The 60,948-nt window shown below is 40.8% G+C and overlaps 7 protein-coding genes and 1 pseudogene across 8 annotated transcripts; 3 read left to right on the forward strand and 5 right to left on the reverse strand.

Moving 5' to 3' along the window:
* Nucleotides 1–1,762: 1,762 nt before the first annotated feature.
* LOC149407022 (uncharacterized) lies at nt 1,763–3,006 on the reverse strand. The gene is made up of 3 exons (XM_089618298.1): nt 2,372–3,006; nt 1,906–2,146; nt 1,763–1,795 (listed from the first exon to the last, which is right to left on the reverse strand). The coding sequence occupies exons 1-3, from the start codon at nt 3,004–3,006 to the stop codon at nt 1,763–1,765; spliced, it is 909 nt and encodes a 302-aa protein (XP_089474424.1).
* Nucleotides 3,007–10,812: 7,806 nt separating this feature from the next.
* Nucleotides 10,813–13,834, forward strand: LOC149407023 (peroxidase P7-like). Its single transcript, XM_089625881.1, has 3 exons — nt 10,813–11,113; nt 11,445–11,636; nt 12,997–13,834. Exons 1-3 carry the CDS (start codon nt 10,889–10,891, stop codon nt 13,552–13,554), a joined length of 975 nt encoding a protein of 324 aa, XP_089482007.1. The 5' UTR covers nt 10,813–10,888; the 3' UTR covers nt 13,555–13,834.
* A 3,172-nt stretch (nt 13,835–17,006) lies between these two features.
* LOC149407024 (shaggy-related protein kinase zeta-like) lies at nt 17,007–21,650 on the forward strand. 2 transcript variants are annotated; one of them, XM_089610507.1, is made up of 12 exons: nt 17,007–17,271; nt 18,518–18,610; nt 18,927–18,986; nt 19,064–19,336; nt 19,478–19,552; nt 19,635–19,691; nt 19,965–20,105; nt 20,190–20,240; nt 20,322–20,417; nt 20,571–20,654; nt 20,777–20,878; nt 20,993–21,650. In XM_089610507.1, exons 1-12 carry the CDS (start codon nt 17,164–17,166, stop codon nt 21,086–21,088), a joined length of 1,236 nt encoding a protein of 411 aa, XP_089466633.1. In that variant the 5' UTR covers nt 17,007–17,163; the 3' UTR covers nt 21,089–21,650. The 2 variants fall into 2 exon arrangements, with proteins under 2 accessions (XP_089466633.1, XP_089466635.1); XM_089610509.1 differs by lacking the exon at nt 17,007–17,271 and adding an exon at nt 18,243–18,265.
* A 23-nt stretch (nt 21,651–21,673) lies between these two features.
* Nucleotides 21,674–25,266, reverse strand: ASP1 (aspartate aminotransferase 1). Its single transcript, XM_089610501.1, has 10 exons — nt 25,056–25,266; nt 24,220–24,305; nt 23,331–23,537; nt 23,124–23,229; nt 22,929–23,033; nt 22,685–22,857; nt 22,439–22,598; nt 22,264–22,359; nt 22,067–22,161; nt 21,674–21,982 (listed from the first exon to the last, which is right to left on the reverse strand). Exons 1-10 carry the CDS (start codon nt 25,233–25,235, stop codon nt 21,916–21,918), a joined length of 1,275 nt encoding a protein of 424 aa, XP_089466627.1. The 5' UTR covers nt 25,236–25,266; the 3' UTR covers nt 21,674–21,915.
* A 16,713-nt stretch (nt 25,267–41,979) lies between these two features.
* RPL16A (ribosomal protein large subunit 16A) lies at nt 41,980–43,925 on the forward strand. The gene is made up of 5 exons (XM_089610513.1): nt 41,980–42,100; nt 42,241–42,348; nt 42,440–42,482; nt 43,195–43,390; nt 43,480–43,925. The coding sequence occupies exons 1-5, from the start codon at nt 42,098–42,100 to the stop codon at nt 43,673–43,675; spliced, it is 546 nt and encodes a 181-aa protein (XP_089466639.1). The 5' UTR covers nt 41,980–42,097; the 3' UTR covers nt 43,676–43,925.
* A 1,969-nt stretch (nt 43,926–45,894) lies between these two features.
* On the reverse strand, nt 45,895–49,348 carry LOC149407027 (glutamate receptor 2.9-like). The gene is made up of 4 exons (XM_089610519.1): nt 48,140–49,348; nt 47,738–48,050; nt 47,217–47,623; nt 45,895–46,903 (listed from the first exon to the last, which is right to left on the reverse strand). Exons 1-4 carry the CDS (start codon nt 48,563–48,565, stop codon nt 46,145–46,147), a joined length of 1,905 nt encoding a protein of 634 aa, XP_089466645.1. The 5' UTR covers nt 48,566–49,348; the 3' UTR covers nt 45,895–46,144.
* On the reverse strand, nt 48,773–50,988 carry LOC149407028 (glutamate receptor 2.6 pseudogene; annotated as a pseudogene).
* A 3,134-nt stretch (nt 50,989–54,122) lies between these two features.
* Nucleotides 54,123–55,626, reverse strand: LOC149407029 (uncharacterized). Its single transcript, XM_089610526.1, has 3 exons — nt 55,249–55,626; nt 54,827–54,961; nt 54,123–54,414 (listed from the first exon to the last, which is right to left on the reverse strand). The coding sequence occupies exons 1-3, from the start codon at nt 55,471–55,473 to the stop codon at nt 54,334–54,336; spliced, it is 441 nt and encodes a 146-aa protein (XP_089466652.1). The 5' UTR covers nt 55,474–55,626; the 3' UTR covers nt 54,123–54,333.
* Nucleotides 55,627–60,948: the final 5,322 nt, after the last annotated feature.

Consider the following 60,948-nt stretch of genomic DNA (forward strand, 5'->3'; position numbering starts at 1 on the left):
TCTTATGAAAGGTGCCCCATAAGGGCTTCGTTCTCGGAACTGGGTGTGACTCTGGTTCAGAATTCTTATTTGATAAACTGGGCCAGGTTTTTGTTTTGGTTTTCTCATATGTTTTATGTTTGGTTTCAGGTTTTCTTCCACAGTACTCTGAGGACGCGGGGCCACTTCACTCAGAGATATTTGATATTTCGGAGGCTGATCGGTCAACGTTTGTTTTGTCGGACCCAGACCTGCTCGACCAATTTATTATTATCCCTATTCGAGTGAGCATTCTATTTGTCTCTAACCAAATTGCATATGTTCCAGTCTTTTCTCGTTTTCACTTTTTGTTTCTTAACAGAGATTGCCCAGATGGCGAAAAAGAAAACCGCTCCCGAACTGATCCCTCCTAATCCGAAACGTGTTAAGGCTTCCAAGGCTTCGGCTGGCAGTAAGCGGGCGGCCCTAGCTGCTTCGAAGGTTTCAGAGCCTCCGAGCTCTTCTCCGGGGAAAAGCCTGGCCGAACCTTCTTCTGCTTCCGACCCTCTGGCCCCGGTCGTCACCTTCCTTCATGAGCGTTTTCCTGCCGAGAAGGCCCAGGTGGTTCTCGGGTCTGAGCCTTTAGAGAGGCTCAACCAGGCCACCGACTCGGTGGTTTCGGTACGTTTTTACTTGCTTAGTCGGTATCTATTTCCCTTTCTTGACAACTTGTTGTGGCTGACCTTTTGATAATCACTGAGCTTCGTTAGCATGGCCGGCCTCGTCGGGCTGTTAGGCTCTGAGCTCACCTCGTTGAGACAACGGAATGATCGATTTCTCAAGGAGAGAGACGCGGCCAGGGACGAGACAGCAAAGGTTCGGTCAGAGCTTGCTCGGAAGTTCCGAGCAGATCTTGAGGCTGCTTGTTCAGCGGCGGTGGAAGAATACAAAGCTTCCGAGGAGTATCGCGATATGCGCGATGACCTCTATACCGCCGGAATGACCGAGGCCGTTCGACTCCTTGGTCCGAAGAATCCTACTCTGGATGCGACGGACCTCGATCTCGATTCGGAGTCAAGAGATAGCGATGAAGGAGGCGACCAGGAGTAGAACTTATTATTTATTTTTTGCTTTTCAATTTCTGTTAACCCGCTCGGGTTTTGAACAATTGATCCGTGGTCGGATCTTATATTATGTAATTTTTTGTTAACCCGCTCGGGCTTTGAATAGTTGATCCGTGGTCGGATTTATAATCCGTGTGTTGATTTATCTAAGTTTCTGACTTTGGCGAAAAAAGAGTAAAAAGTATTTCTGAATTTTGGCAAAATAAAGTATAAATAAGTATATTTCCTTTAAGTTTTCTAAACAACTGTTTGCTTTGCTAGTTATCCTGCCGCCTAGTTTATTTAGCCGGAATTTATAAAAATTATGCGTTTAAACACCGAGTACAGAAACGAAAGATGAATAACTTCTGGAAATCATAAGTTCGTGCGACCAAGCCGCTTTTTGAAATTGCAAACACGATACATGCGACCAAGCCGCATTTTGAAATTGCAAATACAATACATGCGACCAAGCCGCTTTTTGAACGTTTAAAAATTAAAATAAAAAAAAAACTTAAACGTAAAATCGGCGAAGGTGCTCGGTATTCCAAGGGTTTTTCTCCATATCACCGTTCAACTGTTGTAGTCGGTATGCCCCGTTTCCGAAGTCTTCTCGGATGATATAGGGTCCCTCCCAGTTTGCGTTGAAGGCTCCTTCCTGTTGGATTTTGGTGTGGAGAAAAACTCTTCTGAGGACTTTGTCACCGACTTTGAAAAATCTTGGTCGGACTTTCCTGTTGAAGTACCGAGTAACTTTTTGTTGGTTAGCGAGATTTCTTAATCTGGCTTTTTCTCTTTTTTCTTCTAGCAAGTCAAGGTTAATTTTTAAAATGTCGTTGTTTACCTTTGTCGAGTAGTTTTTTCTTCTCACTGTTGGTATCATAACGTCGGTCGAGATAGCCGCGTCGGAACCGTATGCGAGGGAGAAAGGCGTTTCACCAGTTGCGGAGTGCTCGGTTGTTCTGTATGACCAGAGGACTTCTTGGAGCATGTCCACCCATTCTGACTTCTGTTCGTCTAACTTCGTCTTTAGGCCGTGCTTTATTGTTTTGTTGACGGCCCCCACTAACCCGCTGGATTGTGGTCTGACTGGAGTAGAGAAAACTTTGTTAATGCCATATTTTTTACAAAAACTTTTGAAGGAATCGCAGTCGAATTGTGTTCCGTGGTCGGATACAATTTTGACCGGTATTCCAAACCGAGTAATAATGTTTTTCCATACAAATTTCTCAATTGTATGGGCCGTTATTTTATTTAAAGGTTCGGCTTCAACCCATTTCGAAAAGTAGTCGATGGCTACAATTGCGTACCTGCATCCACCTCGGCCTGTTGGCAGAGCTCCGATTAGGTCTATTCTCGGGCATGAGAGGGAGATGAGTGGATTAGGTGGAAGCCTCGGGATGTTAGAAAACTTTTGACACTTGACGCATTTTTGCGTCATGCGCCGAGCATCGGCTTTTAATGTTGGCCAGTAGAGTCCTTGTCGGATGATATTTTGTGCCAATGCTTCGCATCCGATGTGACTTCCGCATATCCCTTCATGGATCTCTTTGAGAGTGTACTCAGCCTCGTCTTCGTCTAGACATTTGAGCAGAGCCTGAGAAAATCCTCTTTTGTAGAGATTCTGACCTTCTAGGAAGTATCGAGCAACTCTGAACTTTAGGCTTCTAGCCTCGTTTTTCTCTTTGGGTAGAGCTCCGTGCTGCAAGTATTCCCTGATCGGAGTTTGCCATGACTTTCGTTGATCGATCTGAAGCACATGGGGAGCTTGCTCAATGCTAGGTTGCCCAATTTTGATCACTGGGATTGATTCCGAGTCGGATCCTTGAGTAGCGTGCTTCGCTAATGCATCGGCCTCTTCGTTCATGGCTCTGGGGACTTGGGTGATTTCGCAAAGTTCAAATTTGCTTGCCAGGTTTCTAGCTTTCTCGGCATATAGCGACATCTTTTCGTTTTTTGCCTGAAATTCACATTTCATTTGATTAACAATTAACTGAGAATCCGAATATACTTTGAGCTTTTTGATTTCTAAATCTTTTGCTATTTGTAGCCCATGTATCATAGCTTCGTACTCAGCGTCATTGTTTGAAGCATTAAAATCGAATTTTAAAGCGAATTTTACCTTGTCTCCTTCTGGACTGGACAGCGCAATTCCGACCCCGGACCCCTTTTCGTTGACTGCTCTGTCTACATACATGTCCCAAATTGGGAATTCAACTGGTCTGTACGTGAATTCTGCAATGAAGTCAGCAACTGCCTGCCCTTTGATTGCTGGTCGGGGGCTGAAGTGTATATCATATTGTGTCAGCTCAATCGACCATTTCATTAGCCTTCCGGACACGTCAGGTTTTTGTAGCACCTGGCGCAGTGGGAAATTGATGAGGACTGTAATCGGATGCGCGAGGAAGTAGTGTTTTAGCTTCCGAGAAGCGGTGATGAGGGCGAAAGCTAGCTTTTCGAGTTCCGGGTATCTTCCTTCCGCATCATTAAGGCGCCGCGAAGTATAATAAATCGGGACCTGGTGTTTTCCCTCATTCTTGATCAGCGCTGAACTCACTGCATGCTCCGATACGGCCAGGTAAATTTCCAGGGGCTCTCCTTCCTGTACTTTTCTTAAAGTCGGAGGCCATGCCAAGTGCTCTTTTAGGGACTCGAAACTCTCGTCGCATTGCTTGGTCCATTCAAATTCGTTGGAGCCTCTGAGTACATTGAAGAAGTGAATGCTTCGATCGGTAGACCTTGAGATAAAACGACTCAATGCAGCTATGCATCCTGTCAATTTTTGCACTTCTTTGATGTTTCGTGGTGGTCTCATATTCCATAGGGCTGTGATTTTCTCTGGATTCACTTCAATGCCCCGTTCATGAACGATGAAACCTAAGAATTTACCTGCAGAGACACCAAACGTACATTTTAGAGGGTTTAGTTTCATGCGATATTGCCTTAGAAGTTCGAATGATCTTCTAAGATCATTCGTATGTTCATCTATTTTTCGGCTTTTAACTAGCAAATCATCGATGTATGCTTTCATCGTAATCCCGAGTAATTCAGCGAACATTCGATTTACTAATCTTTGATATGTCGCTCCAGCATTTTTTAACCCAAAGGGCATTACTGTGTAGCAGTATAGCCCTCGATCAGTTATGAATGCCGTGTGATCCTGGTCGGGACCATACATAGGGATTTGATTGTAGCCAGAGTAGGCATCCATAAAGCTTAGAATTTCATGGCCTGCTGTGGCGTCTACTAACTTATCTATTCTCGTCATAGGGAAACTATCTTTAGGGCAAGCCTTGTTCAGATCTGTAAAATCCACACAAGTTCTCCATTTCCCGTTAGGTTTCTTGACCATGACAGGATTGGCTACCCATTTAGGATATTTAGTTTCTTTTATTGATCCGTTAGAAATCAGTTTGTCTACTTCTTCTTTTAGGGTTGTATACATTTCGGAGTTTAAAGCCCTTCCCTTTTGTCTGATAGGTTTTTCTTTAGGATCTATATTTAACCTATGACATGCTATTTGAGGATCTATCCCCGTCATGTCGGACTGTGATCAGGCAAATATATCTAAGCTATTAGATAGGAGAGTAATTAAGTTACTTTTAGTACCTGATTCAAGATATTTTCCAATCTTGAGCTTCTTCTCAGGTTGTTTAGGATCCGGAGCGACTTCCTCGACTTCATCTCCTGGGCCAATTTCTTCTCGGCTCGGAAGGCGTGGGTCGAAGTCCGAGTCGATCATCATAACTTTGTGGACATCTTTGTCATGACTCTCTTTGAGATAATTCGCATAGCAGCTCCTTGCGATAGCCTGGGTTCCGACTACTTCGCCTACCCCGTGCTCGGTAGGAAACTTCATCTTCAAATATTCTACGGAAGCGATAGCCCCGAGAGACTGTAAGGTTGGCCTGCCAATGATCGCGTTGAATGAAGATTTTCCGAGGACCACCACCCACGTCGTGTTAGTGGTTTTGCTCCTCGGGCTCTCTCCTACAGTTATAGGGAGCGAGGCCATTCCCCTGGGCTGGATTGAGTCTCCTGTGAAACCATAGAGATTTTGAGGGGAAGGAGCTAATGCATCTTGCTTGAGACCCATCTTGTTGAACGTGTCTTCATAGAGCACGTCGACAGCACTCCCAGTGTCCACCAATATTCGGTGTACATTCCTGTTACCGATGAGAGCTGAAATAACCAACGGATCGTTGTGAGGAAACATCACCCACCGAGCATCTTCTGCTGTAAAGGTGATAGGCTCCGAGCTAGGTTTGGCTATCTTGTTAGGCCTTTGCTCGGCTGTAAACAAGATTTGTCGGGGTCCCGCGTAGGCCTCTCTTACATAGCTCTTTTGAGCGCTCCTTGAAGTTCCTCCCACATGTGGTCCTCCGACTATGAGCGAGATTTCAGCATACGCCTCACCTTTCTGTTCCTCTTGATCCCCTTGTTCGGCCTTGAACTTCTTCAACGCTCCTCTTCGGATTAGAGCTTCTATAGCTTCTTTGAGGTTGAAGCAGTCAGCAGTGCGATGACCGATGTTCGCGTGGAAAGCACAATATTTTGTTTTATCTCTCCTTGAGATATCTTTCTTGATCGGTCTTGGCTTAGGGAAATCCTATTTGTCCTGTGTAAGACTAAATATCTCCTCTATCGGGGTATTGAGCTTATGATATTTATCGAACTTACTGGAAAAAGGCTTCAGAGGCCCTGCTCCTGACCGGCTCTTCTTCGGTGGGCGATTGTCCTCGGAATGTCGTTTCCTGTGCTCTTCTCGGTAGCTCTTTGGTGGCTTTGCTTTTCTTGCCGCCAGCATTGCTTCCTCCGCGTTGATATACTTCTGAGCTCTCTTCAGAAAATCGTTGTAATCCCTTGGACTAGTTTTCTGAAGTGACCACCAGAATTCCGATTCTGTTCGGACGCCGGAGGAGATCCCGAAGAGCTTAAAGTCTTCGTTCAGATCGTCGACTTGAAGAGCTTGCTCCGAGTAGCGATTAATAAAATCTTTTAGAGATTCATCATGGGCTTGTCTCACCGCTAACAGCCTTTCTTTGGGAGTTTTCCCCGAACTGGAGCCGACAAACTGTTCCATGAATTTTCTGGATAATTGCTTCCAGGACCCTATGGAGTTTGGCTTTAGCTTTCTATACCACCTTTTGGCTGATCCAGTTAAAGTGATAGAGAATGTTCTGCACATAACTTCTGGTCCTGCACCTTGTAACAGCATCCAAGAAGAAAATGTGTCTAGATGGTCTCCTGGGTCGGTTTTCCCATCGTATACTGGGATGCTCGGCATCCTGAAACGATCTGGCAGCGGGTGTTCTAACACGCGTGCTGTGAAATGGGAGATAGCCTCTCCAACTTTCGGGATAGACTCCTTTTGACCTAGGGCCACTTCTTCAATCCGACGCTCCAATCTCCTAAAATTTGTTTTGTTGGTGCTCGCGCTGTCTTCAGTTTCCGAGCTTACCATGTTGTTTCTGAAAGTGTTTGAATGACCTCTGTCCATAGTGGGTTGGTACCGATCAGGAATCTTTTCCTGACTGGACTGCTCTTTCTCGGATTCAGAGTCATATTCCATTCTCTCATACCGATCTTTAGCATGTTTCCGAGATTTCTTAACCTGCGGATCCTGCCCGACGGGTTCTTTCCCTGATCGGTGTGAGGGTTCTTCATCTGGGATCACTACTGCGCTTCGCAGTGTGACTTTCTTCGCCTGCAGCCTTCTCTTCAGCTCCCTGTTATTCGCCTCTAAGACCGAAAGACGCTCTTGCATCTGTCTGAATTGTTCTTCGAGACTGGGCTCCGGGAGAAGTTCAGCTATTTCCTCCTGGGTGAGAGGCAAGGTGCGATTGTGATGTTCTATCTCCGTCTCCTGGTTAGAGACAGTGATCGGGGTGGATGAGCCAGCCATATTCTTCAGTCCCCCTCCTTCTAGCGCCAACTGTTGACCTGTAAAATTAGTACAACAATATCTCACGAAAATACACAGGCTCCGAGTACGAAGGCTCCGAGTACAGAGATGATTTAGGCAAGACTTTCTCTTTATACAGACGAATCTAATACAAGAGAGCAGTGTTTTCTAGAGGTTCTAAGTTAAAGAAAGTGAGTAAAAAGTTCCTGTTTGGTTCTGTGCCGCAGCCTCTATTTATACTCGTCTGGTGTGGCCTCGTGGTCGTGTCTCTGACGGTTATTTTGGGGAACGTGGGGTGATCAATCCCACGTTCTGGACGGTTTTGGGTAACTGCCTCTTACCTCTCGCTGATGTGGACGGTTAATACTCCTCGTTTGGTTCCTGAACCGTCAAGGTGTGCGTTTTAGGGTTTGAAACATGTTTTCTTTTGGTTTTGACTAGTCTTTGACCCACGTTCTTCTCTTCTCTCCGAAGTTCTGATCGGTGGGTTTCGTTCTTGACTTATGAACGGTTCGTTCCTTTTCAATGGATGGCCCTTGAGTTTACTTAACCTGAGCTCGGTGCTGGATTCTTCTCGCTGCTCGGGAGTCCGACTACCCTGCTCGGTGTCTGACTGATTTATCCCGTAACAATACCGGTGATAGATTGTTTATTAATGAGAATATATATTTACCCACAGATATTTTGGAAAAGAAATACTACGGAAAAAAATTAGAGTTCTCATCTATGTTATAATTTATCATAAACATACACAGACAAAGATAAGAAAAATTAAACTAATAATGTGAAATTTATCACATTAGCACAAATAAATAATCCAAATGCCAATAAAAAAAACAGAGCTGTCATATTCATATATGAAATTTAGAAGTCATCACTCTTTTTAACGTTTCATAATGTCTATTTGCACTACATATTGCAAAAGCATGATTTAGCTTCTGGTATCAGCAATAAGCTTATAAATTATAATCAAAATTGAAATTAATATTCGAAAGGCGGTATAATATAATTTGGGTATCGATTGTGCTCAACAGGTGGAAGAACATTCTCTCGTTGCTTTCACCGTCACGTAGAAAAAGACGACGCACTACAGCTCAATAAAATCGATATTGTTCAAATGTTTTTGTAACTTAATTTGACTAAATCAATGTATGATACGTACCTAAACAGGATTTTTGTTTCGTAGGGACTGCTATTTTGTTGTGTATGATGACCAAAAAAAAAAGCACAAATATTACTTCATTTCAAAGGGTCAACTTCTAAACATAATATTAGTCCAAAAACAACTTCTAATAATAATAATAATAATAATAATAACTAACTAGTTTGATCTAGTGGTAATCTAACATATACCTCGACGGATAAGTTTTGAGTTCGAACTCCTTATACTGTAAAAATGCATGTTCTCTTAAGATTTATCCTAAATTATGTAATTTTTTTGCAGATAGTACACATGTGTTTTGCACTGTTAATATACCATGTAATCTTGATAATAATGTCACTTACACATGAGCTCCAATCAATCAATATTTCAGGAAAATGGAAGTCCAAAATAATAAAAAATTACGTGTCTACTAGTGTTTTTTTCCTTGCAAATGGGGGCCATGGGACAAAATTATCAAGCTCAATAATAAAAAGTTAAGACCTACAGAATATAATTGGCAATTGGCATGGAAAAAAAGTTCATGACGATTTGATGCCACTAGGTTCTTTGAGATGACTTGCTGGTTAGAAAAATCAAATGTGCTATATAAACAAAACAAAACAAAAAGGCTGCTAATTAATGTAATGTTAACAGTAAAAGTATAAATGAATCCACGTTGGAGGATTTAGATTGAGTAAAAAAAAAAAAAAATTGGTGATTTTTTAATTTATTCTTCGTATGTTGAAAGGTTGAATGTAGTATATTCTTAAAATAATTGAATAAAAAAGTATGACTCCCAACAAATACGATTATTTGTCATCTCTCACAAGTGACAAGAGGACGGAGCCAGATATATAAATTAAAAAGAATCCTACGGAGCCAGATATATAAATTAAAAAGAATCGTTTTTTAAAGAAAATTTTAGGAGAGCTAATTTCTAAAAAAATTAAGGTAAAACAAAAGGCTATGACGGAGCCAGAAAAGCCCATCAGGGGGGGCTTGATTGTAAAAAATTTATAAAAATTGGGCCAAAAGTATAAATTTTCAAGGGAAAAAAATGTAATTTTTTTTTAAAATGGGCAAAAAGTGCAAAAAAATAATTTTGAGGGGGGGCTTAAGCCCGTGCTGGGCCTATACTGGCTCCGTCACTGCTCCTTAGTGCCACATAGCATCAACCAAGGTTTTACGAACTACAGATTTTTAGAGCAACTCCAATGCAAACATATCAAGTTTCTTTATTGTCGAAGTGGTAATAACATGGCATTTTTTTTTTGCAACTCAATATTTTGGGTAGCAATCATTGTGACATTGGTTCTACTGTCTAACGCTGATGCCCACATGAGTTTTTACCTAATAAAATAATAAAACACACCACAACTTTGAGTGAAGTGAGACCCACTTTAATTAATTTTTGGTACTACCACTATTGGAGTACTTTTTCTGTACGGTGCTACAATTGATGATATGGATGAAAAAAACATTAAAAAAAAATATTATTTTTTATTATGTGTAAAAATTTGGCATCTTTTGCATTGGAGTTCCTCGTGCTTTCGAGGTTGGCATAGGAATCGAGCTCATGCATGTTACCGGTAGTGTTTATTGCTCATGCATATTACCACTATTGGGTTGAAGGTATTTCTTGAGTGGTGTTGGCAATCTAGCAGAACACTGTCTTGCCTCTTTTGTTTGCTCTGTCCGTTTTTTGCCTCTCATTTTTTTTTCAGGACATTTATATTGTTTGAATGAGGTACCGGCCTTTGTCCCGAATTTTTATATGGCCGTCGCCAATTCTGTTTTGTTAATAAAAAATTTCCTTTAAAAAAAACCAACATGTCGTAATAAATAATAGATAAACGGTCACATCCACGTATTTACACGTTGACGTAAAAATTTCACCACTTTATTTCAATGAAAAAGTAAATCAGGAATGTCAGATCATGTTTATGATCATTTACTTAGTATTTATGCGAAGGGTGATTATATAGCAATTCAGAACATTTAAGTTGACTAATTAACTAATTTTTTTAAATAAAAAACCTATAACTAAATTAATTATAGTTAATCGTAGTAGATGATAGCATCACTATTTCAGAACCGTAAGTATATATTAGAACAATACCATGACCTGTAATTTTTATAGAATGCCGAATAACAATGTATTTTCTAACTAAAATAGAGAAAAACTTGATTACCACTGAAAAATATCGAATACCGATCGAAATTTCAAAGGAAATAAAAATTTCACCTTCCTAGTAGTAGATAACTAAGTGCTGAAATTTCGGAATTATGATCATTTGAAATCACGTAAAAAAAACAGTGATTTTTGTACATGCGTGAATAGAGAGTAGCAAGAATAGTCTAACTATCAAGAAAAACACGTTTGGCCAGAGTCCGCGGAAGATTCTCTTTTTATAGTTTATTTTATAATAAATTAACGATTATATTGCTTCCCCTTTCCATATACATCCAAAGACACCACAAGCGAAATCCATTTTTTATCATAAACGTCAACCATGTTTTTTAATTCATTCATTTATATCCAGTTAATTTGTATTTTCAACATATATTAGAATATTGGCGCAGCAAAGTTTGAATCTTGAAACTCCCACCACCAAACTCTAGTGTATTTTTTTTTTCACTTAAGAGAGATTTAAAATTCCCTATAAATACATCCATATTTTCCTCCTCCAAAACTCACCCTAAAAAAAACCCAACTAGTAAAACAAAAATAGCCAGCTCTCTCGAGTATATTTATTAGAGCATTGTTTATATATCATCATGGGGTCAAAAAACAGCTTAGTCGTTGCGAGCTTGTTGTTAGTAGTGGCAATGACGATGAATAATAATGGAGTGAGTAATGCTCAGCTCTCGTCACTCTTCTACGTAACAACTTGCCCAACTCTTGAAAACACCGTCCGTACAGGAATCAGACAAGCTCTTCAGGCAGAGACTCGCATGGGAGCTTCCATTCTCCGCTTGTTCTTCCATGACTGCTTTGTCAATGTAACTAATTCTATCAAATATTGTGATAATTGATAATATCAACAAAAATTTAGCGATATAAGCCACATAAACATAAGTGTTTGCGTTTTATCCAACGTTTCGTAAATTTTTCATAAATAGTCAAAAACTGTTGAAAATATTTCGTAAATAACCATATTTATTATAAATTTACTCTGTGTTTTTTGTTATTTTTATAACGTAAATATAATTATGTGGCTATTTACAAAAAATTAACGAAACGTTGACTATTTCAAAATTCTAACTTTTCATATGGCTAATATTAATGATCGATGGGTGTGTAATTAGATTATTGGATGATATTGTATTGTAGGGTTGTGACGGGTCGATATTATTGGCTGATACGGCGACGTTCACCGGAGAACAAAATGCGATTCCGAACGCGGGGTCCGCGAGAGGCTACGAAGTGATTGACAGTATCAAAGCCGCTGTGGAAGCCTCTTGCCCTGGCGTTGTGTCTTGTGCTGACATTTTAGCCGTTGCTGCTAAAGAGTCCGTTGTTCAGGTAATTATATATTAATTACTTTTTTTTTTTTAATCTCCCTGAACCTGAATTGATAATATAGTACGTACATCTCACTCTCAAGTTCATAATATTCCGATCCTTATATAAGAATGAAGAATGAACGATAACACACACATATATATAAGTTTGCTTTATATGTTTAGTCTTAATTTTGTTGAAAAATGGAGATAGTAAATAATTATGAATGATGATACGTTGGTAATTTATAATATAAAAAAAAAATGCACTCTCTTTGTGACTTGAAGTTTCCGAATTATTTATGTCATTTCTCTAATATACTACATTTTTAGGTTTTTTTTACATTGCTGGTCCTGAAATTGTCACATTGCATTTTGGCTCCTAAATTTGCTTATGGCATATTTAACCCTTTGAACTTTTGATTTCAGTTCTATTAGCCTCTTTATACAAATTAGTATAGATTAACAACAACAAAATTCTACGTTTCAAAACTTTTATAACTGATTTTTTTTATATCATACTACGTAACAAATAAGTAAAGACCAAAAATGTAACTAAACTAATTTATTTTAATTTAATTATTTGGAGAGGTGTACTCTAGGGGTCTTTAGCCTCCCGATGTATTTTCAAATTCAAATAATTATTTCCATAACTCATTGTAAAAAATAATTATATATTATATAACTTTAAATTCTCTGACTTATTTTAAAAATTATTATCTTTCATCATTTATTTCAAAAAATCATTACAGTTTATAACCTCAATAGTAATTTTGTAATCTATTTATTTTGTTGGATAATTAAAATTGTTAGTGTAGAAGGTTTCAGCTTCAAAGTGTGTATGTCGTTTATATTCTTTATTTGTTTATGTCGTTTTCATAGTTTGTTTTAGTCTGGCTGACGTGTCAAGATCCTACGGAGTAGGTGTAGGAATTGACGCTCGTGATAAACTCAGATAATTGTTATGAGTCCGAGCTAATCACGGAGTGTGTGTGATCAGTTGTGTCCAAGTGTTCTTGTGAAATTGTGAAATCAGGGGGATTAAAATCCCTACAGTAATCAATTTATGAGATGACAATTTATATCAAAAAAATTAGAAAAATAGTTAATTTAAACGTTTGATATAGCTAAATAATCGTAAATAATGACGTGACCTAATATATGAAGATGACTATTTATTTAAGATTTACGTTTGTAAATACATGAAAATGACTATTTACCTAAGATTTATCAAACGTTGGCTATTTAGTAATGACAAACGTTTAAATTGACTATTTTCCTAATGAACCCAATTTATATTTAGCCGCTCCTAAAAAAATTTATTGACTTCGTCGTCCCTAAATTATGAGGCTAATTGATCATCTTTTTTGGCGCGGACACAGCTAGGAGGGCCCACGTGGGTGGTCCCGCTAGGCCGTCGGGATGCCCGGACCGCCAGCAAGGCGGACGCGGAGAGAGACCTCCCGTCCCCGTTCGCGAACCTGGACGTGATCACGGCCCAATTCGCGGCAAAGAACCTGAACCCGACCGACATGACCGCCCTGTCCGGCGGCCACACGCTGGGCTCGGCCCAGTGCTTCGTCTTCCGGGCCCGCATCCACGATCCGACGGCCAACATCGACCCGGCCTTCGCCGCCACGCGGCGCGCCACCTGTCCCGCGGCCCAGGGCAGCGGGGACGCCAACCTGGCGCCTTTCGACACCTCAGCGGGGCGGTTCGACAACGCCTATTTCCGCGACCTCGTGGCCAGCCGCGGATTACTCGCCTCCGACCAAGCCCTCTTCAACAACGACTCTCAGGACGCTTTGGTTCGGTCTTACTCCGCGTCTTCGCTTCTCTTTTTTCGGGACTTCGCCGCCGCGATGGTCAAGATGGGAAACATCTCTCCTTTGACCGGATCCAACGGCGAGATCAGGAGGACTTGCCAGAGGGTCAACTGACTGTGTTACAGTCCGAATTGGGATGGAATATTTATTATATAATATACTTGTTATGTGTTTTGATTTGTGGTGGTGTGATAACTAAGTTTGGATAATAATGTGTCCAAACAAAGAGATCTGAAGAGAGATCTTGATCGAGACCGTCACTATCTATGTCTAGGTTTGTTTTGTTAGTTGAATATCAAAATCTATCAAATTTGTGTACCTGAATTTATCCAATCAGAAAGAGAAAATTAGGTTATATCGAACATTTTATCTGACTGGCCGAACTCTTCGCAAAGGACTGCGTGTGTTTGCGTGACCAAATTTATATATAGCACGCATACTATAAAATATAATTATTTTAGTGATCAGAATTTGAGTAGCTAGATGACTAAATTCGTTGCACGAAACTTCAAGCAAAATAGAGTTTAGTTGTAAAATAACTCTGCCGTTAACTAAAGACATTGCTTAAATTATAAGTATCTGGAAATTTCCCATTATAGGCTTACAGCTTTAGAATATGTGGCAGAAATTCAAAGAGAAATTTCACAAAATAGATTTTTGTATTATGAACAATTTTTTTAGCATCTATTTTCGATTATAAATTAAATCATTAAATAAACTATCTCCAACCTACTCAATAATATCATTCAATAATATATTTTTTCTCTTTGATTATTCTTGTATACAAATACGAACAAATAATGTATTGAGAGAATTTAATCTCAAGATCTTACCAAAAAAAAATGAAAAAGGTTTTATATAGATATATGGCAGAAATATCCTCATTTCATTTTATTATATTGGCTAGTTATCTACATTCTTCATTTTTCATATATATTTACTATCCTTATGTCGGTATCCAAGTGCATTAGAACAAATAATGCTTTTACGGACTAAAGTTTGTAGTGGCAACATTGTCACTATTATTTTTTTCGCCCATGTTTGCCATTATGCGGCGATCTTGTCTCCGAAATAGGGATGGCAACGGGTACGGGTAAGGTCGGGTACACCTATTCCGTTACCCGTACCCGTTATAATTTTTTACCCGTTACCCGGACCCGTTTACCCGAATTTTGAGACGGGCCGGGTAACGGGGATACCCGCCGGGTAAGCGGGTTAAAAATATTAGACCCGTTACCCGTTTACCCGGTTTAAAAAAAGGGTAGCGGGTCGGGTAGACCCGCTTACCCGTTTATAAAATAAAAATCTCTCAACAATATAAAGTTTAAAAATAATAAAATTTAGGTGAAAAATATTAAAGTGCTATATGAAAGATTGGTTGTAGTCTATATGAAAGAACCAACTTTTTTTTTTATTCTTATGTATAAAAACAATGTTTAAAATATATCATCTAATTAGGTAAACATATGATTTATTATATTTTTAAATATTTAAAAGTTAACGGGTCGGGTCCCGGGTAACCGGGTACGGGATGGCTATTCTGTTACCCGTACCCGGACCCGTTAAAACTTTAACGGGTATTACCCGTTTACCCGTTTACCAAAAAAGAACGGGTATTACCCGACCCGAATAAATCGGGTAACGGGCCGGAACGCGGGTAACGGGTCAAATTGCCATCCCTGCTCCGAAACAAGATAAATAAATAAAAAATTTGTTTATACACTGATTTGTAGCGATAAACTCGTCGTAGAATCATTGAGAAAAATAATTTGCGGTAACCATGTCGTTAGTAATAAACACAACACATTCCACAATTTTTACTCTTTTCTAACACTGATATGTGACAACTTGATCGTCGCAAAACACTATAACATATTTTGTGAAAATATAGGAAAGAACGTCGCCACAGATTTCCATGTTAAAAACAAAACCACTTATTATTCTTTTAAACTCATAAGCACAAACAAAGTTGCGAGTGTCTGGCTTATATAAAGCACATAAGTACATCACAACGGTCTTGTGTAAGTAATTGGAACAAATATATCTGCCTGTGTTTTATAGCTAATTGGTTCACCTGGTAATGAATACTTGAAGAATGTTTTAATATAGATCCATTGTATAAGAAGTGGATGTAGTCCCCTTGAGAGATAGATTGGAACATTAAAGTATTTCATGAAAATTAAGCTAAACTAGATTATTCTACCTCTGATTAAACTTGCGTTCTCGAAGAAGCTTTAACATTTTTCTCTAAATATCTAAAAGATGTGTCGATAATTGTTTCAACATGCAAGATCAAGCGTATTCTGCTTAGAGAATAACACGCGAGATCTTTGTAGCGTAATTGTTAGTCTTTTGGAAGGATCGTATCGAACGTGAATATGAGAGACCTAGCAGATTGGTTTATTTTGATAATTAGTTGTCTCGAAGTTCTCCGCTACACAACGTAAGTGATCATTCTAAATAAAGTTCAAATTTAGCTTAGACTTTACATGGATATTATTTTTTTTAAAAGGTTAAATGCTATCGAATACACGAAATTTCTAAGAATTTTGAATATTACAAAGTGGAGAAAAAAAAAAGAAGAAGACTAGCATTTAAGACTTTAGATTTCAATTTGCCAAAAAAAAAAGTCAACTAATTATATCTTATCTTATCTACCTACGACTTAAAACTTTTACAAATCAATAATTATTTACGAATTGATAATTTCGAAATGAATTGGATACATAACCATCATTTGTGATATTTAGTATCAACACGAAACTCTTTACAAGACTATTATTTTGTCACTAGTAGTAAGGACATACTTCTCTTCTCATTTCTTTAATTAAATGTATTAATTGAAAATACATTATATTAGTTAAAAAAAAATCAATGAAACAAAAAAAAAAACTCTATATCATTTTGAAAACTAGTGGTGTTTGTTTCGTCATATTCTTTAACTAGAATTCTCAAATAGACTTTAATCGGCTTAGCAATTTTTCCATCACATAAATATATTGCTTTTCTTTAACAAAAATATGTAGATCTTGCTCGATCAAGTTGTCGAATAAAGATTGCACTTGTATGTAACGTAATTTATTATCAGTTCTAACGGATAATTAGAAACTCATGTCGACATTATGAAAAAAAAAAAAAAAAAAATTGAGGCTCTTTTTACAAATAACAATATTCATATTGCTGATATAATTTGTGCATAATTTTATTATGAAGAGGTGTGATGTAAAAAAAAAAAAAAAAAAAAAAAAAAAGCAATACTCGAGTCAAATATTTTGACTAATTATATAAAATTAAAACATAAATTAAAGAGGACCAACACCATTTATGGTTTTCTTTTCTTTCCCTTTCAATGAATTGTAAGCTTTAATTAGTAGTTAACAAATCTAATGGAGGAATAACTCAGGGCTCCATGACATGTGGTACTTGTCGCTCTTCTCTTTTTTTTTTCTTTTTTTTTTTCTAAACGACGATGGTCAACGATTCAGCGCTGTCACTGTGAACTTAGCTGCACAGAATCGTCTGTGAAGAGTGGGTTTAACTCTCCATTAGATCGCGCGTGGGTCTAAGAATCCTCTCTCTCTTTCTCTCTTGTGCGTTTTATTTTATCTCTCTATTTTCCGAGTAAGACAGAGGAGAGAGAGAGAGGGAAGAAAAAGGGGAATAGAAAACTGAAAAAGGAAAAATTATAGAGAGAGGAAAAGGGTGAGAGAGAGAGCTTCTCACATGGCTTCCATGCCCTTGGAGCATCAATCACAGCCACAACAACCAGACACAAACAATGGCGTTGTGAAGCCAGTCACTCATCGCTCCTCGGACATGGAAACCGATAAGGTTCTCTTGTCTCTCTCTGGGAAACTCGCATTTCTCTTCTACAGTCCATTTGAGCCGCGTTTATCTCTCTCTCTAGATGTCTGTTCGTTTGATCATGTCTGTTTCGGTGCTTAGATCGTCTTTGATCGCCTTAATTCGGTGGCGATCTGGTAGTTTTTCGGTGCTCTGAGCTTGCCGGGAGTTTTTCCCCGCGAGATTTTTTCGTTGCTTCTTTGACCCTGTAGCTAATCCTTTTACTTTGCTTATTGCTTTCGTATATGTTGTATTTGAATGAGACCTTGGTGGTCTAAATTTACTGTTATGTCTAAGCTCTCTTGTTCAGTTCTTTTTTCTCGGAGATAATTTAGGTCTGGAACCTATTCAAAATGAAAATGTGGTTTTTCTTTATTGTTGCTTCAAGTAAAACAACCTGTAAAGAGAAACAAACCCTAGTGAACTCAAGATAGTAATTGAATTGCCGTATGAAATCTTAAATTCTAATATTCTTAAGTTTTCTAGCTAGTTAAGGCGTTAGGGTTTGATGTTTTTCCATTTCCATTTATTATTATTAGTAGTATTATACAGTAGCCTCAATTTCCTTCCAGTGCTGATCTGTGTATTAGAATTTTGGAATTCTATTGCTTCCTTGACTTGTTTTATGGATTTCTACTTTGATGTCTCTTATATTTCCTTCGATTCCTTCCTGAGGTTTGTAAACTCCATATGGATTTTGTGCTTCTAAACTCTGTGTCTCTGTCTGTGAATATTCTTCGCTTCGGGAGGTTAAGTTCCTTGATTCCTTGTCCATTCTCTAGATTGTTAGTGAAGGTTTGTAAGAACATTAAATTGGGTTCCAATTAAGAGACCGTTGATAACTGTTGTTTTCAAGCAACTACAGAATATTCTGTGATGCTTTCTTGTGAACTGGGGTCATCGTATTTTTGTTATTTATTGACCTTTTGAGATGTATCCATGTTGGCCTTCTCAAGACTTGCATTTTCCATATCATTAAGCAGTATGGTCAAATCTTTCTATGTTTAGTTGGCATAATAATTACTTTCTTTTACTTCTCATCATGTAAACGTCGTATTTGTTGTATCTTGATTTTCTAAGCTAGACAATAGTATCAACCTCTAGCCCATTCTTACGGGCCATCGGTTACATCTCTGCATAGGTGTTACCTCATAAAATGTCTTAAATGCACTTATTCTGGAAATCTGTAACACGTACTTGTTTTAATCCATTTTCTTCTTTATGTAAAATGCAGGATATGTCCGCTACCGTTATGGAAGGGAATGGACAGATGACCGGTCATATTATTTCAACGACCATTGGTGGCAAGAATGGTGAACCAAAACAGGTAAGGACTGAACATTTCTTCAAGTAATAGCCATGTAGTGCTTCCAGATAGAAAATTGGTGTCCACATGCTTTTTCTACGTCGTAAGTTACAATAAGGAAATAGAAAGGTTCGTTTATGCGACTGTCAATTAATTTGAATTGGTCTGGTCGAGATGCAATAAAATACCGATTGTTTCATGTGTTGCCTATAGCTTATAACAGTTTGTAGCGTTTGTGTTTGTTAAGCTTTGAATTCCTAAATGTTCACATATTTTCTGTTATAAGTCATAACTCATCTGGTTGTACTCTAATTTGTCTTTATCTAATTTTAATCAGACAATTAGTTACATGGCAGAGCGTGTTGTTGGGACTGGGTCATTTGGAATCGTTTTTCAGGTATAAATCCTTTTCTTTTATGTCGCTTTAGTTCTCTTGCTATTTCAATGTTTAAATTTCCAATATATTCCTTTTAGGCAAAGTGCCTGGAGACTGGAGAATTGGTGGCAATAAAAAAGGTTCTGCAGGATAGACGTTATAAAAATCGTGAGCTGCAGATAATGCGATTGATGAACCATCCGAACGTGGTTTTACTGAAGCATTGTTTCTTCTCCACAACGAGTAAAGACGAGCTTTTTTTAAATCTTGTGATGGAATATATACCCGAGACGATTTACAGGGTTCTCAAGCATTACACCAATATAAACCAGAGGATGCCAATCTTTTATACGAAACTATATACTTATCAAGTAAGAATGACTTTCTTGTATTAAGTGCATAATTTTCTTATTCCACGTGTCTTGAATTTTATGATTTTATTTGTTAAAGCCTTACAATCAATGTTTTGATAAAATTTTGATTACATGCTCATAAATAAATATTCCTTTTAGATATTTAGGGGACTGGCGTATATCCATGCTGTTCCAGGAGTTTGCCATAGAGATGTAAAGCCGCAAAACCTTTTGGTATGTTTTTCTTGGTTGACTTTGTTCTTAAAATGGAATGCAAGGAACTGTAGTCTAATCTATGTTTGTTGGTACAATGCAGATTGATCCTCTTACTCACGAAGTTAAATTGTGTGATTTTGGAAGTGCGAAAGTACTGGTATGCTAACCTTGATTCTTATTCATAAGAAAGTATTTTAAAACAATTAAGTTATCATGATGAATCTACTAAACCCTCTTAAATTCAATTTCTTCTGGTTACAGACAATTGTGCAATTAACATACATCAGGGACAATAACTAGATTCTTGTAATAGCATGATAATTTTGTGCAAAGTGAATGTTTCTTCCTTCAAAAGCATGCTAGGTGCACGCAGATATATAGTAAAAAAGTAATTATACAAGCGACTGATTTCTTATTTGGTGGTTATTAGGTGCCGGGTGAAGAAAATATATCATACATATGTTCCCGGTACTATCGAGCTCCAGAGCTCATTTTTGGTGCAACAGAATACACGACCTCGATTGATATTTGGTCAGCCGGTTGTGTTCTCGCTGAGCTCCTCATAGGCCAGGTTTGTGAATTTTATAACAGCACTTTCAACTCGACGTCACTTCATTTTTTTCTAGACACCTCATATTTCAGTACTCTTCTACAGCCTTTATTTCCAGGAGATAGTGCAGTAGACCAGCTTGTTTCGATCATTAAGGTGAGAGCCTTCATGCCCGTGATGAAATTGCTCGAATATGTTACATATCAATGTGTGCTTATATTAGGCATTTTCATGCAGGTCCTTGGTACTCCAACTCGAGAAGAAATTCGGTGCATGAATCCAAATTATACGGACTTTAGGTTCCCTCAAATTAAAGCTCATCCTTGGCATAAGGTATTACCAAAGTAGGCAGTTTTGGGAATACAACATTAAACGATGTTATATGAGACCACTCTTTGTCTTTGTTTCTCTCTGGCTGATTACTTTTTTTCATTCTTATCATTGAGGTAAAATCATAATCTATTATTCTGATGTGTTTGCATTTAGGTTTTCCTAAAAAACACGCCTCCCGAAGCAATTGATCTTGCGTCTCGACTTCTTCAATACTCACCAAGTCTTCGTTGCACTGCAGTAAGTGTGATGCCTCTATAAACTTCATGCGACTCTGAGATATATAATTGTATTTGATTTGTAATCCGTGCAAGTAATATATCTTCCTTGCTTGTAATCTGTCTCTGGTTTTGCAATTTCAGCTAGAAGCATGTACGCACCCTTTCTTTGATGAACTCCGCGATCCAAATGCCCGTCTCCCAAATGGCCGCCATTTGCCTCCTCTCTTCAACTTCAAGCAAGAAGTACGATTCCACTTACAACCGACACTTTATTCACGTCGAGACTTGAACTTTTTTGTCTCCCGAAACCGTCTTTTCATTTTTTTTTCCCTCAGACTTAAAATCTTTTTATCGCAGTTGTCCGGGGCATCGCCTGAGCTGATCCACAGGCTAATACCCGAGCACGTACGGCGACAAGGCGGCCTCGGTTTTCCGCATTCAGTTGGTACTTGAAAACCCCCACAAGAAGGCCTTTTGAAAAAGGAGATGGTCGATCTCTGCTCCGCTGATAGTTTAGCAATGATGGGAAGTTAAAAGTCAGGCCTTTTTGCATGGTCGATTAACCGAGCGACCATTTTTGGCCCTATCAGCTCTTCGTCTCCAGACCTGCCAAAATATTGTACACAGATACTCTGCTCGTCCAAGAAAATTGGTGCCTCTCATTAAGATGTTATTTTAGAGTATAAAACAATAATATTTTCCTTTAATCTGTACATCGTTTTGATCTTAGGAATTCCCACAAAGACCAGAAAAGAAGGTTCTTAGAGTACAGAAGTTGATATTCTGTTCATTAATATATTGGCTTCCAAAGCCCAGCATAAGCTCAAAGACCCAAATAGTTGTGCTTTTTCTTTCTCTCTTCCAAAATTAATTGCGAGTATTGTTTTTTTATTTCCGTTTGTTGCAGCTGGGAATGAAATGAAAAAGCTGTTTTTTTTTTTTCCATTTGTCTACCGTACACTTTCCTGGGTTGAATTATCGACAAGGCTTATGAAATGTGTCATTTTCATCAAAATTTTCTAACACAAACCTGCAAACTTCTCCAACACATTACCAATATTTTTATTCATACTTATTTTTCAATAACTGCATCGTTTTCACATACACTTACAACTGTTGCTCTCGGTGCCTCTATTACAAAAGGCGCTCTTTTTAAAAAAATGGTAATATTTGATCTATAAATGTTCAACTTATTATTGCCTCTTGCTGGGCAGGGAAAAATGACCAAAATGTTATGCTTTTATTTTTATCTTTCCATTGTACACTTCTGTTAAGAGCGTCTATTTCGTCACCTCATGGATAGCATTAGCCAAATAGCCTACGTTACCGGACGTGACACCTGCCATGCTGATAAATAGTGAAGCCACAAAAATGTTAGGCCACACACATATATACACGCACAGGAAAATAGACGTAAAAAAGCGAGTTTACCTTATACGTCCATTGCGGGTCATGTAAATATGGAATTCACTCGTCAAACGATCAACCTGTTCGGGTGTCATCCCACTGTAGCAAAACATGCCAATCTGTTTCAAAGGATCACCGTTGAGAAAATTTAGTTGAGAAAAGTGTAGAAGAGAACAAGATGAACAACATTATAAGCTAGCAACGGGTCTGTAACATGACACCTGATTGGTTACGTGTTCCCACGATAATGGCGAACCCAACTTTTCGAGGTTCTCTCTTAGAGAAGTTCGCATGCCAATGATCCGATCAGCCATATCCTAGAGATATAAGGAGCAAGATAACCATTAGATTACCTATAATAACAACGACAAACAATTAAAAACAGAAATACATTACCTTAACTTCCTTGAGCCACAGTTGCTTCAAATCAGGATCACTGAGAATAGTTGAGACTACGAGGGCTCCGTGGAGCGGTGGATTACTGTACATTGGCCTGGCAAGCTGCTGCAATTGACTCTTTACAGCCACAGCTTGTTTTTCATCCTCACAAAGCACACTGCAAAACATCTAGTCGTTAATCAGAGAATTTAAGCTTATAGATCACGTGAGTGATGAGATTGAGTCGGAGAGAAGTTTGATTACCTAAGGCATCCTACTCTTTGACCATAGAGTCCCATATTTTTGGCATATGACTGGGATACTCCGATGAGATGGCCATCCTCTAAGAAAATCCTGATGGACTTGGCATCTCTCTCTGGATCGCCACTAGCGAAACCTTGGTACGCCATGTCAAAGAAGGGAAAATGACCCTTTGCCTGGAACATTCCAACACCGGAAAGTGAGTGGTTAGGTCGATCAAAAGAAAATAAATTTCGCTAATGTTTACCTTGAATTGGTATGAGATCTCTCTCCACTGCTCCTCTGAAGGATCCACTCCTGTCGGGTTGTGAGCACAAGCGTGAAGAAGAAAGAACGAACCACTCGGAGCGTTCTACATGAACATCATGTTCTCAAGTGATAAGCCAGTAGAAGAATAAATAAATAAATAAAGATAGAATTAAAATCGTAGTTAAAGCCTTACCTTGACATCGTCCATGAGTCCAGCAAAGTCTAAGCCTTTAGTCTCGGGGTGGTAATAATGGAAAGTCCTTTCGGGAACCCGGGCATCCTTCCAGATGTTATGGTGGCTGATGAAATGTGAAAATCAGTACGATCAGAAATGAATCATACACCGACAAACAAACTTCAGAAAATGACAATTCATGCCAAACGCATAAACAAAACTCACTTGGACCATGTGGGTACTGGTATATAGATTTGAGAATCCGGACGAAAGCGCTTTTGGAAGTCGGCGAAAATCCGACAAGCGCCAGTTCCAGAGAGGGATTGAATAGCAGCTATTCTCTTGTCTTTGATAAACTCGGAATTCTCTCCATACGCAAGTTTCAGAGTTTCTTCCACCATTTTCGCACTGCCACCCATGGGAAGATATTCCCTGCATGAAAGAAAGAATTAACAGAACCCAATGTCAATAATCAAGCTACGAAGAGCATTAGCAGCAATCCCCGGTGAGCCTTGAGATGGAATATGCTGAACTCAAAAAGGTCTCGTCATACAAATGAACTTAGTAAAATACAAGAAAGATCAAAAGTAGAGCCCCAACTGTAAGCAAAACATTAAGTTCGTCGGCAGGAAAAAATCTACTACACCATAATTAAGTTTGAAATCGTTTAAATTAGTCCAAGATCAGATTCCCTAATCAGACTCAACCCAATTTTGATAGTGCGTGTCATTAGTTTACGAGGGAATATAGTTGGTAAAAGCATGGACATCACGCAGCAGTAGTAACCTCAATTAGGATATCAATATTAAACATAAAAATCACACGCGACTTAGTACAGTGTAAAGATAAACCATTGCCCATAAAATGCCCGGTTTCAAGGCAAGAATAAAGTGACAAGTAGATCCCTAGCAAACATATTCGTGAAGGAAAATGGAAAAATCATAGCAGTAGCCAGAGCATATGGATCATGGAACGTGGAACAAGCATCTTAATGGAGAAAGGACAAACTGTAAAAAGGTCACAACTTGCATACAACAGTGCATTCGAAAGAGAAAAAGAACAGCCCATGTGATTTAACAGTAACTTATCGAGTTAATGATAAAATTAGACTTACATGTTTGATTTTCCTGCAATCTTACTCTCGGCTTGTCTGACGCACTCGAGGACCACAGGCTTTCCATTATCATCACGATAAGCACCCTTGGTAATTATTTAAAGAATTATCGTTAATCAATTGGACAGTATATAGATATCAGATCCACATCATGTGTGTATTACAGATGAAAATAGTACAAGACCAAGAATGCTACAATTTCTAAATTCTAATAGTATCTTCAATTAAACATTAGCAAAGAACCTAAAAAAACTTAACCAATATATGCTTGCATTATATTAAGAGTTAAGATCTCTTAGTGATATATTAGTTTTTTCTCACGAGGCTGGCCGCCAAAAAAAAAAAACAAAAAACAAAAAAAACAAAAACAAAAACAAACAGAGCAAGATATTCCTAATCTCCATTTTTTTGTCTGTGCACATTTTTATGAGAAACATCACCCCCAAAAAAAAGAGACAACAAAACACCAGCGAACTATGCGGTGCAGCCAGCAGCGTAATATGCTATACAACCAATTACAGGATTATAATTAATCATCCAATGATATGGTTTGACCTAACCTTTTAAGTTTTAATTCTCAAGAAGGAAATAAGTCTTTGAAAGAAAGAATGAATGAAAAAATAAAGGACATCCAAGGTGAAAACTTGTTTGCTTGGACAGAAAATTCGAAGACTAGAAAAATCAGGCCGCAAAGAAATTCCGATTAATGACTATCGACGATTACTCAGAGCTACATTTATTTCACGCAGCATAAACTCCAAGTTATTTCCAATGAAAGTAGGCATAGAGATAAAACGGAGAGAGAGAGAGAGAGAGAGGCAAAATAAGAAACTTACGACTCCAACGTTGACTTTATCAGGACTCGGATCGGCGAGAAAAGCTTCGGTAACACCGAGAATCGGATCCTTAGGCGCTGGTTCAACTCTTCCCCACCAGGACGACATCGATCTCCCTCCAGCGACGGAGCTCCGGCGAAGAAGAAGAGTCTTGTTCATTATCGCGTTACGCATCGCCATTAAAGAAAAAGCTCTCGTTGTAGATAGTAAAAAAAAAGTGAAATGAATGGAGAAGAGATATGAGAGCCAACTAAGGAAGTTAGGACTTGGGACAACTCCAATGAATTGTCTAATTTTATATTTATACAGTGTAGAATCGCTGCGTTTTATTATTTATTTACAAAATTTGCTATTGGTCCTGATGTCTTGAAGAGCGTGACGCTGTTTTCTTCTAGACTTTCGCTCATATCTATGCTGTATGATGGTTTACAATTTTACCCTTCAGGTAATTTCTAAATGGGTTTGTATGTTGTTTTATAGGGGTGGTAAGTTGGTCATTTCCGCTACGGGCCACGACTTGAATGACAAATTCAACCATCGAGAGATCAAATCGTAGTTCATAAAATTGGCAATACTAATAAGTTAAAAAAAAAAAAATAATTGGCAATACTAATCACCATATCATCATTAACTTGTGATTCTTGTCTTTTAAAATGTTAACTTTATCTGTGTTTTTTTTTTGGTGACACCATCATCTTCGGTAAGAACTCAATTCGAAAAACCAATCATTCATTTTCCAGAAAATAAAATTATGCAAAATAATCATTTAAAATCTTTTAATTGGTAACACAGCTAAAATTTTAAATTTTCTATATAACAATTAAAGGTACATTGTAAAAAAAAAAACATTGTAATTAAAAAATTTGACGTCATGTATAACTAATTTATCGTTTAAAAAAAAATTAAAATAAAAGAAAAATTATTGAAATCTCGTAATTTGACTATTTTACTAAATTTATAGTTTAGACAAACGTCCACTAGTTTCAATTGACTATCTTAAGAAAAAACTTATTTATTCTTCTCTAAAAATCCTAACTCCAACGCTTATCATTTTCCTCTTCCCGTCATCCTTCCCCCTGGGTTCCGGTCAACGCTCTGATGGTGTAACCAACGGCATACCTCCGACCTAAGGGGAGGCTCAGCCCGTCGTTGGTTTTGTTAGCCTCGAACCCAAATTACCCTCTTACCTTATCTCCACTCTTTGTCTCAAAGCCTTTCCGCCCTCTCATGCCGATTTTTCTTCTCCGACGAAGCCCACGACTTCTTTGAGGTCGCTCCCTTTTGTTTGGGTTTATTTTGCATGTAGGTTTTTGTTGATGGCATTCGGAAATCTTGAGAGGAATCGGGTGGTGATGCCCGCCATTTTCGGAGTTTATCTCACATTGCGCATCATCAACAATCTTGAGAGGAATCCGATGGTGAATCATGTTTATTTGCGTTCCCCAAACACGGATGAGGTCCTATGGCGTTTCTATTGAAGCATGGCTAAGACATGCGTCTTTCACATCTTATATGGAACCTTTATCCAAGTTTTCATCATTTTTTACGTCTCGCGGTACCGTCGCTGTCCCCGATTGTGTGGACTGATGACGTTCGATCTATCACCATTGAGTTTGTGATAATTGGCGATGAATCAATCCAACTTAAAGTGATCCTGTGAGACCCGCACAACCTAACTTTCTAAACGCCGTCTCCATATGATTCTCTCTCTCGCAAATAAATAAATGAAATTATATTTCTCTCTCTCGTTTGAATTTATATAGAATTTCATTCCTCTCTCGTCTCAGATAAACGAGAAGATTTTCTCTATACTCCATCGGTTCACATTTCAAGTGAGATTTCAAGATTCAAAGGAAATAATATCAAGGAATTTCTCGAAGGAACGAGGAAATAATCGAGAATGAGAAATTAAGAATTTTAAGGTCGATAAGGTTTTAGAATATTTTCACGAATGTAAGAAGGATTGTGAAAGTGAAAATATATTTTAACGACCTAGCTGATTTCAACGTGAAAGGAATCCGGAAGGAAATTAGTGAAGTAGATTCCTCGTTATATTTTTTCGTCTCTCGAACGAATTATGGTCCAATGAGTTTATCAAGTGATTTAAATATATTAAGGTAATGAGAAATCTCGGAATGAGTAAAGGAATTATCGAGTTTATCTCGAATAATAAATTAATTCCGAGAAAATATTCCGGAAATTAATTTAAGAAAGACATTCTCAAGAATGAGAATTAATTCCGAGAAACCTTAAATATATTTTAATTAATCGAGAACGAACGAGAAAATTCCCGGTTCGAATCCTATAATTATAATCCGTACGGTTATGGATTTAATTAAATAACTATGTCAAAGGACGTGGTTGTAACAATTTTTAAGGGACCCATTTGAAAGAAAACAAGGAAAAGAGTTTGGATTGTGAATAAGATGTTTTCTTCCTAGCTTGCCACGTCATCTATGACTCATCTTCTTCAAAGTGATAAGTATCACTTGGCCGAGTGAAGAAGAAAAGAATCGGCAACCAGGAAAAAAGAAAAGAAAGAAGAAGAAGAAGAGAACCGAGCGGGAGTGAGAGAGAGAGAGAGGGAGAGAGAGAGAGAGAGAGAGAGAGAGAGAGAGAGCCGAAAGAGAGACTGAGAAAGAGTGCGAGACGGAGTTGAGCTTGCGAAGAGAAAGCTCGGCCGACAGCCACCGAGACCGAGACCCGGAGTCACTGGACGCGCGCGCGGGCTGAGAAGGAACCGAGCTCGTGAGCAATCTCCGAGCCACAGATCTTCAGCGCGAGGCCCAGACGAGCTAACCCAGCCGTCTCTCACGTGAACTGCCGCCGTGGAACGAATCCTGGCGCGCGACCACCGAGCCTCGACCGAGCGCGCGACCGCCGCGAGCCGCCGAGAGCTCCGCCGGCGAGGAGACACCGGTGAAGAGAAGATTGAACCTCGGAGAGTTCGATTCCTCCAGAAACGAGGTGAAATTCCTTTTACCCAAATTGAATTCAAGTTAGGGTTTATAAGGATTGATTTGGGGATTTCGAGTTTAATGTTGATTTTTGAGGAATTGAGGGTGATAAGTTGTTGTTTGAACTTGATTCTTGATGTTGAAACTTTGAATTGGAGGTTTGAGTTTGAAATCGTTTGGTTTGGTTGATTCTTGGCCGTGTTTATGTCTTGGCCGTGTGAATCTTTTTGGCTGGGAATTTTGAGATGATGAGTTGAGGTTATTGTTTTGATTCTGGCGTCGAAAGTGTTGTTCTGATTAAATGCTCGTTATGGCCAAGTGTGTTTTTCCTTGGCCGTGTATTTGGTTTGGTCAGAGATTTGTTGACCACGAGCATTTTTATCATTTTGACTGATTTGATCTGATTTTGGAATGATATTTCTGAGCCTCGGGTTAAATGTTTGCTTGGTTTGGTTCGGGTTTGAGTCAATGTGGATTTTGTGACAAGTTATTGGGTTTGTTGACAAGTGTTGTCGGTCGTTTTCGGAAAACCCGAGACGCAAAGAAGGCACGTCGCTCAAAGGGCCGATGGTCAGGCCGAAGGTCCTGAAGAGCGACGAGTCTTCAAGCCTTCGCCCAAACTCTTGACTCTTTGAGTCGAGCCTAGCCCTTCGAGTTGAGACTTGAGTCGGCTCCCCGAGTTGAGCTTCGCTCCTTGGGTTGAGCCTTGAGTCAGTCTCCTCGAGTCGAGCTTCGCTCCTCGAGTTGAGCCTTGAGTCAGTCTCCTCGAGTCGAGCTTTGCTCCTCGAATCGAGTCACTCTCGTCAAATGGAAACCTTCATATTTCATGTGGCAAGAATGGTATTCAAAGGCTCGCAAGAGCCCGACGAAACGGGCCGTGCGCCGCGCGCGCAGCCGCGCCGGCCAACCAAGCACAGCAGCTTGCGCGCCGCGCCAGACAGGCCGCGCGCCGCGTCAGGCAGACCGCGCGCCGCGCCAAGACGCGCCCGCGCCGCGCGCTCCATGCGCCGCGCATCCTGCGCCGCGTCCAAAGACCCGCGCGCCGCGCGTTGTGCGCCGCTCTTTGTGCGCCGCGCGCGCCGTGCGCCTCCAATTAATGCCACGCGCATTCCTAGTCCCACATGGACGAAAAAGGAGCCTCCTAAGGTCCCCAAACACCTATAAATACCCCCTCCCATTGAGGGGAAAATCATCCCATTCTTTCTCAAGGAACTTGAGACTTCTCTCCGCTTCTCTAGATGCCATCCTTGGCCTGAAGCGGATTCTCCACGATTTCTCGCTCTCGGAGATTCTGAAGCGCTTTCCGGGGACTCCCGAGTGCCGCCTCTCTTGATCGAGCGATTAATCTTGAGCCCACGAGTGCTCTAACGGTTTTCTACTGAAAATCGCCTACGCGTCTAGCCCCCTAGACGCGTCCACCATTTCTGACAAGAAATCGCCTACGCGTCCGGCATTTCCAACTAGGAATCGCCTACGCGTCCGGAATCTCCGCCACAACAAGGAACTCTTGACTTAGAGTCTCCCACGTCTCCAAAAGAGAGAAAACACACATTCTCTCTCGCATACGCGATCTCCGAAGTCCTGAGACGTCGCCGAGGACTCCTCCGCGCCTCGTCTCCTTCGTTGAGCACGCCTCTCCACCAAGGCTCCGCGCCTCATACTGCGTCCTACACGCTTGAACTACGTTCTGACCTGATCCCACACACGGGTACGTAGGCAGCCGACAACCAAGGCACGGTCACTCCTCCTCCTCACCCCCTACCTCTCCCGAGAGGCGGGTTGATCGGAGAAAACCCTAGCTCGAGACTATCGGGTTCACACTCTTGGCCCGGGTGCGATCACTTGGTCCGGCCTTGGATCGAACCGCCCGAGGTTTTAAATAGTTGTTCATTTTCGTGCGACAACATTTTGGCGCTAGAAGGAGGGGACTTCCCGACCTGTTCAGCCCGAAATCCCTTCTGTTCATCTTCTTCTTTTCTTCTACAAACTCAACTTTCTCGAACTTGAGAAAAGATGAGTACTCAACCACCCGTACGTTCTGAGGGCGTGAACAACCCCGAAAACGTCATTGGGACCAAGAAATACTTCTTGCGCTCCCGAGCGCATGGTGACGAAGAGTCGCTCCATGAAGAGAGCTCGACCCGCTCACCATCTCCATCTCCAGATAGCAGGGACCACCGCATCATGGAGTTGGAGGAGAACGTCCGCCAACTAAAGGCAAAGAACGCGAGGTACCACAGCCGACTAGCTGCGAAGCAACCCGCGCATAACGCAATGACCCCCAACGGGGATCCTGAGAACCTCAACGAGGAAAGCCACAACCGTGACCCTGACTATGAGGGTACTTGCGATCCGGAGGATATCGAGACTTCTCTCACGAAGGACGGAGGACTCCCCGCCATGTTTGAAGCCGGTCCTTCGAATCCCCTACCCCGGAAAGGCGACGCGCCGGCTGCTTCTCAAGAGGGGAACTCCCGACGCTCGGCCCTCGACCGACTAGGTCGAAGGGAGAACGTTGAGGAGAGTCAGGGCACGCGGAGAGCGCGCCGTCGCAGACGAAGCCTGCGCCTCCGAACGACCAGCCCAGATCTTAGGGATCACCTCACCGCCCAACGCATCGAGCGTGGCGATGACCTAAGGGAGCGACTAAGCTCTCGGCCAAACATCCCCGTCGCAGCCCCAACTAACGGGAACCGCCGAACGGGTCAAGGGTCAAATGAAAGACGACAGGTGACTCCTCCCGAACAGGGAGTTACTCCGACTACCGGTCTCGATGTGATCACAATGATCCACAATCTTCAAAATGAAGTACGAGATCTCCGAGAACACGGAATAGGCGGAAGTGCCTATGGGGTCGTTGAGGAGAAGTCCTCGCCTTTCACGGCTCAAATATTGGCCGAGGTATGTACGGGAAATTTCAAACTCCCGAACCTCGCTCCATATAATGGAAAAGCAGATCCTGCTTACCACATCCAGCAATATGAAACCTGGATGACGATGCAGGGTGTCACTCCCGGCGCTATGTGCCAAGCTTTTAGTCTTACCCTCGCCGGACCCGGCTTCGAGTGGTTCAAGAACCTAAGGCCGGGAAGCATCCGCTCGTTCAAAGACCTGAAGGACATGTTCCTAGCACGGTTCGCTACGTCTATGGTCCAAAAAAAGACCAAGATGTACCTGTGGTCAATCAGGCAAGAGGATGGCGAGTCTCTTAGACGATACCTCGCCCGATAGACTGAAGAATCGAATAAGGTCGACCGCTTTGACGACAAAGACGCAATCACCGCCATCACTGAAGGCTTGCGCACAAGTGACTTCCTTAAGTCCATCGTCGGCCGTGTCCCTTCTACCATGGCCGAGTTAATGACTCGAGCCAAGACCTTCATGGGAGTCGAAGATTACCTCGATGGTCGCAAGGGCAATGATCAAAGCCCTCACCACCGAGACGAGCCTAGCAACGAGCAAGGAAACTCCCGTAAAAGGCGAAACAGATGAGGTCAGACTTTTAATAAACGACCTCCGATGCCCCAGAAGCCGCGACTTGCGGAAGACTTTAAGGGCTACTCGTCGTTCACACCGTTGAACACAACGCCGGAGCAAATCCTAGCTTTAGCGCGTGACAAGTTCACTCCCCCGGCTCCAATGAACAAAGATCCCGCGACTCGCGATAGATCTAAATATTGCGAGTTCCATCAGGAATACGGTCACTTGACCTCTGAATGCTATAGTCTTAAAAGGCAGATCGAGGCATTGATCCAACGGGGCGAGCTAAAAGAGTTCGTGTTACGCATGATTAGCGCTGCAGGCCCCACCTCGAACAGACCACAGTCTGGCAGGGGAGGAGGAACAGCCGCTTCTGCCGACCGAACCACGGCTACTGCCAATGCCGATCCACAACTCCACGTTGTGACCACCATATTTGGAGGTCCACAAGATGGAGATTCGGCCCAACAACGGAAAAAATTCCTAAGGGCCGTGGCTCAAGAAGACGCTGCTATGCACGTCAACCTCACGTATGAAGAACTTCCGTCCGTGCCTCACGAGACGATGCATTTCACCAACAGAGAGGCCAAGCGAGTTATGCATCCTCACAATGACGCAATTGTGCTCAAAGCCCAAGTAGCTAATAACTTGGTGAAAAGAGTTCTCATCGACAACGGCAGTGCTGCCGACATAATTTTCAAGTCCACCCTAGAGCGCATGAAGCTCGGGGGGCTACGCCCAACTCCGACCCAAACGCCTCTATTCGAGTTCACTGGGAAGAGAGTCATGACTAAAGGCGTCATCGATCTGCCGGTCACCTTCGGAACTCCCGGAGGCATTGAAGTCGTTCACATGGTCCCATTCCTAGTGGTCGACCAAGAGTCCCCCTACAACGTAATCATTGGGCGACCCACGTTGAACCGGCTAAGGGCAATCACTTCAACATACCACCTACTGGTGAAGTTCCCTACCAAGGATGGAATCGGCATCATGGCTGGAGATCAATCCCAAGCCAGAATATGCTACATCCAGGGAATCGATGGAAAGACCGCTAAGAAGACGGTTAACACGATCTCTCAGCTCAGAGATAGCGTCGAGTCGACCAAGGTCCTCCGCGAAGTCCATAAAGACACCTGCATGACACCCAAGTGCAAGGTAATGGCGTCCTCATCAGGGACCCCACACGGTCTACCAGGTCATACATGGACGAGACACCGATCTATCGCCTGTGGAATGCGGAACACTGGAAGAGAGTACTACCACTAGCCAGCGATCCCCCCATTTTATTTCTTTGCTTTCTAAACATTCAATAAGGCCTACGAGCCAACGTTTTAGGATTTCAAATTTTTTGCAATATTAATAAAGTTCGATGTTTTTCTTTCAAAATCCACTTTATCAAAGATTTTTAATCATCAAAGGTTACACTTGTAAACCCAAAACTCGGGGGGCTAGTGCCATAGGCAATGGAAAGTACGCTCAAAATCCTCAAGAAAGTACGCTCCACAAAAAGAAAGCACGCTCCATCAAAACAAAACACCCGAACACAAAACGGGAACAGGCGTGCACGTAAGACGCCTCCGCGGCGCGCCGTAAGACATCCCCGAGATGCAGGCTAAAGACGCCCCCGCGGCGCGCCCAAGAGACATCCCCGAGATGCAGGCTAAAGACGCCCCCGCGGCGCGCCCACGAGACATCCCCGAGATGCAGGCTAAAGACGCCCCCGCGGCGCGCCCACGAGACATCCCCGAGATGCAGGCTAAAGACGCCCCCGCGGCGCGCCCACGAGACATCCCCGAGATGCAGGCTAAAGACGCCCCCGCGGCGCGCCCACGAGACATCCCCGAGATGCAGGCTAAAGACGCCCCCGCGGCGCGCCCACGAGACATCCCCGAGATGCAGGCTAAAGACGCCCCCGCGGCGCGCCCACGAGACATCCCAGAGATGCAGGCTAAAGTCGTCCCTCGCGACGCACCAAAGCCGCCTACATGGCGCCACTTAAGACGCCTACATGGCGCACGTAAGACGCGTAAAGGCGCAGCCCGTAAGACGCCTACATGGCGCAACCTAAGACGCCTACATGGCGCACTTAAGACGCCTACATGGCGCACGTAAGACGCCTACATGGCGCACTTAAGACGCCTACATGGCGCACGTAAGACGCCTACATGGCGCAACCTAAGACGCCTACATGGCGCACTTAAGACGCCTACATTGCGCAGCCTAAGACACCTAAATGACGCACAAAACCGTCTCTCACAACGCACTCTGAGTCGCCACGAGGTGTTGCATATGATGACTAAATCGCAACGCACCTGAACCGCCGTACGAGGCGCAGTTCATGCCATCTTCGCCATCGCCAACTAAACACGATCACCGTGGGAGAATCCCCGTTCCATGCGAGTTAATTGAAGCTGCTCGCAAAAACTCGCGAGCCCCGCCTCTGAGCAAGAACCTCGCTCAGCCTGAACTAGCTAAGACTTCGCTCCTCGAGTCGAGTCATGCTCCTCGAGTCAAGTCACTCTCCTCGAGTCGAGCTTCGCTCCTCGAGTCGAGTCATTCCCCTTGAGTCGAGCCTCGCTCCCCGAGTCGAGTCACTCTCCTCGAGTCGAGCCTTGCTCCTCAAATCGAACCATTCCCCTCGAGTCGAACTTCGCTCCTCGAGTTGAGCCATTCTCCTCGAGTCGAGCTCTGCTCCTCGAGACGAGTCATCCTCCTCGAGTCGAGCTTCGCTCCTCGAGTTGAGCCATTCTCCTCGAGTCGAGCTCCGCTCCTCGAGACGAGCCATGCTCCTCGAGTCGAGTCACTCTCCTCGAGTCGAGCATCACCCCTTTCATCAAGTCATTCTCCCCGAGTTGAGTTTTGCTCCTCGAATTGAGTCATACACCTCGAGTCGAGCATCGCTCCTCGAGTAGAGTCATATTCCTTAATGTCCAGCCAGTCTCCTTGAGTCGAGTCTAGCCCCTCGAGTTGAGACTTGAGTCGGCTCCCCGAGTCGAGCCTAGCCCCTCGAGTTGCCGAGTTGAGCTTCGCTCCTTGAGTTGAGACTTGATTCAGTCTCCTCAAGTCGAGCTTCGCTCCTCGAGTCGAGCCTTGAGTCAGTCTCCTCGAGTCGAGCTTCGCTCCTCGAATGGAGCCTTGAGTCAGTCTCCTCGAGTCGAGTCCCACTCCTCGAACAAACGCCTGGAGCGACCTGAAGAACAGGTCAGCCAAGGTAGAGACCCGCGCTCGCGCCTGGGGAATAAGGGCCGATCTTCCGAACGCAGACGAAGAAGCGTCACCAAGGCGGGAATGGCGGATGCCCCGTGAGGCCGACTTATGCTTGATGCGTGGTCAAACTTTTAGCGTTTATCCCCGAGCAGTCGAAGCCCTCCGGTGCGGCAGAGCCTTCCGCCAGGTGCCGCTCCGTCTTCTCGAAGCATCAGCCCGCAGCATCAACCTCCGCCTTCAAGACCTCGGAATGAGCACGCCTTTGCAAAATGCAAAAGTGCAGTCGCCTTCCAAGCTGGCCGAGACGGAAGCCATGATCTTCCCCTAATAGGTCACGATTACACAATCGTCACCCTGCCAGTCACCGTCGAGTCCCATGGACTCCGGGTTGATGATATCATCAAACAAAACGCCATCGAAGATAGACTTGGGCATGACCTCGCCCAAAGATCAATAAGCCGCGACACGCCGGCACGCCTCTACATAAATGCACGCCCTACTTGTGCACGCATATCCCCATTGCTCCGGGGCTAGAGCGACGGACGCCAACGCGTTTGCCTCGCCCACGTCGAGCTACGTCTCCTATCCGCTTGGATCCTCCTCCACGTGTCGATCACACACTCGTGTCGACAAAGACGGAAAAGCGAGAAAGAGCACTTACAATTGTGAGAGTATTCTTTATAATCACAAAGGCTTCGCAACACTGAAGCCCTGGGAAGCGTATTTTCCTCAAACACCCGGCGAAAACAACTAAAAGTTCACCGCCCGGGGCCTCCCGAGCAATGAACTTGGGGGGCTAATGTTGTCGGTCGTTTTCGGAAAACCCGAGACGCAAAGAAGGCACGTCGCTCAAAGGGCCGATGGTCAGGCCGGAGGTCCTGAAGAGCGACGAGTCTTCAAGCCTTCGCCCAAACTCTTGACTCTTTGAGTCGAGCCTAGCCCTTCGAGTTGAGACTTGAGTCGGCTCCCCGAGTTGAGCTTCGCTCCTTGGGTTGAGCCTTGAGTCAGTCTCCTCGAGTCGAGCTTCGCTCCTCGAGTTGAGCCTTGAGTCAGTCTCCTCGAGTCGAGCTTCGCTCCTCGAGTTGAGCCTTGAGTCAGTCTCCTCGAGTCGAGCTTTGCTCCTCGAGTCGAGTCACTCTCGTCAAATGGAAACCTTCATATTTCATGTGGCAAGAATGGTATTCAAAGGCTCGCAAGAGCCCGACGAAACGGGCCGTGCGCCGCGCGCGCAGCCGCGCCGGCCAACCAAGCACAGCAGCTTGCGCGCCGCGCCAGACAGGCCGCGCGCCGCGTCAGGCAGACCGCGCGCCGCGCCAAGACGCGCCCGCGCCGCGCGCTCCATGCGCCGCGCATCCTGCGCCGCGTCCAAAGACCCGCGCGCCGCGCCAGATGACCCGCGCGCCGCGCCCCCTGCGCCGCGCGCCGCGCGCCGCGCGTTGTGCGCCGCTCTTTGTGCGCCGCGCGCGCCGTGCGCCTCCAATTAATGCCACGCGCATTCCTAGTCCCACATGGACGAAAAAGGAGCCTCCTAAGGTCCCCAAACACCTATAAATACCCCCTCCCATTGAGGGGAAAATCATCCCATTCTTTCTCAAGGAACTTGAGACTTCTCTCCGCTTCTCTAGATGCCATCCTTGGCCTGAAGCGGATTCTCCACGATTTCTCGCTCTCGGAGATTCTGAAGCGCTTTCCGGGGACTCCCGAGTGCCGCCTCTCTTGATCGAGCGATTAATCTTGAGCCCACGAGTGCTCTAACGGTTTTCTACTGAAAATCGCCTACGCGTCTAGCCCCCTAGACGCGTCCACCATTTCTGACAAGAAATCGCCTACGCGTCCGGCATTTCCAACTAGGAATCGCCTACGCGTCCGGAATCTCCGCCACAACAAGGAACTCTTGACTTAGAGTCTCCCACGTCTCCAAAAGAGAGAAAACACACATTCTCTCTCGCATACGCGATCTCCGAAGTCCTGAGACGTCGCCGAGGACTCCTCCGCGCCTCGTCTCCTTCGTTGAGCACGCCTCTCCACCAAGGCTCCGCGCCTCATACTGCGTCCTACACGCTTGAACTACGTTCTGACCTGATCCCACACACGGGTACGTAGGCAGCCGACAACCAAGGCACGGTCACTCCTCCTCCTCACCCCCTACCTCTCCCGAGAGGCGGGTTGATCGGAGAAAACCCTAGCTCGAGACTATCGGGTTCACACTCTTGGCCCGGGTGCGATCACTTGGTCCGGCCTTGGATCGAACCGCCCGAGGTTTTAAATAGTTGTTCATTTTCGTGCGACAACAACAAGTTTGGGAATTTTGGTACGAGTTTGAAATTGTGAAATTGACTCGTTATTGGATTCAATGACTTGGTTACAGATCTAGACGGACGAACGGAAACCGGACGAGGCGGAGGCGACGAAGCCGGTTTTGAAGATTCTAAGAAAAAGAGTTATCGAAATTAAAGCTCGATTAACTCGTGAGTCTTTTAATCGCGTCTCGCGTTTAAATACTCTTGGATTTGGTTAATGTGATGTATTTCGCGTATTTAAATAAATAATTTATGTTTATTTATTTAATAACGTTTAAGAGTTTGATTTGATTCGCTTTGGAATTCTCGGTTACTTTTTATTCGGATCAATTTATTTAAGACTCATAAGCATGTTGTTGGATTTTATTTCGTATTGTTCTCGATACGAAAATACGCGAGTCTTGAATAAGTTTGACTTCCGAAAAACCGGAGAATAATGAATTAAATTCTCGAATTCCGAACCGACTCGAATCTAATCCCGACAACGAACCTTATCTTTTCAAGTAGTTTCAAATCCAGTAACTAACGAAGTTCCAACTTCGGATTCTAGCTCTCTCGACGCTCCAGGATGTGCTAAAGGTCTCGGGAAGCGTGTAAAGCAAAGTGTTCTCCGGAATTCATCGAGTTCTTCAACGAACTATTCCGGGTAAGTGGGATTTAGGTTTGAGGCGCCAAAGGGGAATGGTGCCTAGTAGAATAATTGTTTATGTTTATTCGTTTTATCCTAAAACAAAGAGAAACCCTCAGTTAGACAAGATGACCGAATAAGGCTTCGGCCACTAACTAATAAGATAATAAAATGGTAGGGTTAAACGATTAGCTAGTTAAGAACCTTGAAGCCTTTAAAGCTATGTTGAGCTTCTGTAATAGGTTTTTAACCCTTTGTCCTGATGAGGAGGACAACAGGAGGAGGAAAGACGGTGTTCTCCGGATTCAATCCCGAGAGAAACTGCTCTAGGAGAAGGTCCAGCCTCACAGCTGTCGACAACTCCTTCTGAAATACGTAAAGAGCCATACAATGAAACTAATAATGTTAATGATGGGCTTTATCCCGATAAGATCTCCTCCTGTAATAAGATAGACAGGTAGGCTGTAGACAGCTCCTGTAAAACATAACGAACTCTCGTCGGCAATGTAGCGAGTGGCATTCCTGAAGGCCCTTTAATGGGAAGTCGATGGGTGGCTTCAGGTAATTCGATGAGTGGCTTACCTGTCCTGAGGGAAATATGAACCCTGAACTAATCAGGGATTGGTGAGGGTTAGCTCCCCTTCTACCATACGCGCGTCAAGGCCCTCCTACATGTGCTAGTGGATCCCAGACATTAAAACTTCGGCTTTCCGAGAGCTAGGCTCGAGTTTTCGGAATAGCTTACTCATCTCTCATGAGCGGCTGCGGACTGAAGTGTCGATTGGGCCCAGTCCACTGATGTAAGGCGCCGGGATGCGTGAGATGGATGAGATTTTGAGGGAACCGGAGAATGCCGGATTCCTGAATGAATGAATGGATTTCGATAAGAAATTGTTCGTGTTAGCCAGTTAGATATTTCCTTGATGCTGAATGATCGTTATTCTGCTGAATCTGCTACCTGCTGTTGTCATTTGCATTCGTCATCAGCATCTATTGTCTGTATTCATCATCTGCATTCGTGCATCTCATGTAGCACTAGGTTAGATATCCTGCTTACTGAGTCGGTGTGACTCACCCCACAATACCCCCTCCCTGTAGATGAAGGAAGCTCAGGCGAAGCGGAAGTGCTAGTCAACGTAGATCTCATGACGACCTGCGGCAAGGACGGATACATGTAGGGAAGACATGTAAGGTTTTATTTTCTTTAAAACCAGCTCGAACTCTGTTTCTAGTTCATTTGATATTAAGTAAGTATTTTACTAAAGTTTTGTAAAATGTAAACACGCGCTGAAGGCCTAGGCCGTGTTTACGAGTAGCGGTCATAAGTAGTTGTAAAGCATTTTAAAAAGAAAAGAAAAATTTTACCGTATTTTTCTACAAACTACTCATGACTTCAATGCTACTCTTTTCAAAAAATGTGGTTTATAAATAATGAATGAGTTGATAGTATGTGAGTATAGGTAAAGGTCGCGGTCCGAGGGCGACGGGTGTCCTGCGGGTCGTGACAGATCCATATCGGTTTTATTGTTATTTTGGTGAGAGTTTCATTTTTTAGGGAAAATATCACTATTATCCTCCGTGTTTTATTAAAATGTTGCCTTGTTACCTTATGTTTTTGGAAATTATCACATGTATAACCCAAAATTTGTTTTAATGACATATCTATACCCTAAAAATCAAAATTGTAACAAATTTTTCCCTTATTTTGACTTTTGGGTAAGATATATTTAAAAATACCTATTTCGCCCTTACATTGTTATGCATCTTTTGTGACTACTTTTTTTTAAGAAAAAAATACCAAAAATCACCATTGTCTTCATCCATCATCACTAATGGAATACTGAGAAGATTCTAAAACCTTTTATCCTTGGAGCCAAGTTGAGTTTAAGGGATTTAAGGTTCGAACACGAAGACGAAAGGTGGTTTAGACCAGCGCTAAAGAAGAAGGTGCATACGTTGAGCCGGAGATCGGAGTGGTGATGATGGATGAAGACAATTGTGATCTTTGGTTTTTCCTTCTTTTTTTTTTTTTTTAAATATTAGTCATAAAAAGATGCAAAAATAATGTAAGGGCAAAATAGATATCTTTAAAATAAAACTACCCAAAAGTCAAAATAAGAGAGAAATTTGTTACAGTTTTGATTTTTAGGGTATAGATATGCTATTAACACAAATTTGAAGGTATAAACGTGATATTTCTAAAAACATAACGTATAAACACAACATTTTGATAAAATCACATGGGATACAAGTGATATTTTCCCTTTTTATTGGGTGGTATGGTGTCTGCCAAGCCCTGACTCCCGACTTTAAGCGGCCGATACTGTTTGGGAAGAGTGTGGTGGTTGGGTTTGTGATCATGAGGTTTGGTTGATGATTCGAGTGGTGCTCCATCGGAGAGGGACTCGTTTGGTGGTTTTAGTTCAACTTTTACTAAAATGTTATTATCTCTTGTTCGTTTGGTAATTTGCTAAGTCTAGTTTATTTTATGCATTAGGGTTGTTTAGTCATCTCTCAAGTTTTTAGCTTTAGTGGTATATTTTTTGTATTTTGGCAGTGCATACACTCAAATTATGTAGTCCACGATCAGTGGTCCTTGAGCGTTTTGACTCATTCATCAACCTTCGGAGGTTTTTTGAAAGCGCATATGAGTTGCTCAAAATTCAATGTATAGCTATCATTTGTTTATAGTATTGAATCATTGTTGTCTTGATGCATCATCATTCGTTGTTGTAAGATGTGTGATGTTTGTACTTTTGATTATTATACCTTATTTCTTATAGAGAAGCCCCGTGCTAATGTTTATAAAAAAATCAATTGACTATTTAATTACAACACCCTTCTTTCTAATTAGCGAATGTAATACTATTATATTAATATTTTTTATATACTGTAAAATAGTAAGATCTTAATATGGGGTATAATATCTGACAACTCTTGTGCTAAAGTTGTTAATGGGAGTGGTAATATGGACACCGGGATGGATTTTACATAATCCTCTTTATGCTCGATATATTAAGGATTGAGTTATTTTTTACCATTGTTATGGTGCAACTTCAATTTTACTGCTAAACATTTAAGAAGAAAAAACGGTAACAAATATTATAAAATAACTGTTACCGAATGAGGAAATTTTTTAATACACATCTACTACTTACTTATCACTATATTACAAAAATTAGTTGGTTAATGTGATTTCTCGGATAACATTCACGAGACACATGTCGAGGTGCCAGCTTGCGACGTGTGTTCAGGTCATCGGGATCATGTTTCTATTTGTGTTGAGAGAGTAGCGAAGTTGAAAGTCTATATATGAAGTGGGTTATTGGGTTTGTGATAGAAGTGATCATACTTCTGTGACTCTCGAGAGAGTAGTGAAAGCTAGGGGCAAACATGAAAGTCATTATCCTCTAGAGGGTCCTTTGGATTTTGTGATAAGGGTAGTTGTTTTCTGTGGCTCTCGAGAGAATAGTGAAGGCTTGTGGCGAACTTGAAAGTCACTATTCTCCAGAGGGTCTTATTTGTCATCGAGATTTGGTCTTCTTGAGTTCCTTCACCTAAAAGAAGTAGAGAAAGTGAGCTGTAGGGGCACAGAGGATTTTCGCGGTCATGCACTTCAACGCTCAACATTTGCTCCATTTTGAATGTGAGAATATGAGTATTTGGTTTAATTTTTAGTTTTGGGAGAGAATGAGAGATGATTCACTTTGATAGCATCTGGGCTCTCTCAAGCCACGCGAAAATGTTGGGAGGCATGGAGAGCTAGCGTGTGTAGCGTTGAACCCCGCCCCGCTGGATGGCTAGCGGCGTGTGGCGAGGAATCCCGCCACGTGCAAAAGGCGCTAGCAGTGTAGAGTCTCGCTGCGCATGCCGACTAGCGGCGCAGAATGGCTGAGCAATGTGGATTTCACCTCGCGAGGGCTAGTTGCGTGGAGTCCCGCCCTGTGTTCCAGCTAGCAACATGGAGTCCCACCCTACAGGCTAGCCTTCGATCGTCTAGCCTGGCCATTTGTGGTTGAATTATCTAAAATGATTTGTCTTTGGTAGTTTTTTCACGGTTGGGATGTCATTTTGTCCTTACAAAAAAGGATCGCATAGCATTAATAAAATAAATTACTTTCACAAAAAATATATTTATAACTCATAAAAAGGCTATTTCCGTAGTAAAATTGTTAAACATGCTATGTTTGCAATAAAGTATATAAAAACGGTTACCATAAATAATTTCAACAAAATATTTTGGGTGAGGCAATTATTCCCAACGAAAAACGAAAGGGAAACAAGTGCCGGGCCTGGTATTGGATCAACGAAAAGCCCATCAGGTTCCTAAAATCACATCTTTGCCCTCAAGAAAGGCACAATAAAACGGCCCATAAAACTCGTATAATACAGATTAGGGTTTAGCTTCGCCATATTTCTCTCCACCTTCTCGCACCAGTTCATCTTCAGCGGCCACAACCAGTAAACCTAATGGTACTCTCTCTCTCCGTCCCTATCTCCGATTTCGCAGCCATTTCAGTGTCTTCGGATCTCGGAATCGCTCAAAATCTGTATTTCTCACAGTTTGAAAGTGTGTTTTTGTTGGCTGATGATGATGATAAATGTAATCGCAGGCGTCGGAGAAGAAATTGTCGAACCCGATGAGGGAGATCAAGGTCCAGAAATTGGTCCTTAACATCTCAGTCGGCGAGAGTGGAGATCGTCTCACCAGAGCCGCCAAGGTAAATAACTTGAGATATTTGTTTTAATATATATTTATTTATTTGAGGCATTTTGCTTAGCCTTGCACTACCGTTTCTTATCTGCCTGCAGGTGTTGGAGCAACTCAGTGGCCAATCTCCGGTTTTCTCTAAGGGTATGGTATCTGATTTAGTCTTTTACTATCGTTATAATATATATATATATATATATATACACACACGTTGGAACAACGAAAGTTTGTCATTTTATAGGCTATTTTTTGTTAGATTTGTGTGAAGTTTGGAGATGATCAAGACTTAAATTTCTAGGTTCTCTCATTTCGTGGTTCAATAAAGCTTTCCATCTATTATTGTAGTCTGTGGAGTTTGTGATGAATTTCTCTAATGTGCCGTGATCTAAATAAGCAGAGGTAGTTTTGTGGATGCTTGTTGAAGTACGCAATATTTATGCTCTTCATTAACTTGCCTTCTTATTTGTGTGAATGGAATTCTGTTTATCCAAATTGCCACTTCTCTTATAAAGTTTAAAGTCTAATCTAATTTTTTTTAAGCAGTGCCTTGTGATTATTAATAATAATTGAAATGTCTTTGGTGAGGCTATAGCTTTTGCTGTTAGTCTTGTATTGGATTTCTAAGGAATGACTTTTAGCTTTTCTCTAGTTGTATCAGAGAGCTTCCTTTACAACTTGAATGCCTAATATAATAGGTTACTGTGCCAACTAGCTTTGACATTGCAACTTTTTGCCATTGTGCCTCGAGCATGAGACTGATATTCTCCGGCAAAAACATTGCTAAAAATGTCTGCTTTTGCTTTTCGATCATCTGTCTCGTGTAATGAGCTTATGTGTCCTTTTTGTGCCTCTGCAGCGAGATACACTGTCCGATCCTTCGGAATCAGGCGTAATGAGAAGATTGCATGCTACGTCACTGTCAGGGGTGAGAAGGCCATGCAGCTTTTGGAAAGTGGACTGAAGGTGAAGGAGTACGAGCTGCTCAGGAAGAACTTCAGCGACACTGGTTGCTTTGGCTTCGGTATCCAAGAGCACATCGATTTGGGAATCAAGTAAGCCCTAAGCTTGACAAATCACAGAAGTTACACTTACCCTTTCGGTTTGTCTAGTCTTTTAAACTTGAACGAATGACTGTGTATAGGTACGATCCATCCACCGGTATTTACGGCATGGACTTCTTTGTCGTGCTGGAACGTCCTGGTTACCGTGTTGGCCGTCGCCGCCGATGCAAGCAACGTGTTGGGATTCAGCACCGCGTCACCAAAGAGGACTCGATGAAGTGGTTCCAGGTCAAGTACGAGGGTGTTATTCTGAACAAGTCACAGGCCATTAATTAAGTTTTAGGCTGCAACGAACTGTTGAACTTCTAGAATATGTTTTGGTTTACTCTCTATTTTTGTTCAATTTTGAGATTTTCCCGATGCTTGTGTTTTCAGGATAAGTTAATGTTATTTTTTTTTCTTGTGGTGGTTGTCGGAAATATATCTTTAGTTGACTTGACAATGTTTGAGCTATCTCACATTTCGTGTTTCTGTTGAAGATTCTTGGCTCTATATTCAGTCTTTAAGTTGGGCTATGGTTTGAGAAGAGTTGGTGTTGTGACTGTTCATGTCATGCATGTCAATGTTAAAGATTGGTCACAAAAAAAAAACTCAAATTCAAAGTTTAAAATGAACTGGTGTTTCGGTTTTTCAAAGGGTAGAGTCATGTATTGATATCCAGTCTTTACTTTATTTTCTAAAACATTTAATCAAATAATTTAACAAACGTTTTCAACGGAGATTAATAGTTGGTGGTTTGTAAACAAGATTTATTATTAATAAAAAAACAATTATTTAGCAAAATAGCCAACTCAAACCTTTAAAATTGTTAAATAGTCAATATTTTGTAAATACTAAGTAAATAATCAGATATCATTTAATACACTCCTAAATTTACAAAAATGCCCAAATGATTCCCGCCCATAAGTCATAGCAGTTGACTTAAAAAAAAAACGTGATTCCTAGATTGAGGGGAGTAATAAATGCAAATTTAAAACCGATCAACTCACAACCTCTTATCACACGGCAATTAAGAAAAACAAAAAAAAAAGATTTCTCCCAAAAAAATTTCCAACTCGCGTCACTTTCTCCGACGAACTGCATCCATCTTCTCCGACTACCGCAACTATTTTTCAAAAAAGCTCCTCTCCGACCGTAACAGGTATGCATGTGTGATTTTTTTTCGATTGGAACTCTTATTTACTAATGTTCAACCTCGATTTACATATTAAAATATGGAAAAAAATGTTTTTTTTGGAATCGATTATGAAAATAGATGGTATTGCTTATTCCTCTCCCTATGTGTAATGAATCCGTGGATTATTGTTCATTAATCCTAAAATTTACACAAAACCCTATTCATCATAATGAAATTTGGGGGATCCGACTATTGTGATCCTTTTGAATGTTTAAATGTTGTTGGATTGGGTTTGATGTATAAATCTTGATGTGTTATATCTAGATCTTGATGCGTAGTGAAATGAAATCATGTTTCAGTGTGTTAGTGTATGGGTAATACCATTGTGAATGCGTTTGAAGATTTTGGGTGTTTGGATATTAGAAGAAAATAAGAGTCGACATATTCTGCAGTAAATCTGAGTAAATATCGGACACTCTAAGTTTTTTTTACCAAATCTTTATTTTACACATATTTACTGCAGAATATGTCAATCTTTCAAAGTTGCCGAAATACATTAAAAAGTTGTGACGAAGATATTTCCATGTATTTGCTGCTGAATATGTCAAGTTATGAATTTGTTATATCTAATGAAATTAGAATATTAACGTGTATTTACTGCAAACAAGGTTAATATGACTCAACCACGACGGCGAGAACAAAAATAACTGCCGTAAGAAATAAGACGCTCACAATAATGCCGTCTACCGAAAATAGTTTGTAAATCATGTTGATTACATTCTGTATTTACACCACCTGACAATAGATTATGGTTTTCCAGCCATTGACGTTCAAAAAGCTTAACTGCAGCATAACAATGATAGTAAATATACGTAAAGACAATATTAATTTTATGAAAACCTGTGCGAAAATAGCCTAAAATTTCAAAAAAAAAAAAAGCATATAGACCTGATTCATTCATGTGCGTTGAAAAAAAAATTTTAAATATTAAACAAGACAAGATAAACATAAATTAAGCAGTAAATATAAGAAAATAATATATAATAGGAAACAAATAAATTGCAACTGCCACGTCCAAATTAGTTCCTACATAAAGGGAATTATTAATAGACTAAATCCTGTTCATACTTAATCAGGGAATAAATTTCAAAAAAATTCGGGAAGTTATATAATCCGAAATTTGAAATAAAATTCAAAATTCAAACGCAACAAGGGCAATTTCGGATATGAAAAACATATTATTGAGCCACGTCATCCGAGTGGCTATTTACTTAGTATTTACAAAACCTTGGTTATATAGCAAATCATAACGTTTGATTTGGCTATTTTGCTAATTTACCCATATAAAATTTGAACATTAGAGAACAGTTATTCGAAAAATGTAGATAAATTTCAAACACTTAGATTATTGGATCTAATAAAAAAATTTAGATGTTTTTGATACAAATTAAAGGAAATGTGGATTATTAACAGAGATTTTGAAAGAAATTAATATTTGAAAACATGGCTTTACGCTATGCACATAAAAGAGAAATAAAGATGGAATTTTGTGGGTTTATGGAACATTGGTAATAACTATCATTTCAGTTTCATGACTTGGTTGAGCATCACTTGAGCTTGCACCATTGTCATCTGTCGTGAGCTTCATTAGGATCTTGTACTACGCCGCTGTCCTGAGCTTCGTTATTTGGATCTTGTACAACGCCTCTGTCTTGAGCTTCATTAGGATCGTGTACTACGCCTCTGTCCTGAGCTTCGTTATTTGGATCTTGTACAACGCCTCTGTCTTGAGCTTCGTTTGGATCTAGTACAAGGCCTCCGTCCCGAGCTTCGTTTGGATCTTGTACAACGCCTCTGTCCTGAGCTTCGTTTGGATCTTGTACAACGCCTATGTCCCGAGCTTCGTTTGGATGTTGTACAACGCCTATGTCCCGAGCTTCGTTTGGATCTTGTACAACACCTCTGTCCCGAGCTTCGTTTGGATCTTGTATAACGCCTCTGACTGGAGCTCCGTTTGGCTCTTGTAGATCGACTACGGCTTGAGCTTCGTTTCTTTGATCATTTTCGTGAAATCGGATGAACTCTATGAAAACGTCTCTGATATTGATCCACATGGGGTTGGGGCGCATCAACATGTGTTTCTCCTTGTGGAAGAACTTTGCAATGGTGGAGACAAAAGCCACCACAGAAGCCGCGCCAGCGATGAGAAAGAGACCCCAAAAATTCTCTAGGCTAAGTCTGTCAGACGACAACAGAGTGCTCGGGTCTGGACAAGTCGGTTGTTTCTTGAACCATACAGCTTCAATGTCCTTCATTTGTTGTCCCTCTGTCACTTGCAGTATTGCCCTTGAAACGTCAGGAACTAGAGGCGAGCCCTTGGGAAAAGCCTGTACCATAAATACATGTCAGAGATTTCATATCAAACAAGAGACACAAGGTCATTTGAGATCTTTATATGCAAGTAAAGATGTGGTTTGACTCAATACGAGTAATCCCTATAAGTCACCATCTTGAAGGGACGTTATATTTCACAACGAAGACATAACATAAAGTCATTGGTTATTCATTTCATCGTCGGCTAATTCTAAGATGAAACCCCGTGATATTTGATTGCAACTAAAACAAATTATGGTAAATATCAAGAGAGAGAGAGAGAGAGAGAGAGAGAGAGAGAGAGAGAGAGAGAGAGAGGGGTCTCACGAATGCGAAGCCATCAGCTTTGAATGTAGGTTCGACCATGGTAAATTTGGAGCAGTGTTTGGCGAGAAACAACTTGGTGTAAGGGGTTTCGTCGAAAGCGGCAGATATGCCTCCTTTTGTTGTTCCGTTTTCAAAGAGACTAAACAGCTCTTCCGTAGAGTTATAGATCTTAAGTTGGTCGTCTTTGAATCTCAAACCTTTCAGAATGTCAACGACGAAGGAACCCTTCTGGTACCCCACATTTTCTCTGTTCTTCAACAACTGGTTCACGTCGGTGATCACAGGCCGAAGTTGCTGAACAGTTAGACGCGAAGTCAAACTGGCCGTGTAGCTCTGGACTAGGATTAGCACCACAAAGCACCATATTATCACAACAAACCTTGCCCAGTTGCTCACCACTTTTTCCCCTTTAAACCCAGATACATGATCATCCAGTCAAGTCAAGCAAGAGAATTATTCTTTGCAAGAGAATTATTCTTTGCAATCAAATAGTTTGTGAGCGATAGGATAGAAGTACATACTGTGGCCAAAAACCATGGTAGAAAAGGAGTACCAGAGGCTTGCTCCGACCTGATCGATTGCAGTGCCTTGGAAATCCTTGTTCTTGTGATGCTCAAGAGCCCACACCATAAACCCGATGAAGACGAAGAAACCACCAATCGTTGCCCAAAGATCCCCTGTCAATGGCTTCAGGAACACCCAAGCATTCCTGCTTTTGTAGTCTTTGATCGGAACTATCATTGATACTCCGGATTCTGTGTACGGTAACGTGAAATCCACCAACGATGATCTATCTTTCCTGATAGTCACGTCTCCAACAACAGCGTCGAATTTCTGATCAATCAAATTCCAAACCAGGTAATTAAGTATTTCATCAAACGTAGTAATACAACAGATTAAATATACATATAGATAGATTATACCTCATCGAATACTTGGTAGACAAGATTATCATACGTTCCCTCGAAGGGAACAAACTCGAACGGGACAGCGTATGGCATGACTCCCAAGACGGCCTTGAACACGTCGATTGTGTAACCAAATACGGTGTCCTTTGAGAACGGAATCGACACCTTAACGAACTCCTGGAAACCGGTCTTCACCGGGACTCCGATCCGCAAAATCTTATCGTTCGTCGGAATCTGCCAACCTTTCGGAGGGGAAGTGGAATCTCCAGGCCAAATGATAAGTCCCAAACTCGTGTTCCGAGCCGAATATGTCGTCGCTTTGTTTCTCGGTCGCAACTTTTTGGTCAGTCCGTCGTTGATCGTCCAATATCCTAACCTTCTTTCTCCGCTTCCGAAGACGTTGACTATCTCATAGTTTGGCGTCTGTAACTGGCCGTTCATGAGCTTGAAGACTCCGGAGAGTCCTCTGAACCTGACGCCCGAAAGCAACTCGGCGAGTTTCTTACCGGTTCTTGACACAGACAACGATTCCAAATCGGTCGAGTTCTGAGAGCTGTTGCTACTCGTCGTTGATTTGAAGCCGAACTTCGCAGTGGTCTTGCTCGTCTCCTCGATCGCCGTGGCTAGCGCGAAAACGGCGTCGTAAGCTCAGAGCCCGAACACGACCATCGGAGGATCGTCCACCACGGTCGGATTCTCCCTCCGGAACTCAGCCTTCCATCGGACGACGAAGCTCTCGAGCCTGTCGCTCCTCGGAACGAAAGTTTTCACGCCCAACACGCCTTGCATTGTCTCGATCACGGTCGAATTCTGCGAGCTGAAGAAATCGGCGATTCCGTCCGAGACTATCCAGACGTAGCCCTCGCTCATCATCCCGATCCTCTTCGCCGCGGCGAAGATCCGATCTCCGAGATCCGGAAGCAGATGGACCACGAAGACACGCGTAGACATCGTCATGAGCTTGTAGAGCTCGGCTGCGATGAAATCGTCGGAGGCTTCCGGAGGAATCACACTCCGGTACGGCACGCGCGCGTCGACGGATTGGAGCGCGTCGGTGAGGTGCGGAATCACGCCCTCGCCGTACTCGTTGTCGACGTAGATCGGAACGACTTGTCGCCATCCGTAAGCCTTCACGACGGCGGCGATAGCTCCGACCTGCGACGAGTCGTTCGCCGCGACGCGGAAGAAGAATGGGCTTCTGATTGAGGCCAGAGCTGGGCTTGTTGCCGAGAATGTTATGATTGGGACTTGGGCTTGGTTTCCAAGGTTAATTACGAACTTGGCCTGCATTGATGTTTGGGGCCCAATGATGGCTTGGACTTTTGTGTTCTTTATCAGATCTAGAGCTGTTTTGTTAAATTAAAAAAAAAAAAAAATTAGAATTTCAAGCAACAGGAAAGTAAAGGATTGAATATATTTTTTATTTTATTTTTCATGATGATAAATCTATATTCGAGCATTTGGAATATGGAAATATTTGAAACTCAACCACATATAATATAAAAAAATATTCAGTAAAAATTCTATATCAGCGGAGTTGTATAATTTTTCTCACGAGGCCTTACTAAACATATAGCCAAACGAAAAAGGGATGTGTGGGGCCTTAACCAATTGTCTATATTACCTACGGGTTGGATCGGTCATATATGTATAAATATAAATATAAATATATATATATATATATATATATATATATATATATATATTATACGAAATAGTTGTTTGGAAACAATTGATTAGAAAATTAGAAAAATTGCTACGGTTCTAAGTTGTTCGCAAAATAGTCCAATTCAAGATGTTATTACAATTTTTAATGTCATATATAATTAATTTATTATTTTCAAAAAAATTAGCGTTAGAAAAATTAAAAACTAATTGAAATATGATATTTATACCCAAAAAATAGTCCAATTTCTATATGTTCTATTAACTTTAATAAAAATCTAACTATTTTGCAAATCTTGACTATTTAGCTATAATATCATTTTAGCTATAATATCATTTTATAAAATAAAAAAAGCTATATCATACTTGCAGAAATAATAGATTAGATATAATCTTTTTTTTTTTTTTGGCTCGAAAAAAGATTAGATATAATCGATATGCCTAGTAGTTGGTATTGAGAGGAGTAGTATCATCGCAGCAAGCAACTTAGCGATAAATTTGATAGCTGTAGGAAACAAAATCTTGACGTTATTATTTTCTTGAAATAATACTAGCAAATACAATTATAAACCCGTATGTCATTCTGGCTAGTTACACTATAATATTAATGGAGAATAGTCATTAAATTATTTCAGCAACTTAGCGATAAATTTGATAGCTACCTATATAGGCTATAGCTGTAGGAAACAAAATCCTGACTTCATTATTTTCATGAAACAATACTAGCTAACACAATTAATTTATATATATTTAAACCATAGGCAACAACAGGATTAAAACAAATAATAATAATAACAAACAAGAGAGGCAGCAACTAATTATAGATGATATATCAAACGAAAGTAGAATTGAATAATGAATAAAAATTAATCAGAGATCAGATTTGATTAGTTATAAATATAATATATACCTGAAGCAGCTGCGTCGACGACTTCGGAGGAGGAGTGCCGGGAGTGAAGGACAATCCTGGTTGTGAAATGAGTGTTTGAAGCGTAGAAATCAGAGAGAGCGAGTTTGACTGTGCTTAGTCCCATCTTCCCAAACAAGCTCTTCGTGTCCAGAATCAAGCCCACATCAACATTCCTCAGAACTGTTCTCTGTCCCTTGACCGTGCATGGACATGAAATCACCAACATCATCACCGTCATCGCTAACAATGCCAAACCATCATAAGCACTTTCAATCTTCTTCATCTTCATCTCAGTACCACCCTTTTTTCTACGTAAAATTGATAATGGCATTTGGACTTGTATATATATTATATAAATTTCCACATTTTTTTTTCTCTTGTATTTTCTTTGTCCTCCAGATAAGAGCAATAATTGCATGCATATACCATACATACATATATCTATATATAGTAACTCGAAGTCGCTCTTCACCAGACTTTCACGTCTTTTTATTCTGTTTTTATTTATTTATTTGGGTACTATCTTTGACCAAATCCAAATAAATATAGGAGAACTGTTTGAGATAGTCTAAGATTACCTTCAATTTAAATTATAACCTAATTATTCAAACATATAAAAAATAATATAGTTCAGTTCACGTATAATTTTCTCATAGTACTAAGAATAAAAATTTGTATAAGTTCAATTTTTTTTTTTACTGCAAGAGATATCATTAGCTCTCCTATAAATATATGTGGCATATATTATATTTTATTTTGTTCAGTATAGACTTGGAGATTTAAATAATTTATTTTACCATATATACGGAAGTTGCAAATATTGCAGTTAATTGGAATAATGTGTACGTGAAGACAATAATATTCATATGATTGTCTCCGTACTTTATATTAATCAACCATTACGTCTCCACGGTGTATAATCTGGACTATTTTATGGCTGAAACTTAAAACCAAAGATTTAAATATATATATACTTGGTAATCGTCCATTTTATTTGAGGTTAAACGCAAAAGATATATAAAGTCCATATCTTTTACTTTTTACCCGTCATTTAATTTGTGGTTAGCTACTATTATTAAATTTTTTTTAAAGATGTTTTAGCTATATAGCTTTGATGAAATATAAAAATTACATATTAGTCAATATTTAGTTAATAATTATAAACCAGCCACGTTTATTATTATTAACGGTCCAAATAAGTGATTGCACACTATAATCGAATTCAATTATGTTAAAAAAAAGTATTAATTGCATGATATTTTATCTTATAGATAAAATAGAATTAATATTTGATCTTAGTTTTCAAATTTCTCCAAAATATAGGTGGGTATTATCCAAACATAATAATCTGCAAATATATTAGAGTTTCGATACACCCACCCAGGCACGAAGCCAAGTGGTGGCCAGGGGGGGTTATAGCCCCCCCCTCAAATTTTTTTTTTTTGCACTTTTTACCCAATTTTTAATTTATTTTTACATTTTTTATCCTCAAAATTTACAAATCAACCCCCCTGAACTTTTTGTTGCAAATTAGCCCCCGCTAATTTATATTCCTGGCTTCGTACCCACCAATATAATACATTTCAATCGTAGCTCCAAAGTACTTTTGACAATATTTATACGCCTTACTTTATGAGTCATGACTGGAGATTAGCTGGCATTGTTAAAAGAAATTAGTAAACTTTTCTATATGCCATTCTTTCTAAACTTCCAATCGGTAAGCATATGTATTTTATATTGACTTTAAACTCTCAAAGCTTAGTTCGAGATTTAGAAGGTGACCTCAATAGACTTTCAAAAATACTCTCTCTCCCGAATAGTTTTCTTCTGAAAACCCTAACTTTTCTCAGCCGCCGCCCCTCTGGATTTCGGACGCCGTCACTGTCACGGCTCCGGTCCGGGGGGGAGGGCGATTCCTCACGGGAGTTGGCGTTGCTTTCGTGTTCCTCCACCTCTCTGGTTTCTCAGCCCGCCGAGCTCACGCGCCTCCACCGTTCTAGATCCGCCGGTGAGTCCTCACGGCACCTCGTTTCTCGTCCTCGGCTCTCGCCCCGCAAGATCCTCTCCCTGGCCGACCCTGCCATCTCGTCGACGCTGCGCGGCGGCGGCTCCTGTTCAGCGACCGCTGTCTGCATCTGGCTCACGGAAGCGGCGGCTCTTGGCGCCAGGCTGTCCCCACCGGCGTTGGTTTTCTCTCGGGTGGTCCTCGCCTTCGTGAGGAGCCTGGATTGCGTGTGGTAGCAGATCTGAGTTGGGTCTTTTGGTGGATGGCTTCCTCGGTTTAGGCGTTTGTTTTGTTATTTGCTTTTCCATTGTCTTGTTTATCCTCTTGTTAGGAAGTTAAATTGGTATTGCTGTGTTATGTTTTGCTTTGGAGTCGGGGTAGCCGTATCTCCTTTTTCCGTAATGGATTTCCTGTTAGGTTTTGATCTATGCAGGTTGAAGAGCCATCTTGTTCGTGGCTATCGGACCGAGGTTGGTTGGATTTTTCCATCGCCAATCTTTGGGTTTTTGAACGAGCCTCTTGTGTGCTCTACTCGTGCTTGTAATCCTTCCTGTTGTCGGAAGTTTGCACATTCGTGCTTTTACCGGAACTTAGTGTTAGATCCTCTTCGACTTAGGTCTTAGTGATCCATGAACTAAGGTGTCTTTATCCTGTATTTATGGATTTTTTACCCAATTTTAATGGAAAATCCGTTCTATTAAAAAAAAAACAAAAAAACTCTCAAAGCTTATGTCCAGTATTTTATACGGCAAAAAAAAAAAAAAAAAAAAATGCAACGCGGACTAACGTCAAGTACTCCACAATGTCCGCGGATATCTATCTTAAACGGATAAGCTTTTTAAAAAAGAGCGTGTATATACATCCAATAGACTTTCGCTTTATCATTAACAAAAGTCTATGTTTATATTTAAAACTAAACGCGACATACATGATAGAAGTTGACTTCGAAGGCCGTATTTATTTTTTCGCTTAACATTTGAAGGTTATGTGTGTGTGTGTGTGTGTGTGAACCATATACAATAATGGTCAACGAGTTATATATATATATATATATATATATATATATATATATATATATCTGTATATATAATTGTATTGATGTATTGGTGGCATAACCAGTCCTGTGTAGTTGGAAAGAAGAAGAAAATTAGGCGACGCGGTCAGCTCTAACTCTCTAAGTCAGATAGAGTTCATCCAATTATTTGTGTCATAAATTGAAGACATAAATGATCTGATTTTATTTGTTTGGTAATTGCGAATATATATGTATGTCTCACGGTTTTTATCAAGTAAATAAAAATGTGATAAAATCAATACCTTTATGATTATTTTGCTTATAAGACTGACTAAAAAATATTATGTAGAAGTGGGACGTGAGGGGTAAGGGTTTTATAATATCCGTTGATGACGTGATACTCTCTACAAACAGAACAATTTTCACTAGAAAGTTGAAATAACGATCTAGGTCGCAGTTTAAGTTCAAGGAAAGGAGTAAGGACTACTCTATTCTGATACAACAAATTACATAATCTCAAAACCACTTAACCCATGACATTTAGGAGCTCAAACTCTCTATCTAGCACTGCACTCAGAAATTTTGGCAAAGCGGCCATGAAGTCAATCGCGACACTACGGAATTATAAGCTTCTTGCCAGCATAGATTTTATCACTTGAAAGCTCATTGGCGTTCTTGATCGCGTCGATAGATACCTGTTACAAAACCAGTTGCTGAAACATGTCAAAATTTCACCACCCCAAAAAATCACATTTGCTGGTTGTACTTGTACCCTGAATATTTTAGATAGACACACGTTCATGTTTTCCACAACTTCAGAACACCAGTTTTCCAATCCCCCTTTCATGTCGTATATAACAAATAACCGAACAGAAAAGAAAACAGCAAAAGAAAGAAACTTGCAAATACATTTACTCGATGAAAAAACCAAATAATAAAAACTCAGAGCATAGGAATAAATAGAAATGGTGGTGTTGTTGGACGATCCTCAAACCTCGAAAAAGAAAGGAAGATCCTTAAATCGTCATCTTTTCTTTACTCGTAACAAAATTAGAGCAAGGCAAGCAAATCATCACTTCAAAAGAGTTCATGAGAGATATGACATACCCCATATTTTCTAGAGAGCCCCCAGAGCGTATCGCCTTTGACAATCTCAACACTTCTTCGCGATGATTCTGGTGCTTTAGGCACACTTTTCGGTTTCGGCACGATTTCGCTATTGCTCGTAAACGGTTCTGGTTTCTGCAGTAACATTTCTTTCCATTACAAATTGATGTGTTCTTTTCAAATTTGGATAAAAAACAACAATCCTAAGCAATGACTACCAGTTATAAAACTAAGATTTTTAAGGAACTAAATGAATCAGTTTTTACAGCAAAAACCAACCATTTAAGAACACAAAAAGACAGTCCTACCAATAAATGAAGATAACAACTTTTAAAAAGATCTAATCAATCAGTAATTCACCAACACACATCGAGTTCGCGCACAGACAATAATAACTATGAAAGGGAAAAGAAGCGACGGACCTTGGCGACGATGAGTTCTTTGGGAGGCACGGGAATCAGCTGACCCGACTCGGCGAGTTTTGGCTGAGTCGACTCGGCGAGTGGCTGAGTCGTGGTTCGGGGCTGGATGAAAGGGCTGATTGCGGCTTTGAGAAGGCTCATGGCGATGCCGGAGATAACGACGAATCCGGCGGTTTTCGAGACGGCGTTTTCCTTTCCGTCGCCGGAGGATTCTGAGCCCGGCATCGGAGCTTCGATTTGGGGTTTTTGGAAAACCTAGGGGTTAGGCGTGTTGATTGAGAGAGTAAAATGAGATTTTCGGAGTCTGTTTTCCTTCAGAGAGTAAAGTCCCGCGTTGAGCTACTTCTGATCTATACTGCACTGTTCACAATGATTTAGCGGCAATTTAAGGTCACAACAAAATAATATATCTATATGGACTGACGAAAATGGAAACGACGTGACGCTTTTGTCTCTCATAGCCTTAAACGACAAATATGTGAATTATACCTAAATATGTGACAAAAATAGGGGGCTTAGTTACTTAGTCAATTTGAAACTTGATTTTAAAGAATTCGCCAACGTTTTGTTTCTTTTGGTATTTTAATCATTTATCAAAATTAACGTATGATAATACTAAAGACAATAATGTAAAATACTTTATGATTAATGAGGTCACATTACCAAATATGACTAGATTTTTAACATATTTAAAGCGTTGGTTAAATTACAAATCCAACGTTTGAAGTGACCTACTTTGTGAGATTTAAAAAAAATATATATAAGTCTATCATCATAAAATAATAATAAAATAAAAAATTAATGATGATAAGTTTAAACTTCATAATTTTATTTTATTTTATTTTATTTTTTTTACTGAAAGCTTAAATCCAAATTGATTAATGAATTTTGTTGATTTGTAACAACCTTGAGCTGAAGTGAGCTTAAAAAATTGAAGCCGGCTTCGTACGCCATGGTAATGAAGAAAATGACTAAAAAAGAAATTCATCTGCAGCAACATGATAAAAAGACTATAAAAACTTATTTGAAAAATAAACTTCAACCTCACCTCTCCAAAATTGAGACGCGAAAGCTTCTAGGAGAGAGGCGACTTAAAAAAAAAAAAAAAGGTTTGATAGAGAGAAAAAGAGAAAGTAGGAGAGAAAAGAAATGGTCCTCTATCACTCGGAGGAAAGAGAAGAAATTCTCAGTGTTCAGTTTTATACTACTATAACTTGGTACACAATAGTAAAAGCACAAGTTAATTAATGGAGTATTATTGGTTATTCAAAAAACCATCACAGAAAGAAAATAACGTGATTACTATTTTTAAGATCTACCTTTTTGGAGATTGATTTCCCCTTCTAAAATAGGGCATATAATGTATTACTATATTGAACTTAAAAAATTAAAACAATGATATGCCAAAGGTTAAATTTATATATATATATATATATATATTTTTGTTTTTGAGGCTCACTGTAAAATGATCAAGGTTCTACTTGTCCCTGATATCCAATTATCCATTGAGTTTGGCATTGTTATCATTTGTCATTTTATTATTTCTTTTTGAGTACGTGATATTAATTGGCTACGAATCGCAAAATATTAATTGTCTACAACTCGCAAAAATATTAATTGCACTTTTGTCTATTTACTCTATATTATGCTTGTGATGTAAAAAGTTTAGTCGTAAATAAGTGGATGCGATGTCCCCGTCGGTATTACTAACTCAAACCAATAATTATATGATTTATTCATAATTAGAAATGAGGATTAAACTATACTATAATGTAACTTTGAATACATTTTTCATAGCATTTAAGTTTTGCCATTCTAAAATATTGAGAAAAAGAAGACTGGTTGTTTGGTTTTAGTGTTATCGGAGGTTTCTTGCTCTGCAAGTTATCTTTTCTTTTATTTTTCTTCCTGTCGTTTTTATTAGCTTCGTATGAACGACATGTCGTCGTTTCATTCTCAGTTAGTTTACTTCGTTATTACTGTTTATAAATACTCTGTATTCTTTTAGTTTTAATTAATTGAAAACTTCCCTTTCATTCAATTCAATTCTCTTCTTCGCTATCTCCCGATTTACTCTCTCGGAGCTCCGTCGTAACATGGTATCAGAGCATATTGCTCCGACCAAGCTTCTCTCCGACTAATCAGTTTTTCGAAGCCTTTTTCCTCTTCTCCAACAATGAGTAACAACTCAGGAAACGAGAGTTCTGCTACTGAAATCTCCCCGCGGAGAAACGCCAATGACGAAACCCTAGATCCGTTCTTTCTTCATCACACAGACACCACAGGTCAAATTCTTGTCACAACAGCTCTCACTAGAGACAATTATCCTACCTGGAGAAGATCTATGAAGATCGCGTTGTCTGTCAAGAACAAATTTGGTTTTGTCGATGGATCTATTCCCAAACCGATCGGATCTGACGTGAATCGCCTCAACGCCTGGAAAAGGAACAATGACATCATCATCGCATGGATGCTGAATTCGGTCTCCAAAGAAATCTTGTCCAGCGTCATTTACAATGAATCCGCAGCAGAGATTTGGAAAGATTTGGAAGAACGATTCCAGCAAAGCAACGCACCAAGGATCTTTGAGCTCAGGCGTGCCATCATGAATCTAGTTCAAGATCAAATGACCGTCGGGATGTACTTCACCAAGCTGAAGATCCTATGGGAAGAATTGGCTAATTTTAGGCCTGATTGTCCTTGTTCTTGTGGTGGATCGAAGGATTTGGTGAATTTTGTGCAGGATGAATATGTGATGAAATTCTTGATGGGACTAAACGAATCTTTCAACAATGTTCGCGGTCAAGTCTTGCTTATGGATCCAATGCCTTCGATCAACAAAGTGTTTGCCATGGCTGTCCAAGAGGAGAAACAAAGGTCTTTGAGCACTGATGTGCTTGGAGGTCAAGATCTCACAAACTCTGTAGCGATGACTGTGAAGGATGACCATAAAAGATCCACCAACAACAAGAAAGATCGTGTTGTCTGCTCTCACTGCAAGATTGCAGGACACACTGCTGATAATTGCTATAGACTACATGGATTCCCTCCTGGTTACAAGCCAAAGTCTAAGGCCAATGCAGCTGAGGCATCAACAACTCTCAATGAAGCCGGGAACAAGGGAGCCAATGGTGCCATGAGCAACCTCACCATAGATCAGATTCATCAGCTCATCAACGCACTTTCAAACCAGCTCATCATGCCTTCTACTCAATCTGAAGGGACCAACAACATCAACATGACTACCATGAGTACAGGTTCCTATTGTTATAATAGCAGCACAGGTTGTACAGTTAGATCTCCTTTTTCTTGGATTCTTGATTCAGGTGCATCAAGACACATTTGTGCATACAAAAATCTCTTTCACAATTTTAGGATCTTACACAACTCTACTGTCACCCTGCCTAATCATACTGTTATTCCTGTTCATTTCCTAGGTGATGTTAGAATAGATGAGAATCTTGTGCTAAAAAATGTCTTATATTTACCTGGTTTCAAATTCAATTTGTTATCAGTTAGTGCTTTAACACAAGATTCTCATGTGACCATCACTTTCTCAGCTACTGATTTTGTGATACAGGATATCAAGTCCAAGATGATGATTGGCAGGGGTAATGTGCATCATGATCTCTACAGGCTGGAAAGAGATGGCAACTCCTGCATCAACAAAGTGTCTTATCACATCTGGCATCATAGACTAGGACATCTCTCTTACAAGAGACTTGATCTTCTCAAACCTAGACTTCTTTTTCATTCTGCAAATAAACTTGTACCTTGTGATATTTGTCCCCTTGCTAAGCAAATGAGGCTTCCTTTTCAGTCTCATAATCACCTTGCTAGTAAAACCTTTGATCTCATACACTGTGATGTGTGGGGTCCTTATTCAGTTGTATCACATTCTGGTTACAAGTTTTTCTTGACTCTTGTGGATGATTGCAGTAGGTTTACATGGATCTATCTCATGCGTAGCAAAAGTGATGTACATCACATTATTCCTCGTTTTTGTGCTATGGTTACTAACCAATTTTCCACCACTATTAAGCAATTTAGGTATGATAATGCAAGAGAACTAGTTTTCTTTGATTATTTTTCCAAGACAGGTATTCTACATCAATTTTCTTGTGTAGAGACACCACAGCAGAATTCAGTGGTGGAGAGGAAGCACCAACATCTCCTAAATGTGGCAAGATCCCTTTTCTTTCAATCTCATATTCCTGTTGAATATTGGTCTGAGTGCATCCTAACTTCTGTATATCTTATTAATAGAACACCAACTCCTCTTTTGTCTGACAAGTGTCCTTATGATATCATGTTTCATAAGCCTGTTGACTATGATTTCCTCCGGGTTTTTGGTTGTCTTGCCTTTGCCTCAACCATTGCATCCCACATGACTAAGTTTCAACCTAGAGCGCGCAAATGCATCCTCATAGGTTATCCCCCTGGTGTTAAAGGATACAAGTTATTGGATTTGCTGACAAGGGAAATTTTTATATCTAGGGATGTTGTGTTCCATGAACACATATTTCCCTTTCATGATCATACTCACAAGAATATGCAGGTTGATCCCTTTCCAGATCTTGTGCTCCCTGTACCAACCTTGCCTCATGTTCCCTACATTGAGTCACCTGATCCAGCATCATACTCAAGTCAACCACACTCTCAAGCGCTTGTACCTGTTCCTGAGCATAATCACTTTGAACCAGACTTACATGTGGAAGAACCAGTCACTGTTGTTAGGAGATCTGTCCGACCTCGAGCACCACCCACACACTTGCAGGATTACCATTGTAACATGTCACAAACAACTACAGGTGTACACCTTCCATCACCTCATCATTTATCCAAAGTTCTTTGCTATGAACAGGTGTCCTCTGGCTATAAAGCCTTTGCTCTTTCTGTCTCTGAACACTTTGAGCCAGCTTACTATCATCAAGCTTGTAAACATCCTCATTGGATTCAAGCCATGAATGATGAGCTTAGTGCTATGGTTGATAATAAAACCTGGTCTGTTGTTCCTTTACCTAGAGATAAGAAAGCAATAGGCTGTAGATGGATTTATACTAACAAGTTCAATGCAGATGGCACTTTATCAAGACACAAAGCAAGATTAGTTGCCAAAGGGTATAATCAGAGGGAGGGAGTGGATTTTATTGACACTTTCTCCCCGGTTGCTAAGCTTGTCACTGTCAAAGTGCTACTAGCTTTGGCAGCATCTCAGAATTGGTGTCTAGCCCAACTAGACATCAATAATGCTTTTTTGAATGGTGAGCTTTTTGAGGAAGTTTACATGGACTTACCTCTGGGGTATTCTTTTCAGGGGGAGCATAACCGTAATGAAGGGAAGCTTGTTTGCAGATTGCACAAGTCCATTTATGGTTTGAAGCAAGCTTCTAGACAATGGAATATCACCTTTACAAAAGCCATTGTGGCTGCTGGGTTTGTTCAATCTAAATCAGACTATTCTCTCTTTACTAGAGGAACTTCTGATAATTTTGTTGCTATACTTTTATATGTAGATGACATTGTTGTGGCTGGTCCTAACCCCTCTATTATTACATCTGTTAAATCATATTTACACTCCAAGTTCAAGCTTAAGGATCTTGGTCCCTTGAAATTTTTCTTGGGCATTGAAATTGCTAGATCTAAGTCTGGAATTGTTATTCACCAAAGACATTATACTCTTCAGCTTCTTGATGATTA

The sequence above is a fragment of the Urtica dioica genome, chromosome 1 (genome assembly GCF_054948205.1).
Source record: "Urtica dioica subsp. dioica isolate 48M chromosome 1, U.dioica_male_clone48M_v1_H2, whole genome shotgun sequence".
Taxonomy (NCBI): domain Eukaryota; kingdom Viridiplantae; phylum Streptophyta; class Magnoliopsida; order Rosales; family Urticaceae; genus Urtica; species Urtica dioica.

Coding starts and splice junctions, on each gene's coding strand:
- LOC149407027 (XM_089610519.1), bottom strand. CDS start 48,565: ATGAACGGCCAGTTACAGACGCCAAACTATGAGATAGTCAACGTCTTC. Junction 48,051..48,139: donor TCTACCAAGTATTCGATGAG/GTATAATCTATC, acceptor TTGATTGATCAG/AAATTCGACGCTGTTGTTGG. Junction 47,624..47,737: donor TACCATGGTTTTTGGCCACA/GTATGTACTTCT, acceptor CTGGGTTTAAAG/GGGAAAAAGTGGTGAGCAAC.
- LOC149407022 (XM_089618298.1), bottom strand. CDS start 3,006: ATGTCGCTATATGCCGAGAAAGCTAGAAACCTGGCAAGCAAATTTGAA. Junction 2,147..2,371: donor ACAGGCCGAGGTGGATGCAG/GTACGCAATTGT, acceptor TACTCCAGTCAG/ACCACAATCCAGCGGGTTAG. Junction 1,796..1,905: donor GAAAAAACTACTCGACAAAG/GTAAACAACGAC, acceptor GTACTTCAACAG/GAAAGTCCGACCAAGATTTT.
- LOC149407023 (XM_089625881.1), top strand. CDS start 10,889: ATGGGGTCAAAAAACAGCTTAGTCGTTGCGAGCTTGTTGTTAGTAGTG. Junction 11,114..11,444: donor TCCATGACTGCTTTGTCAAT/GTAACTAATTCT, acceptor ATTGTATTGTAG/GGTTGTGACGGGTCGATATT. Junction 11,637..12,996: donor CTAAAGAGTCCGTTGTTCAG/GTAATTATATAT, acceptor GCGCGGACACAG/CTAGGAGGGCCCACGTGGGT.
- LOC149407024 (XM_089610507.1), top strand. CDS start 17,164: ATGGCTTCCATGCCCTTGGAGCATCAATCACAGCCACAACAACCAGAC. Junction 18,987..19,063: donor CATTTGGAATCGTTTTTCAG/GTATAAATCCTT, acceptor TATTCCTTTTAG/GCAAAGTGCCTGGAGACTGG. Junction 19,553..19,634: donor TAAAGCCGCAAAACCTTTTG/GTATGTTTTTCT, acceptor GGTACAATGCAG/ATTGATCCTCTTACTCACGA.
- RPL16A (XM_089610513.1), top strand. Junction 42,349..42,439: donor GTCTCACCAGAGCCGCCAAG/GTAAATAACTTG, acceptor ATCTGCCTGCAG/GTGTTGGAGCAACTCAGTGG. Junction 42,483..43,194: donor ATCTCCGGTTTTCTCTAAGG/GTATGGTATCTG, acceptor GTGCCTCTGCAG/CGAGATACACTGTCCGATCC.
- LOC149407029 (XM_089610526.1), bottom strand. CDS start 55,473: ATGCCGGGCTCAGAATCCTCCGGCGACGGAAAGGAAAACGCCGTCTCG. Junction 54,962..55,248: donor AAGAACTCATCGTCGCCAAG/GTCCGTCGCTTC, acceptor ATGTTACTGCAG/AAACCAGAACCGTTTACGAG. Junction 54,415..54,826: donor GGCTCTCTAGAAAATATGGG/GTATGTCATATC, acceptor GTTTTGTAACAG/GTATCTATCGACGCGATCAA.
- ASP1 (XM_089610501.1), bottom strand. CDS start 25,235: ATGGCGATGCGTAACGCGATAATGAACAAGACTCTTCTTCTTCGCCGG. Junction 23,538..24,219: donor ATTGCAGGAAAATCAAACAT/GTAAGTCTAATT, acceptor TCTTTCATGCAG/GGAATATCTTCCCATGGGTG. Junction 22,599..22,684: donor CAAAGAGTAGGATGCCTTAG/GTAATCAAACTT, acceptor GATGTTTTGCAG/TGTGCTTTGTGAGGATGAAA.